This window comes from Lampris incognitus, chromosome 3 (genome assembly GCF_029633865.1).
Source record: "Lampris incognitus isolate fLamInc1 chromosome 3, fLamInc1.hap2, whole genome shotgun sequence".
Taxonomy (NCBI): domain Eukaryota; kingdom Metazoa; phylum Chordata; class Actinopteri; order Lampriformes; family Lampridae; genus Lampris; species Lampris incognitus.
This window is the reverse complement of record NC_079213.1, coordinates 36229347-36285245: the sequence shown is the minus strand read 5'-3', so window position 1 is coordinate 36285245 and position 55899 is coordinate 36229347. Positions and strand designations below refer to the sequence as shown.

The 55899-nt window shown below is 45.9% G+C and overlaps 2 protein-coding genes across 2 annotated transcripts; both read left to right on the top strand.

Annotated features, from left to right (window-relative positions):
- Window positions 1-391: 391 nt before the first annotated feature.
- Window positions 392-29836, top strand: dusp16 (dual specificity phosphatase 16). The gene is made up of 7 exons (XM_056276479.1): window positions 392-568; window positions 11494-12368; window positions 19876-20014; window positions 23737-23900; window positions 24656-24815; window positions 25045-25168; window positions 25505-29836. Exons 2-7 carry the CDS (start codon window positions 12084-12086, stop codon window positions 26664-26666), a joined length of 2034 nt encoding a protein of 677 aa, XP_056132454.1. The 5' UTR covers window positions 392-568; window positions 11494-12083; the 3' UTR covers window positions 26667-29836.
- Window positions 29837-37662: 7826 nt separating this feature from the next.
- LOC130109737 (uncharacterized protein K02A2.6-like) lies at window positions 37663-39651 on the top strand (the record flags this gene model as incomplete). Its single annotated transcript, XM_056276726.1, has 2 exons — window positions 37663-38907; window positions 39139-39651. Coding segments are annotated over 2 exons (1758 nt in total), but the record flags the coding sequence as incomplete, so codon positions are not given.
- Between the last annotated feature and the right edge of the window lie 16248 nt (window positions 39652-55899).

The following is a 55899-nucleotide window of genomic DNA, read 5'->3' as shown; positions in this document are numbered from 1 at the left end:
TTTTGCCAGAGGAGGCGATAACGCTGCACCACAAACACCATTAAAAAAGAGTGACCAAACATTATAAAAGGTGACAAAAAGTGAAATATTGTAAAAAATAAATAAATAGAATCAGTGATATTCCACTTTAAACAGATCTAACAGATCATGTTTGGTCTCTCGTGTGGTGCAGCTTTATTTGCATGATGTTTTGCGACATCAAATGTTTCGGCGGGTGTTCGGTGGAGGCTCGGACAGAAATCTGACTCCTGACCCTCGGCAGACATGTGCGGCCGAGCGCAGGCCGCCTCGGACCCTCCGGGCGCCTGCCCCTTTAAGAGAGTCTGTTCTTGCCTGACTGGGGCTGGCTTCGATGACGGCATCCTTTTATTTTTATCGCAATGACCTCATCTTTAATGGCACAAGTTTGCTTACCGTTTCCCCGCTTTCTTCCTCAACTTTCATGTCCGTGTTTTCTTTGCCCTTTTCCCCGGTGACTTCCAGCCGGCCGTGTCTCTAACCAGGGCTCCGAGCGAGCGGACAGCGCGGCGGCGCGGAGCGTTTCTTCTCCACGGCATGTTCTCAAACGGTGAGTCCCGAAATGTCTGATGACCGCCCGCCTCGGCGGCAGCATCTCGCGCTGGGGCCTAAGTCCCGCGGCTCCCCGTGCGCGTTACACGACGTTCTCGTCGGTGACCGGGGAGCAGGACCGAGTGCTGAAGAAGTTTGAGCGGCTGCTAGCTTAACCCAGAACCCGCTGACACGGGTCCCCTCGCCTCGGTACGGGGCAGAGAAGTGCCAGGGAACCGAGGAAATGTTGAACGTTCGAGTGTCGCCCAGTACGGCAGGGTAAACCCGGTTCCGACCGCGTACTTTACTGACACAACAGTCACATATGTGTGTGACGGGTTTAGTCGTTTTACCGAACCAGAAAAACCCCGCCGCGGTTTTATGTGCTGTTGGGTTTACTGTCAAGCTCCGACATGGACGAATACAAGGCGAAGACGACCCGGTAGGAGCCGCGGCGGCGGTGTGGGTTTGTGATGGTTTTGGCTGAAAAACCATCGACTTGCTGAAGTTTTGGTAAATCTAATGGAAATACCGGCCAACTGTCATGTCTGATGGATGGGCCCACACTTCCAAACAGCGAAGTTAACTTTAACCTTGTTTCTGGCTCAGCCAGGCCCACGTTCACTTTTATGACTTATAAACCACAAGACAGGACAACACCACGACCACCGCCACAACAACTGTTGTACACTGAGTTTATAGACGTGTTATTGTCTCTACCGATTGGGGAAGTCTATGGTTGATTCAAACGTTCAAAGTTTCCTCATTACACGATGATGATGAGGATCCGTTTGGCCTAGTTTGGGTGATGTGCGATGGATGAGGTAGATGGCACTCTGGGTCTCTTTTTTTTATGGCGCCCATCTTATCGAGTTGTGGTGTCATCTTCTGATATGAGCCGTGCTGTGCATGTGTGGTCATGGAGGTGATCGGCGTGGATTTGTGAGACATGTTCCACAGAGTCGAGAGTGACCTCACTGTGATATAACCAAGGACCAGATGTCATATTCTGACAGGTTTTTTTCCAGTGCCGTACGGTTTCCCTTTGATATCAACAGCTATAGACGGTGAACACCTTGGAACGGCTAAGCAGACAGAAGGTGAATCAGGCTGAACTCATGTGCTGCTGAGAAATAAGACCCGCAGGGATATACAGGAATGCAGTTAGGTGGAAAATGCAATCTTTAAAAAAAAACCTATTTTGCAAAGAAAAACTATTATTACTCTTATTATTATTATTAAGTATTCAAACAGGTTTCAGTGGCGAATGGGGTATCTGATGAGACAAGTAAATCACCATGCATAACTTTAGTATGTTATTTACGTTCTAGCATATCAACCCATTTCCAGTCATTCTTTCACCGTTTAAAACGTATCAGAAGATCAACAAGACCCAGCTAACATTGACACATTACCCAAGTTCATATAAATGGCATATTCAACACGTTGTCGTCTCGTTAACAAAACCTTGTGTGTTTTAGATTTCAAAAGGCTATCGTGGGCCAAATCCTACAGTACAGCTGTCAACGTGTCCCCTATACTGTGGTCCATTTGATACCTTGAAAGATGATTTATACTCATTCATATTTCTCAAAAGTAAATAAAATTGGCTTTTAATACTGCACTTTATTTAATGGCAGTTATTCTGTCTTAACGTCCCCATCTACAGCCCTCATGAAACATGAAACGTGGAAGATGTGAGGAGGAAACAGAGTCTGCTGTGCCAGGAATGGAGTGTGACATAGCATCGAAAGAGCACTTCCCAATTTAAACCCCTGTGCTCTTTTTTTTCATTCACACATGTGAGGCGTGTGTACGGTCTTAATATGTGGTGTAAGTGGAGGGACTTCCAGGGCCAAGGTAGTCTGATGGAGGCTGCTACACTACTTTACTGACCAGGTAATCTGGTGGAGGCTGCTACACTACTGACCAGGTAGTCTGGTGGAGGCTGCTATACTACATTACTGACCAGGTAGTCTGGTGGAGGCTGCTACACTACTTTACTGACCAGGTAATCTGGTGGAGGCTGCTACACTACTTTACTGACCAGGTAATCTGGTGGAGGCTGCTACACTACATTACTGACCAGGTAGTCTGGTGGAGGCTGCTACACTACTTTACTGACCAGGTAGTCTGGTGGAGGCTGCTACACTACTTTACTGACCAGGTAGTATGGTGGAGGCTTCCACACTAGTTTACTGACCAGGTAGTCTGGTGGAGGCTGCTACACTACTTTACTGACCAGGTAGTCTGGTGGAGGCTTCTACACTAGTTTACTGACCAGGTAGTCTAGTGGAGGCTGCTACACTATTTTACTGACCAGGTAGTCTAGTGGAGGCTGCTACACTACTGACTAGGTAGTCTGGTGGAGGCTGCTACACTACTTTACTGACCAGGTAGTCTGGTGGAGGCTGCTACACTACTTTACTGACCAGGTAGTCTGGTGGAGGCTGTTACACTACTTTACTGACCAGGTAGTCTGGTGGAGGCTGCTACACTACTTTACTGACCAGGTAGTCTGGTGGAGGCTGCTACACTAGTTTACTGACCAGGTAGTCTGGTGAAGGCTGCTACACTATTTTACTGACCAGGTAGTCTAGTGAAGGCTGCTACACTACTGACCAGGTAGTTTGGTGGAGGCTGCTACATTACATTACTGACCAGGTAGTCTGGTGGAGGCTGCTACACTACTTTACTGACCAGGTAGTGTAGTGGAGGCTGCTACACTACTTTACTGACCAGGTAGTCTGGTGGAGGCTGCTACACTACTGACCAGGTAGTCTGGTGGAGGCTGCTACACTACTTTACTGACCAGGTAGTCTGGTGGAAGCTGCTCGACTAGTTTACTGACCAGGTAGTCTGGTGGGGGCTGCTACAATACTTTACTGACCAGGTAGTCTGGTGGAGGCTGCTACACTACTTTACTGACCAGGTAGTATGGTGGAGGCTTCTACACTAGTTTACTGACCAGGTAGTCTGGTGGAGGCTGCTACACTATTTTACTGACCAGGTAGTCTAGTGGAGGCTGCTACACTACTGACTAGGTAGTCTGGTGGAGGCTGCTACACTACTTTACTGACCAGGTAGTCTGGTGGAGGCTGTTACACTACTTTACTGACCAGGTAGTCTGGTGGAGGCTGCTACACTAGTTTGCTGACCAGGTAGTGTGGTGGAGGCTGCTACACTACTTTACTGACCAGGTAGTCTGGTGGAGGCTGCTACACTAGTTTACTGACCAGGTAGTCTGGTGGAGGCTGTTACACTACTTTACTGACCAGGTAGTTTAGTGGAGGCTGCTACACTAATGACCAGGTAGTTTAGTGGAGGCTGCTACACTATTTTACTGACCAGGTAGTCTGGTGGAGGCTGCTACACTACTTTACTGACCAGGTAGTCTAGTGGAGGCTGCTACACTACTGACCAGGTAGTCAGGTGGAGGCTGCTACACTATTTTACTGACCAGGTAGTCTGGTGGAGGCTGCTACACTACTTTACTGACCAGGTAGTCTGGTGGAGGCTGCTACACTACTTTACTGACCAGGTAGTCTGGTGGAGGCTGTTACACTACTTTACTGACCAGGTAGTCTGGTGGAGGCTGCTACACTAGTTTACTGACCAGGTAGTCTGGTGGAGGCTGCTACACTATTTTACTGACCAGGTAGTCTGGTGAAGGCTGCTACACTATTTTACTGACCAGGTAGTCTAGTGGAGGCTGCTACACTACTGACCAGGTAGTTTGGTGGAGGCTGCTACACTACATTACTGACCAGGTAGTCTGGTGGAGGCTGCTACACTACTTTACTGACCAGGTAGTGTAGTGGAGGCTGCTACACTACTTTACTGACCAGGTAGTCTGGTGGAGGCTGCTACACTACAGACCAGGTAGTCTGGTGGAGGCTGCTACACTACTTTACTGACCAGGTTGTCTGGTGGAAGCTGCTCGACTAGTTTACTGACCAGGTAGTCTGGTGGAGGCTGCTACAATACTTTACTGACCAGGTAGTCTGGTGGAGGCTGCTACACTACTTTACTGACCAGGTAGTATGGTGGAGGCTTCTACTCTAGTTTACTGACCAGGTAGTCTGGTGGAGGCTGCCACACTACTTTACTGACCAGGTAGTCTGGTGGAGGCTGCTACACTACTTTACTGACCAGGTAGTCTAGTGGAGGCTGCTACACTACTTTACTTACCAGGTAGTCTGGTGGAGGCTGCTACACTACTTTACTGACCAGGTAGTCAGGTGGAGGCTGCTACAGTACTTTACTGACCAGGTGGTCTGGTGGAGGCTGCTACACTACTTTACTGACCAGGTAGTCTAGTGGAGGCTGCTACACTTCTTTACTGACCAGGTAGTTTGGTGGAGGCTGCTACACTACTTTACTGACCAGGTAGTCTGGTGGAAGCTGCTCGACTAGTTTAGTGACCAGATAGTCTGGTGGAGGCTGCTACACTAGTTTACAGACCAGGTAGTCTGGTGGAGGCTGCTACACTAGTTTACAGACCAGGTAGTCTGGTGGAGGCAGCTACAGTATTTTACTGACCAGGTAGTCTGGTGGAGGCTGCTACACTACTTTACTGACCAGGTAGTCTGGTCGAGGCTGTTACACTACTTTACTGACCAGGTAGTCTGGTGGAGGCTGCTACACTATTTTACTGACCAGGTAGTCTGGTGGAGGCTGCTACACTACTTTACTGACCAGGTAGTCTGGTGGAGGCTGCTACAATACTGACCAGGTAGTCTGGTGGAGGCTGCTACACTACTTTACTGACCAGGTAGTCTGGTGGAGGCTGCTACACTACTTTACTGACCAGGTAGTCTGGTGGAGGCTGCTACACTATTTTACTGACAAGGTAGTCTAGTGGAGGCTGCTACACTACTTTACTGACCAGGTAGTCTGGTGGAGGCTGCTACACTATTTTACTGACAAGGTAGTCTAGTGGAGGCTGCTACACTATTTTACTGACAAGTTAGTCTAGTGGAGGCTGCTACACTACATTACTGGGCAGTCTGGTGGAGGCTGCTACACTACTTTACTGACCAGGAACCTGCAGTCAAGGCTCTCTGGTACATTGCACTGGCTTTAGAAGACCACTCTATGAAAGGACACCTCACCTTCTATCTGTCTGTCTGTCTGTCTGTCTGTCTGTCTGTCTGTCTGTCTATCTATCTGTCGGTCTGTCTACTTACCACTTATTCATTTGTTTTAAGTTAGCATGTCAAGATTTTAATTTTATGAAGATGAGATTTGGGAAGCATTTGGCTGACTGCAGCAGTTGTGTGCCTGGTTTCTTCCTGTATGTCTTCAGACGTCCTCTAAGCTGTTTGTGCCTTTCGTTGGTCAGACCAGAATCTGGTTCATTAGCTGATAAGTTTGCAGATACAGGGAATTTCACTTTGGTCGCTCACATGAAACACACATCGGGTGCCATTGTAAAGTTGAATCAACAAGGAAGTAAATAAAGTTAGGGATGTTAGTTCTCTTGTACAAATATCCAGCGAGATATCAGATGTTTGAAAGACATTGTGTTTTTTGTTTCTAAATAGTCAGTACGAATTTTACTGATGGTTATTAAGGCGTACTTGTGTTTATGACGGGCTTCATTTGGACTGCTCAGTGGCATTATAGCAGAAGATACAGTAGTGATTAACAACAGTTTTATATTTTGTTTGCACAGTGAGCCTGTAGAAGTGGGCAGCATTTGACTGTTTCCAACAGGCCTTGATTAGTGTTGCTCCTCAGAAGAGGAACTCAAGCATGTTTTATTCATCATCTACCAACACATTTACCAACACACGCGACAGTCTCTGATCCAAGAATAAGATGTACAAACATGAATGTGAATGTTTAAACTTGGATCCACCCCCCCCCTTTTTTTTTCTCCCCAATTGCACCCGGCCAGTTACTCCACTCTTACAAGCTGTCCCGGTCATTGCTCCACCCCCTCTGCCGATCCAGGGAGGGCTGCAGACTACCACATGCATCCTCCGATACATGTGGAGTCGCCAGCCGCTGCTTTTCACCTGACAGTGAGGAATTTCATCAGGGGAACATAGTGCGTGGGAGAATCATGCGATTCCCCCCAGTTCCCCCTCCCCCACAAACAGGCGCCCTGACTGACCAGAGGAGGCGCTAGTGCAGCGACCAGGACACATACCCACATCCGGCTTCCCACCTGCAGACACAGCCAATTGTGTCTGTAGGAATGACTGACAAAGCTGGAGGTAACATGGGGATTCGAACTGGCGATCCCCGTGTTGGTGGGCAACAGAATAGACCACCATGCCACCTAGACGCCCCCTGGATCCACCTTTGAAATCCAAATTAGAGTGAAGTCAAATATGTTGTACTTTTGATTTCAGATGGGCCAGTCTAGATTTGTCAAAAAACAGCAAGGGACAAAATTCTCAAGCAGAATACATGAGTCTACGAACTCGGTGGCCTGGTCGTAATGAGGCAGCTCCTAATTTTGTCTCTTGATAATGACACAAATTGAAACCCTGATCTCAGTGGTTTCTGTCCTTATAATAAAGTTATTCCTATTTACATGTAGGTCTATTGCTGGAGTTGTCGTAAGTCGTACAGACGGCATATAAATTCATCTTTAAAGTTTTGCGTGACAAAATAAGAAAACTAAAGTTGTCATTTTAAGTGTGAAGGTCTTCTAAATAAGTTATGGCTTGCTCCTTGGAGTATCTGTTCTTTTTTTTCCAAAAGGCAATTTAGCTCGAACATGACTCCAGCAAGGAAAGCTGAGAGCACATCAAACACACAAATTAGAATAGATGACCAGTTGCTGAGGTGTGCTGCCAAGCAGACATGCTGTTTCCATCTCGGCCCATGTGATGTCATCAGCCCGCCTGAAGCCAAATGTTCCTGGAGTGAAGTTCCTATGAGTGCGCCCACGCTTGCATCCCGAGTCACTTCACTTTAAATGAACTTAACACACATCGACCTCAAGCTGACGTGAAGTATGTCCACCTCACACATTTTAGAAGCTTGGCTGACCACTGTGCTACTTTATTTGTGTCCGTGTTTCACTGTGGCCATATGGACGACAGGTCGCTAAAGATGTCAGGAAGTCGGCAGACACAGTCAGAGTTGGGCTGTACTGAGGGAGCTGCTGTCTCCGCACCAGTCCAACATTTCATTTTCAATATCTCACTTTTGATAAGACCATAACCTCTCTCATCAAAGGTGGTCTGGTTTCTGTGATCTTCAGATCACATGTCTCTGGGTTTTGGGGCTGTAGATTCCTCCCATTTTAATCAAGGCTCTTTTTTATTTACCGTTGTCATTTGAGGGCTGAATCAGGTGGCTAACTGAGGTGCCCCGCAGAGCTGCCCTATGACAGAAGGTAGAAAGGCCTATTGAATGGGCTTAACAATGATGAAGTTGTTTTATTAGAAGGGTCAACTTTCTCTGTCATTCGGGACTCGTGCTTATGTGGAAGTGGGTTATCCATTGGAAAAATGAACCTCACACAAAGAATGGCCTGACTTCCCTGTTCTGCATAAACATCAACATATTCTGCTTATCATAGCATACTTATGTTTTATCCCTCAAACTAATTTTTCCAATTACGAGGAACTCATTCAACATGGTGTCATTTTTTTGTTTTCTCTTCATAGTCATATTCCACAAGAGAGTATGTTAAATGTGTCATAACATTCAAGAGACTTACTTTGGTTAAAGTCATAGGGTTTAGGAAGCCTTTTTGGGAGCTCGAATCCATCTGAAGAGCTTTGTAAGAGCAGAGATCTTGTTACTTTGTATGAAGACTTACTAAAATAAGGAACTTTTCAACAGCTCCTGTCATGTTACATGCAGGTCTTACTGGCAGTGTATTTTTGGCACAGCTCAGCCCGTCTGCCATGGAGCTGCCATTACATTTCTGTCTGAGTGTAACCCGCTCATCTTTTCATGTCAGCCATGGGGCAAAGTCCTTTGATTGCCTGCTGTTGAGCAAGTTATTAGCCTCTGCTCACAGCCAACTAACAGGTTTGGGTGCAGGTTTGGTCCACACCCATTGTAGATGGCTCATTTGAAAGTGGGGAACTTGGCAGGTTGTTAATTCTCAACAAGTCATTTGTCTTGAAGTTCAGTCATTTATACTGGCTGATAGTCTTTTCAGTGTTAGGCTACAAGCCATGTGTGCCAGTAGCCCATTAAAAAGACTTTGTCATTCAATAAACCATTTATCTATATATATAAATGAGTTATACATTTAAAGGAGTTATATGAATATAAAAGAGTTTATAAAGGAATTTCCTCCGTAGGGTGTTTGGGCTCAGCCTTAGAGATAGGGTGAGGAGCTCGGACATCCGGAGGGAGCTCGGTGTAGAGCCGCTGCTCCTTCATGTCAAGAGGAGCCAGTTGAGGTGGTTCGGGCATCTGATTAGGATGCCTCCTGGGTGCCTCCCTTTGGAGGTTTTCTGGGCATGTCCAACTGGGAAGAGACCCCGGGGTAGCCCCAGAACTCGCTGGAGGGACTACATGTCCAATCTGGCCTGGGAACGTCTTGGTATCTCCCAGGAGGAGCTGGAGGGCGTTGCTGGGGAGAGGGACTTCTGGAGTGCCCTACTTGGCTTGCAGCCACTGCGACCCGACCCCGGAGAAGCGGCTGAAGATGAGATGAGATGAGATAAACCATTTAGTGTGGAAGTGGACAATCACATTATCATGTGACTGCACTCATCATAGCCCTAAATGTGAAGTCAGCATATGAAACCCAGGGACATCTGCCAACTAGCCATTGTGGCAAATTTACTAGAAGTTTTGAATGACTGTTCATACAAAAGGTGTCACACTTTGTCTTGTCTTTGTGCCGGTGACCTGAGTGGTGGTGTTGAGTTGTTTTACAAGCTGGAGAAGACATTTGGTTTCAATGATATCTAGTGATGGAACAGACTTGGTTATGATTGAACGTGTTAGCTTCTGCACACCAGAACAGACACACCTGGCTACAATCAGTGTGTCATTCCCACTTTTCCAGTGACACACACACACACACACACACACACACACACACACACACACACACACACACACACACACACACACACACACACACACACACAAATTCCAAACTCATCAGATCAGCGTGTGTGTGGAGCTCTCAGTGGAGCAGAGGTGTCCTCGTCTGTCCTCCTACAGGATGGGAGCTGGAGGAGCGCTTCACCCTTGATTACCCTGTGATCTTTCTCAAACATTACAATTACATGGATACTTTCTAACAGTGGTTGACACAAACGGTGATAGGGCTGTAATTAGATTAGAAGGTTGCCATCTGTTCTGAAGAGCCGGGAGGGAGCTGGTTATTTGATGATTAGATTAGAAGATCAGATGTTGTTGGAGAGCTTGTAACCTCATATTCACGTGGAATGCCCCAGCTTTGAACATGTGGGAGTACCAATTATTCAATTTTAAAGTGTGAATTTGAACATGATGAGTAAAGCTGATGCCTCAGGCTTTCGTTCTTTCTTTCTTTGTTTTTGTTTCTTTCTCTTTGTTTGTTTGTTTGTTTGTCTGTCTTTGTTTCTTTATTTGTTTTTCTTTCTTTCTGTTTTTCTTTCTCTCTGTCTTTCTGTGTTTGTTTGTTTGTTTCTGTCTTCTTGTCTTTCTTTCTTTCGTTGTTTCTTTCTTTCTGTCTTTGTCCGTCTGTGTTTCTTTTTCTTTGTCTTTCTGTGTTTTGTTTGTTTGTTTCTGTCTTTCTTTCTTTCGTTCTTTCTGTCTTTCTTTCTTTCTTTCTTTCTTCCTGTCTTTTTCTTTCTTTCTTTCTTTCTTTCTTTCTTTCTTTCTTTCTTTCTTTCTTTCTTTCTTTCTTTCTTTCTTTCTTTCTTTCTTTCTTTCTTTCAAACACTTTGACTTAATACGAGTAGACTTACTGATCTAGTTCTTCTATTCTTGCTTCTGTCACAACAGATCATGTGTGTTTTGATTTCTAACAGTTTTAGGGTTTGCTCTGTCCCCTCTGTCATACACTTATACCACCAGTTATTTAGAATATGACCCCAAACTACCTTCCAGTTAAAGTTCTTGTAAAAGGACTTTAGGAACAAACAGTATTGAGGAGAGCATCAAGTAGAACTTTGATCTTGAGAAGACAGCTGACCCGTAGTGAGACGGTGGCTGTGAAAATGTGTGTCTTCCATTGACTGAAGATTCCATTGATTCCATTGATAGATTGAATCCATTGATTGACATCTTGGGTTCCAAAGTTAGACAGCGAGAGCTTGCAGCTTCTGACAGTAAACTTCCCTCTGGTCAGACACTTAATGCACTCTCGGTGTCAAGTTCGGCAAATGTCAACAGTAAACAATTGGGCATTTTTTGTTATTATTTTTTAACCTCGCTTTTGATTATCTTGCCAGAGGATCTGTGCGACTGTCCCCTGTGGGTGGTCTGTTCATGGAGAAACACATTTGGGGAAATTCTTTGTGCTTGCGTTACTTGCCGTGACTGCCGTTTTAATGGCACAAGGGAATTTCCTGGGCTCATGGCGTAGCATTCTGACTCAGGCGGCTACAGGAGAGGATGCTTTAACAGGAAGTTGGAAACTCTATTGCATGTGTCACAAAATCCCATACAGTGGAACACACGTAAGCACACACACATATATATACACACACACACAAATGTGTGGACAATTCATCGGAGCTTTATCTGGGGGCCCTGTGTCAGCGGATTGAAAATCCACCATTTATAAGGCTAGTCGTAGAATCATAGACTAGATTTCTTGAACCGTTTCCAGCTGATCCTATGATGAATCTGCATTGGTCCTGCTCCTTTGGATACCACTTCAGAAAGAGAACATATGACACTGGAAACCCACTCAGACTTTGAGCTACATTTGTGTAGAACAGCACTTAATGAATGCATGCTTCAAGCCAAGGAGTGAATCTAATTCTCCATGTCGTTTTTGTCTCCTTTCGTTCTTTCAAGGCCGATAACCACTTAAGCATGAAGACAAGGAACGAGATGAACGATGATGTAATCGTCACACAGTCCAGGAGAAAAGACCTCTTTTGTCTCACTCGTGCAATAGTGTGAATGAACTTGCCCTTCCCCCTCCACACACACCCCCCCAAAAGCCTTCTCCACTTGCAAAATTAGGCTGCTCTGGACACACCGTTTGGCATATACATACGTCTTACTTTCCTTGTACACAATTCTACATGCACACACACACACACCAAATCTCACAAACACAAGAAAGATAGCGGAGGTTTTGGCTTTTAGTCTTTCAGAGCCATAGGGAAGTCTCTTTCTCTCTCTCTCTTTCTCTCTCTCTCTCTCTCTCTCTCTCTCTCTCTCTCTCTGTGCCTGGGGTTCGGGCTGCCAAGCGCCATCAGGATGACATCATACCCAGCCGACACAATGGAGCTGTTCATCTCCTGAGGGCCCTTGCCAGGCTGCGTCACTTCACTGGACCGCCAGCCCAGCACGACGAAGAAGAGGACGAGGGAGGAAAGGAGAGGGGTAGGAGGAAGAGGAGAAGGGGGGCTCTCAGGGAAAACAGAGAAGTAATCATCATGTCTGAGTCTCCCATGGGAGCTCGAGTCGGGTCCAGATGCGGATCCGGGGCTGGGAGCGCAGGGGTGAGTGCAGTGCAGCCCATTGGGGCGGAGGGGCTGGTGGCTCTGCTAGAGGGGGGACTGGACAGGGTGCTGCTCATTGACAGCAGACCCTTTGTGGACTATAACGCCTCACACATCCTAGAGGCAGTCAACGTGAACTGCTCCAAGCTGATGAAGAGGAGGCTGCAGCAGGACAAGGTGCAGATCGCCGAGCTCCTCCAGCACTCTGCCAAGAAGAAGGTAAGAGCTGGTCATGGGGGCTCATCTCACCTCCAACAATCTGTTAACCGCTTTACTACACTGTTAACAGCACCCTCCATCAACCCCAAAATAAGTATATTGCAGTGTACTTTGCAGGGGCACAATGCTTCATGACACTCTGACCTCATAATTTAGGTATGATGTGGTTAAAGAATCTAAGAATAGTATTTTATTACCACTGAGATTTAGTATTGCAGAACATAGTCACCCTCTTGTGTGGTCTCAAAGTAAAGTAAAATCACAGCTTTAAGCATGCCTGCCAACTTATTTTATTACCGAGGCAATATTTTGGTATGATTAAGCTGTAGTTAATTCTGCACATAATGAAGTAGTGGTTGAGTTTTCTCCAATGTTTGGAACTTGGCCTTGATCAGTAATGTAAAAATGAGAGGGAACGGTCACGTACTGCAAGAGAACTCAGACTAGCATCACCTGCACAATGAGGAGCCTCTGCAAACCTCTGATGTGTGATGGTGGAAGGGTAGCTATAGATGCTAGACTGGACAAGTCTCATTTCCTTCAGCAGTGAAGTTCTTCTGGTGATTATCATGACGATTTTAGTTCTGTCAAAACTTGTGTTAAAAAAGTTTTTGTTATGCCCGCTGAGAGTCCTGGTGGCATGGTGGCGCAGTGGTTAGCATGGTCGCCTCACAGCAAGAAGCTCCTGGGTTCGAGCTCCGGGGTAGTCCAACCTTGGGGGTTGTCCCCAGGTCGTCCTCTGTGTGGAGTTTGCATATTCTCCCCGTGTCTGCGTGAGTTTCCTCGGGGGCTCCGATTTCCTCCCACAGTCCAAAGACATGTAGGTCGGGTGAATCGGCTGTACTACATTGTCCATAGGAGTGAATGTGTGTGTGTGTGTGTGTGTGTGTGTGTGTGTGTGTGTGTGTGTGTGTGTGTGTGTGTGTGTGTGTGTGTGTGTGTGTCGGCCGATGATGGTCTGGCAGCCTGTCCAGGGTGCTACCCGGTGACTGCTGGGATAGGCTCCAGCATCCCACCTGTCTGTGCCCTTGACCGAGGCATGGCAAGAAGAACTGGAGGTGGTCCCCGGGTGCTGCAGGGCGGCTGCCCACTGCTCCTAGCTACACAACTAGGATGGGTTAAATGCAGTGTAATTTCTCTACGGGGATCATTAAAGTATATCAAATCAATGGTTACCGCAGTTGTCTCACAGCAAGAAGGCCCTGGTTCGAGTCCCAGGGTTGTGCAACCTTAGGGGTCATCTTGGGTCGTCCTCTGTATGGAGTTTGCATCTTCTCCTCGTGTCTGCGGGGGTTTCCTGCGGGTGCTCTGGTTTCCTCCCACAGTCCAAGGCCATGTAGGTCAGGTGAATTAGCCATACTAAATTGTCCCAAGGTGTGAATGTGTGGGCCCTGTGATGGCCTGGTGGCCTGTCCAGGGTATCTCCCCACCTGCCACCCAGTGACTGCTGGGATAGGCTCCAGCATCCCCGTGACCCTGAGAGCAGTTTGGATAATGGATGGATGGCTGTTGAGAGTGCTCTACTGTAAGTCCACTTGCCATTCAGACGGCTGTGGAAGGCTGCTTTGCTGGTGTGATGAAATGGCCAGGAGAGGGAAGGGTGCAGTAATGCAGGAAACAGATGGGAAGATGACAACAACATGGGACACGGCAATTCCCATTTTTACGAAATCACTTGTTGAACCCACATGCAGAGGACATTTACAATTACCTAATAGAGATTGTGATGTAACGAGGACGGTTTTATCCGTTACTGATATGACTGTTTTTAATAAAATAACCCAAATAATACTGACAATAGAAAAAAAAAACTAACTGCAAATAACTGGGGGGAAAAAAACACCAACCAACACTTAAAAATATGTTTGTCTTTTTTTTTAGTTTTTTTTTTAATAAATGTCCTTCTCAAGCTTCAAAACAATACAAGTACCCAGACACCTCCAGGATGTCCACCTGGGCTGTCTGGGACCCCAGTGTACAGGAACCTGGGCCGTCTGGGACCCCAGTGTACAGAAACACAGAATGTCTTTAATTTTCCCTCATCTGGTCCCTTGTTTGCGACAGAAGAATAACACATTCTCTACCAAGTCTAACTATTAGCATGCGCAGTTAATTCTTCAACTGATGTTATTCTGATTCTGAAACTCATGGCACACATCAATCAGAACCAGAATCAGAATACTTTATTCATCCCCGAGGGGAAATTGGGTTGTACTACAGACATTCACACTCTAGTAAGAAAAAGCTAAAAACTAACAAGATACAAGATAACAAGAAAACAGAAACAAATAGAAACAAGAAAACAGAAACGAATAGAAATAAAAGATACAAGATAACAAGAAAACAGAAACAAATAGAAACAATAAAACAGAAAAAAATACAAATAAAAGATACAAGATAACAATAAAACAGAAACTAATAGAAATAAAAGATAAAATAAGAAATAGAAATAAGCACAAAATATATCAACAAGCATGGTGCACATGACACCCTATCTATACTGTACTACCGCAGCACAAAACAACAGCACAAACAAAACCCGACAGGGTAAAACAAGTGGGAGGGCAGTCCAGTGACCATTAACTGCGAGTGTCTGACCCTCTGAGGGAGGAGGTGTAAAGTTTGATGGCCATAGACGGAAATGACCTCCTGTGGCACTCTGTAGTGCTTTTTGGCAGATTGAGTCTATTACTAAAAGTGCTCCTGTGCCCAAGTCTATTCTGTAACGCTGTAGATGAACTCTAGCTAACAAGGTCACTTGCAGTCAGTCGCAGCACACAAACCAGCCTGGTCTAGAAATATTTACCATGTCTACACAGTTGCTGTCTTAACCAGATGTGGTCCGACTTATTAGATGGATTTCAACTGTTCTCTGTGAAAAGACCCATTTAAGAGAAGCCCTCTCGTTTGGGGCAGGCGGGGAAGAAAGAAAGCCAAGTGCTGGGTGCAGCACCGTGCTGCCTGGTGCAGCATAGTGCAGCATGGCGCAGCACCGTACAGCACCATGCAACATGGTGCAGCACGGTGCTGTATGGTGCTGCACGGTGCTGTATGGTGCTGCACGGCGCTGCACTGTGCTGCACGGTGCTGTATGGTTCAGCATGGTGCTGTATGGTGCTGCACGGCGTGCAGGCAGACTAAAGTGTAATCAGTGTCACAAATGGCAATAAACAAACAGGGAAGTAGGTCAATGTCTAAGTCACTCAGTCTGCAAATTTGATTTAACCTGTGTGTGTGTGTGTGTGTGTGTGTGTGTGTGTGTGTGTCTCCTTACCCAGCTAAGTTAGGCATGACTGGGTTTATCTGTCAATAAAACTTCAGTTGTTTAAAGTCACACCGTAGTCAAATACTTCTCCAGTACAGTAAAATACAGCTCTTCTGAGGTCTACAGCTGCTCCATGTCAAGTCAAGTCAAGTCAGTTTTATTTGTGCAGCTCAATATCACAAATTACAAATGTGCCTCAGTGGGCTTAACAGCAACACAACAGCCTGTCCTTAGACCCTCTCATTGGATAACGAACAACTCCCTAAAAAAACCCTTCAACAGGGAGAAAAAACAGGAAGAAAGCTCAGGGAGAGCAACAGAGGAGGATCTCTCTCCCAAGACGCACAACGTGCAATGATGTTGTGTTTACACAATTTACACAATACAACATTGAAAGAGCATAACAGAATTATTATGGACTTATAACATTTATGAAGAATATGATGCCAAGCAGTGTCCAGGCGCCACCGGTTTCGGTCCAAAGTGTTATGTTCTTTTTGACAGGTTGGTCACGCAACACGTCCACTCACAGCCGTTCCCATTATGTCAGACAACGTACGACACGTCTCTCTGCGAGTGTGTACTTTTACTTTGTAGGTGTGTGCGTGTGCGTGTGTCTGTAGGGACGCCTGACCAAGCCAGAGGTAACACGGGGATCTGAATCGGCGATCCCCATGTTGGTAGGCAATGGAATAGACCACTACGCTACCCGGACGCCCATTACATTGGTATTTAGACAGTGTTAGAACAGACCTGTGAAGAATCTGCAGTAGAAAGAGTAGTAGGTTAGAGTAATAAACCAAATAAGAACTGCTGCAGAACTAAAACTAGAACTAAGCAAAATACTACCAACAACCACCACTTTTAGAAAATAATTACTGAGGCAACAGTGGATCAAAATTTCTACCATAATATGGTTGAACACCATAATGCCTCAAATGCTCATGTAAAACAGCGTGGCTGTGTTTTGCTGCTTACCATCTGAGAAGTCATCTGAGTGGAAACGTGGATGGTAATACATATACGCCTTGCTTGTATGAAAACTAACACTACTTTAAACAGTTCTTTGCTGGGGGCGCCCCAGTGGCTCACCTGGTGGAGTGTGTACCACATGGGGCTGGGTCCTTGCCACAGCAGCCCGGGTTGGAGTCCGGCCCGGGCCCTTTGCTGCATGTTATCCCCTCTCTCTCCCCCTGCCTTTCCTGTCTCTCGACTATCACTGTCAAATAAAGGCGTAAATGGCAAAAAAACAAATCAACCCCCCCCCCCCAGCTCTTTGCTGCGGTGGGGCAGCTTATGCGTTGTTGTTTTGGGTTAAGTTCTGACTTGACATCTAAACATTCAGTTGACTTCTCTGACCAGACTCAGACAAGTGAGTGAGCCAGCTAACAGTGCCTCACCCACCTTATTCTCCCCCCTGACTGAGGAGGACGTCTCCACACTTCTGCTGGACTCTCATCCTACTACCTGTCGACTGGATCCGATACCATCCAACCTCCTACAGACTATTTCCCCCGCACTTAACCCCACAGTCACACACATCATCAACTCCTTGCTTACAGCAGGTGTGTTCCCCACTACATTTAAGCAAGCTCGGGTCACCCCACTGCTCAAAAAAGCTACACCCAACCCAGCCCAGGTTGAAAACTACAGACCAGTTTCACTTCGACCCTTTCTATCAAAAATACTTGAGCACACAGTCTTTAACCAACTGTCTGAATTCCTTTCTGAGAACAAACTGTATGATCTCACTCAGTCTGGCTTTAAGTGGAGTCTCTACTGAGACTGCACTCCTGTCAGCAGAGGTGTAAAAACCCGGTCCTGAAAGTAAAAACCCTAACCGTGTCTTTACTCCATCCATGTATTAAACCAGCTGATTTGGGAAATTAGTCAGTGCAATCTGATGGTTTAGTACATGGGTGGAGTAAAGACACAGTTAGGGTTTTTACTTTCTGGACCGGGTTTTTACACCTCTGCCTGTCGGTAATAGTATCACGGTGTTTGGCTAGAGCTGCTGGTCAGTCCTCAGCTTTATTGCTGCTAGATCTGTCAGCTGCCTTTGACACGGTTAACCACCAAATCCTCCTCTCCACACTCTCTGAGCTTGGTATCTCAGGATCTGCCCTCCGCTGGTTCATGTCCTACCTCGCAGGGAGATCTTTTAGAGTATCTTGGAGAGGAGAAGTGTCCAAACCACATGGCTTATCCACAGGGGTGCCTGAAGGGTCAGTGCTCGGTCCTCTTCTCTTCTCAATATACACCTCTTCACTTGGTGCAATCATCCGCTCCCATGGTTTCTCATACCATTGCTATGTTGATGATACTCGGCTCTTCCTATCATTCCTGCCAGATGACCTCACAGTCTCGGCACGGATATCGTCGTGCCTTGCAGATATCTCTGCACGGATGAAAGAACGCCACCTTCAGCTTAACCTATCTAAGACTGAGCTCCTTGTCATCCCAGCCAGTCCATCCTTACAACAACACATCAATATCCAGCTCGAATCAACCAAACTCATGCCCACAAAGTCTGCCCGAAACCTGGGTCTCGTGATTGATGACCAATTAACCTTCAAGGTTCACGTGGCCTCGATTGCTCAGTCGTGCCAATTTGCCCTGTACTATGTCAGGAAAATTGGACCCTACCTGTTTAAGCATGCAGCACAACTCCTGGTACAGCTCTTGTAATATCGCACATTGGCTACTGCAACTCCTTACTGGCAGGTCTCCCTGCATGCACTTTCAAACCTCTACAAATGATCCAGAACACGATGGCGCATCTGGTGTACAACCAACCCAAAACAGCACATGTCACTCCGCTGTCCATATCCCTCCACTGACTTCCAGTTGCTGCCCACATCAAATTCAAAACCTTAATGCTTGCTTACAAAACAGCAACTAAAACGGCTCCGGTCGACCTGAACTCCCTCATTCAGGTCTACACTCAGTCCTGCTCACTACACTGTGCTAATGAAAGGCACCTGGCACTTTCGCCACAATGGGGCCCTAAGTCACTAGCCAGACTTTTCTCTTCTGTAGTTCCCCGGTGGTGGAACGAGTTACCAAACTCTGTCCGATCCGCTGAGTCCCTGTCCATCTTTAAAGAAGAAGCTAAAGACTCAGCTCTGTCTCGAACATGTCTGCACCTGATGGTATTAATAAAAATACAAACAAACAAAACAAAACCTAGTTTTTTGGCACTTACTTGCATTGTCGCCTCCTGTCTAGAGTCTTGTGTGTGTTGTATTAACTCTCAGATGTACGCTGCTTTGGATAAAAGCGTCTATAAATGAAATGGTAACATTGTAAATCATTCAGAAACTGGACAGTCCGGTCAGAAACCAGTGTCTCAGAAATGTGTATTTTTGGGCTGCTGAGGAGGGAATAAAGGTTTACATTCCTTCCCAAAAGATGTTAAGATCCACTTACATTTTTTGCAGATGTGTGTGAACATGAGTCAATAGGGCCTCTGATGTGAGCAATCCGATACACAACACGCACAACTGATGCAGTATTTGAAAAACTGAGAAAGCAAGAGCTTCACCAAAGCCAACTGCTGGGTCAGCCGTTTAAAATATCCTACATTTGATTCCGTATGGACAGAGATCTTAATAATCTGAGTAGCTCATTTACAAAGAAATGAGAATAAGAAAGTATGAGTATGAGTGTATATGTTCTCAATTCTGACGAGCCTATTCCAAGTGTAAGACCTTGTCCATAAATTAGATAAACCTGGAGGGCGGCACGGTGCCGCAGTGGTTAGCATGATGGCCTCACCGCAAGAAAGTCCTGGGATCGAGCCCCAGGGTAGTCCAACCTTGGGGGTTGTCCCGGGTCGTCCTCTGTGTGGAGTTGGCATGTTCTCCCTGTGTCTGCATGGGTTTCCTCCGGGTGCTCCGGTTTCCTCCCACAGTCCAAAGACATGTAGGTCAGGTGAATCGGCCATATTAAATTGTCCTTAGGTGTGAATGTGTGTCTGTGTGTGTGTGTGTGTGTGTGTGTGTGTGTGTGTGTGTGTGTGTGTGTGTGTGTGTGTGTCAGCCCTGTGATGGCCTGGTGGCCTGTCCAGGGTGTCTCCACACCTGCTATCCAATGAGTGCTGGGATAGGCTCCAACATCCCCACGACCCTGAGAGCAGGATAAGCAGTTCAGATAATGGATGGATGGAGATAACCCTGGATCCTCTTCCACTTTGGCTTTAGGTGATCTCTCTCTCCCTCTTTCTCTCTCTCTATGTGACAGTTGGAGTTGCAGGGCGATCAGGAGGTGGTGGTTTATGACCACAGTTCTTCAGATCCGGCAGCCTTGTCCTCTGAGGCCTTCCTCAGTGTCCTGTTGGCCAAATTGGCGAGGAGCTTCCCCTCTGTCCACCTGCTCTCAGGTACGCACCACACATATCGGACAATGTTTAGTGAACACTTCATTTGTGTCAAGAAAAATGGAAACAAAAAAGTGTAGTATTCCCAAGATATGTAGGTTTCCCACATATCTTGGAAAACCTGGAATTTTATAGACTAGTTTTTACAGTCATGGAAAACACCTGAAAAATTATCAAATTGATCAAATGTCCTGGAAATGTTATTGCGATCATGGAAAATTGTAATGTTAGCTTACAAAATGGTATTTCTACCTGCTGTGATGGCATGTTTGTAGCTAAAATTGCATATTTTGATTGCTGAGATGTGACATGAACGTGTGAAGTTTGGGTGGTGTGTTCATCAAGCACCTAAAAGTGACACAGTCAATTTAGAGACAGTTGAGACTTCCACTGATAGTTAATACTGAATGATATGGTGCATCCGGGTGGCGTGGCAGTCTATTCCGTTGCCTACCAACATGGGGATCGCCGGTTCGAATCCCCCGTGTTACCTGCGGCTTGGTTGGACGTCCCTACTGACACAATTGGTCGTGTCTGCGGGTGGGAAGCCAGATGTGGGTATGTGTCCTGGTCGCTGCACTAGCGCCTCCTTTGGTTGGTTGGGGCGCCTGTTCGGGGGGGGGGGACTGGGGGCAGGGTGGCATGATCCTCCCACGCGCTATGTCCCCCTGGTGAAACTCCTCACTGTCAGGTGAAAAGAAGCGGCTGGTGACTCCACATGTATTGGAGGAGGCATGTGGTAGTCTGCAGCCCTCCCTGGATCGGCAGAGGGGGTGGAGCAGCGACTGGGACTGCTCGGAAGAGTGGGGTAACTGGCCAAATACAATTGGGGGGAACCCCCCCCCCCCCCAAAAAAAAAACTTAATCATATGATCTTGTGTCAGCAAGCAGAAGTCCTGGAAAATTAGTTCTTAAAAAGTGTGGGAATCCTGCAAGGTTTTTAATAATCCAGTTCATAATATCGCTTAGGAATGAAATATTGAACTTTTAGGTTCTCATCTACCACACAATGAAACTAGTAGACCCATTTTCTAAACAGAGACTAGGCTGTCCATTCACCAGGTCTTTTTTATTTGTAAATCACATCATAAGCTGGTGTCTCTAAAGCGCTGCAGTAACTTTGGAGTCTTTAGGAAGTGATGTCATCTTTGAATGATGTATGAGCTTAATGGTTACCATCCCATTTTGTTGAGTTTAACAACAGAACAGCGGGCAGCCATGAAATACCTCATTGTCAAAAATCTCTGTCACAAATTCTCCAGTATTTTTTAAATGGCCCCAGAAGAGTTCGCTATAGGCCCTTCTAAATTATGGCTTTGTTTCGTTATGCATCATAGAAGTCCTGCTTCCCTTTCTGTGCAGATAAAAAATCTGTTATGTAACTGGTAGAAGGCGACCCAGTGAGCATGGACGGCTGTGATTTTGAAACCCCCGAAGTTTGAATGTGAGCGGGTGGAGTCATGGGAGCAGGATTACGTCATGGTTACATAAGCGAACCCTCGGCGAAGGAAGGGGAAGGCCTTCTGCAGTGGACCCGTCGTATGGGTCAACTGGATAAGCAGTACAGTGAACTGTAACTGCGCTGTAACTTCTTTTATCTATTAAGCTTCTCAGCTGCTTGAACACTGAAGCCATACTTCTTACACATATCATTTACTCATGTGAATATCTGCCACAGAATGAAAATACCCCCCACAGTCCCCAAGGACTGACTCACTCACTTAATTACTCATTTACTTTCTTACTTACTTAGTTGCTTACTTACTTCTTACTTAATTACGTTACTTAATTTCTTACTTACTTGCTTACTTCTTACGTACTGCTTGTTTGCTTACTTAATTGCTTGCTTACTTGATTTCTTACTTCTTACTTACTTTTTACTTACGCCTTACTTAATTTCTTACTTACTTCTTACTTACTTCCGTACATCTTACTTCTTATTTCCTTCTTACTTATTTCCTTCTTACGTACTTACTTGCATACGTCTTACTTCTTACGTACTTACTTGTGTTACTGGGACAGCTTGTTAAGAACATTGATGCTATTCTTCTCAGACACGCTTGTGCAAATGAGCATGTTGACTGCAGAACACAGTTCATAATGCAAGGCGAGAGACAGTCTAATCTTTTTTTTTTCATAAATTGCAACACAGAGTGTGTCATAGATTTTGTAATCGATCTGTACATCCGGAAAATATGAAAACGTACAAGACGTCGGAAATTTAAAAAGAAACATGTCAGTGTAAATTCACCCCATTTATAATAAGAAACGTTTTTATTTACAAGGGAACCACCATCACCTGTCGCGATGCTGTGCGGGGTGATGTTGAGATTGTATGATTTGCTCCAAGCAAGCAACACCGCGTCTTCAAGTCCATATTCTGTAGAAGAGGCTGAAAGGGACTCGGGGTGGCTGCAGGGGCTTAATTCAAGGGCTTTTTTGCTAGGCAACACGTCGAGAGCATTTACAAGGCTGTGGCAGGTGGCAGAGCTTTAAATGCTGGTTGTGACACTATAAAGTAACCACAGCGCCACACTTCAGATTGATTAAATCTAGACATTCACCAGTACTTCCTCTGCTCTCAACAAGATGTAAAAAAAACACATTGACAACATCCAGCCACATTTACATAACCACACCATAGAAACCTTCCCTTTCATAATCAGTATATGTAGATGATGAGGTACAGTGACAAGTTGTGAACTGTCTGTCTAAGAAGATTGAATCAGTTCATCTGGACAAGACGTTTACTGACAGATATGTCTCATCACTCATCTAAGTGACCTCTTCAGTCTAAACTGACTGCAGGTATCCCCACCTTTATAAATACAGTACTATCCATTGCCTATACAGTACTATATACGATACTATCTGTTACCGACCAACACGGGGATCGGCAGTTCAAATCCCCATGTTACCTCCTGCTTGCTCGGGCGTCCCTACAGACACAATTGGCTGTGTCTGTGGGTGGGAAGCCAGATGTGGATGTGTCCTGGTCGCTGCACTAGCGCCTGCTCTGGTCGGTCGGGGCGCTTGTTCGGGGGGGAGAGGGAACTGGGGGGAATAGCGTGATCCTCCCATGTGGTACGTCCCCCTGGTGGAACTCCTCACTGTCAGGTGAAAGAGAGCGGCTGGCGACGCCACATGTATTGGAGGAGGCATGTGGTAGTCTGCAGCCCTCCCCGGATCAGCAGAGGGGGTAGAGCAGCAACTGGGACGGCTCGGAAGAGTGGGGCAATTGGCCGGATACAGTTGGGGAGAAAAAGGGGGAAAATCCCAACCCCCCCCCCCCAAAAAAAACCCCAACAATACAGTACTATAATATATAAGGGTGGGGATAGCTGCAGTCAGTTTAGACTGAAGATGCCGCTTAGGTGAGTGATGAGACGTATCTGTCAGTGAACGTTGTGTCCAGATGAACTGATTCCACCTTCTTTGTTTCTTACCTGAATAATTGAGCACCAAGACAAATTGTGTCTGTGTTCACAGTCGTGGGAAAGAGACTAGCAAGGCCTCCCTAGGACTTGTATCTCTAAGTGACCAATTAGGATAACACATGACATGTATAAAACGGAACCAGACTCTCTTAAGAGTAAAAATTAAGTCAGAAAAAAAAGTAAAGCATAGTGCAACTACTTGATACCTATAATATGAAATGCTACCTCCTGTGAGTGAAAGATGGCTTCAAAGACAATCTTTCCTTGTCTGTGCCTTGGGGTTGCCAGGTGGCTTTGCTGAGTTTTCCCATCTCTTCCCGGGCTTGTGTGAGGGCAAGTCCACACTGGTGCCATCCTGTATCTCTCAGCCCTGTCTGCCGGTGACTAACACAGGACCCACCCGCATCCTGCCCCACCTTTACTTGGGCTGCCAGCGGGACGTGCTCAACAAGGTAATCTTCATTTATTTATCATCATTTATGTATGTAAATCCTCGGAAAACATTGAGGGAGAACCCTCGTTTACAATGGTGCTGAGGTACAGACATACAGTAAATCCAGACACAACTAAAATCACCCAGTACCGGTGTGGGAAGAGGACGGCACGAATTCACATTTGCGGTGGCCTCACCCAGTACCATCCATGCAGTGTCTTTGTCCACGTCTGCGTCTAAGTTTGTCTTCGTTTGATGACTGGGAGAGCTGGCGCTGGATTGCCAGGGAGAGCTTGGTCTGCTGCGTCCTGTGGGCCCAGGGACCACGGCCCTGCCTGGAACTGTGCCCAAAGAGGTAACACCGAGGGCGGTCTAACAGGATGCGGAAGCAGGGCAGGCTAAGCTACCTGCTAGCCCATGCAGACCAGCAGTTCCAACAGTCATCCTGGCTGGCGTTCATTCTCCTGGACAGTGATTTTTTATAGTTTATGTATGTGTCTTAGTTTGGATATATATGTGTTCTTGTAGTTTTTGGATGTGTTGTTGTCTTTGTGTTGCACTGCTGTGGGCTGGGGGAAATGATGTTTCATTTCATTTCATGTGTGCAAGTGCATGATATTAAATGAAAAATAGTGTTTCTGATTCTGATTTGTAAATATGTAGAGATGCACCTTGTTGGCACTGCAATAGCCTCGCTTCTACTTTGTGTGCACTGTGTGAACAGTGTGAACACAGATTTTAATTTGATGAATTTCTATTTTGTCTTTCTCACAGGAACTGATGCAGCAGAATGACATCGCCTATGTCCTAAATGCCAGTAACACCTGCCCCAAGCCTGACTTTATCTCAGAGTCTCATTTCCTGCGAGTTCCAGTCAATGACAGCTTTTGTGAGAAGATCCTTCCTTGGTTGGACAAATCAGTGGAGTTCATAGGTCAGTGGCGTAATCAGCATCAGATGCATGGTGCATGTACAAGCTTTATAAAAGGAGAAATAGTGCTTTTGTTGCTCAGATGTTAAGGTTATTGGTTTCTTAAATTTTCAGACTTCATTTGAGTGTCAGGAAAATACTGTCTTCATTTACTTACAACTGATCCAAAAAGTAAAAAAAAAAAAAAACCTAAATGTTAGACTGCTCAGTTTAGTCTGATTGTCTCTTTCAGAAAAGGCAAAAGCCTCCAATGCTCGGGTCCTTGTTCACTGTCTCGCTGGTATCTCACGCTCAGCCACTATTGCGATTGCCTATATTATGAAGAGAATGGACATGTCCTTGGATGAGGCATACAGGTAAGATTCAAACCGCAGCAGACTATAGTTCCACGCATACACAACACCGGGTCATGCCTCTGGCACAGGACAAATTCCTTTGTATTGGGATCTCTTGGTTCTTTTATCATGCACATTCTTCTCCATATAGATTGTAACAATACTGAATGTCCTTCCTAATGAACCCAGATCCTAATTTGCTCTCCAATTAAACTGCTCACATTGTCACTGCCAATTACAGTTGGCACTATGATGTCCACTAATGATGGCCATAGAATGAGGGCTAAGTTCAGTTCATATTATAGCTATGAAAGTCTCCATATTATTGACATGTTTGCTTTTCCCCTATCTCCTTAGGTTTGTAAAGGAGAAAAGGCCAACCATCTCTCCTAATTTCAACTTCTTGGGGCAGCTTCTAGATTTTGAGAAAAAGATCAAAAGACCCCACAGTACTGAGGCCAAAGTAAAGTCCCTCCAACAAGAGCAGAGCAGCGAGGCCTCAGCCCAGCCGGAGGAGCTAGACGGTGCTCAGGAGGCTCCAGCCAGTCAGGAATCTCCGGTTGCCCCTGGTCCGGCCCTTCTGGAGCCCCTCACCCTGCCGTGTGTACTAGCTGATACCCCTGAGGAGCGGCTCCTGGCTCAGGCTCTGAGCGGCCTGCAGCTTGGAGAGGGGGCAGAGGATAACACCAGGCTAAAACGCTCCTTTTCTCTCGACATCAGATCATACGGGGAAACAGGCAGCAGCACCCCTCACCGTGTCTTTGTCCCTCATGGTGGGCTAGGGGATGCCTCAGAGTACTTCAAACCATCTGCTTATAAGGAGCCAGCCAGCAAGCCCTGTCAATTCTCCCCCGTAGAGGAGGTGTCGGAGCAGTCCACTCCAGAACAGAGCCCAGATAAGGAGCAGGTGGACGGGCCAGCTCCTCTTACTACAACAGCAACCTCCAGCAACTTCTCAACCACATCTAGCACCAACGCGAAGCTGCCCAGCGCAGCCAAACCTCCACCAACGACACATTGCTCCCATCAGCTTCATCGAAGCGGCAGCATGGAGGAGAATACCCATACTGCTAGCTTTATATTCGGCCTGTCCCACAGTCAGCAGCAGCTAGCTAAGCCTGGGGCTAGTAGCGGCACTCTGAAAGGCTGGCACTCAGACATCCTGCTGGGTCCAGTCACTGTCTCCACTGCGTCGCTAGCCGGCGGCTGGTACCTCTCCTCCGAGTCAACACGCTTCTACTCCACCTCAGCCATCCTCAGCGGTGGGGGCTTCACGGCCTACAGCTGCAGTCAGGGCCTGGAGGCTGTGCGAAGGCGGGGACGGCAGAGGAGCGGTGACCGGGGAGACTCACGCCGCAGCTGGCACGAGGAGAGTACCTTTGAAAAGCAACTGAAACGCCGCAGCTGTCAGATGGAGTTTGGTGATGGAATGTCAGAGAGTCGCTCCCGAGAAGAGATAGGGAAAGTCGGAAGTCAGTCCAGCTTCTCTGGTAGCATGGAGATCATAGAGGTGTCCTGAAAGGGATTTTTATAGACTTCCACTAATTTCCCCTGTTGTCCAAGGGTTTTGTATATTTTCACATATCTCCCACCTAGCTGGGATAATACTGTATTGTGGACCCACCATAAATCCCACTCGGGCTAGACCTTGAACTTGTGGCTCTTTCAAAAACATGCTGTTGGCCTTAAACGTAGTAGAGAGTAACTGGTCTTGAAAGCAGCTGTGTGTTACTGAATGTGACGAAGAGGATGCATAACAACCTAAAGACTTGTTTCACTGAGGACTGAGCCTTTGAATGTTTTGTGTTGTTTCTGAATGAGGGTTAATCATTTTCTGAATTTGTGTTCAAATGTCATGTACCCTAAACATCTACCACACGTTGTTGGTTCTCTTACCAGTACAAGGATTCTAAACTGAATCCTCATCATGTTGAACTGGAATGGGGAAGTTTACCATAGTCAGCTATTCTTCTAATTGCCCCAGAGGGTATCAAAGTCTCATCAAAGTACCTCATAAATCCAAAATTAAAACCATTCTTTTCTTCTGTAGTGATTTTTCTCTAATAACTAGCTCATTGACAATTAAATCTCAGGTGTTCATTTGAGCTGCAGGAAAAGACTGTTCCCCATAAAAGGATATGATTGAAAATTGCTCTGATAAGATTTAGAAAGGCCTGAAAGGAGGGCAGAAAGACCTGAAAGGATGACAGAAAGACCTGAAAGGAGGGCAGAAAGACCTGAAAGGATGACAGAAAGACGTGAAAGGATGACAAAGACGTGAAATATACACGTGAAAGTTTTGAATGCTTTCTAGTGCTTCAACTGTCCAAGAATCAGCACTCGCTTCTTCTCAGATCGATCCCTGTTAAAAAGCCTGTTGAAGAGGGTCCTACATCAGCGATGAGGTGTGGTGGGTGATGGAGGATGGGGGCCGACATGCAGGGGGTTTATTCAGCAAGTGCTTTTCATAACAAAGAGGCTGGGACTCTTGTGTAAAGATGCAACTGAAAGCTTAGAAACCACAGATTAGATGGCAAAGTGTAGTTTAAGTGACTAAATCGAGTCCCGGTGTTGGGGTCTAGAGGTTGGGCTCACTCAGAAAAGATTTTTTTTTTTCTGTCATTCAACATTGAATTTTGCACTTACTGTGGTTTCAGAAAGGTCCGGTAAAAGATTTAGAAGAGGTTTTGTGCCTTTGAGTGTGTATGAATGTGTGTGCATGTGTTTGACACCCCCCTTGGCCACGACCTGCCTCGAGTTCAGAAAATAAGCAAGCGTCACCTTTCTTTATCAAGCCGATTGATTTTATCTCTCTTCCGGGGCCAGGCAAAAAGAGCTGAATATACAGTGGTATGATATTTATAGCTTGGTTTAGCTTTTGTGAGTTCTGATAGCGGAACTTCTAACAGATATGTTTATGGTCTGAGGGAATTTACGACACCACCAAATGCTTAAAACTTGTTTTGGAGGGGGATGCTGGCTTTACAAGCAGTAAATTAACAAATGTAAATGGCTATGGCTGCTGCATGCAGCTCATTGCACTCGGTTTGGGTTTTATTATCACAGGTTTTAGTTACATGTACTGGAAACTTGGCTCTGGCCTCGTCCCAGAAAAGCTGGGCAGTTTTTAAGTCGGAGTGGACGACAATTTGATAATGTCTTTCCACAGCTTGGTCCCACCAGCCAACATCTCCTCCATATGACTTCACGCTAACATACCAGGGGATCATTTTGTCAGTACAGAAACCGGGCCTCGTTAAACCGGGCCGCTGGGCCTCGTCGGCACTTTACATTTTTCACATGGACACTTTGGTGTTTGGCGTTACACATCTGAACGGTTGACAGCAGGTGACCTCACCACGTTCAGAGTCCAGATTCAAGAGAAAGCGACGCCCTCGTTGCATGTGAGCTCCGTGCTCATTCCAGACGCCGGGAGCGCATCGCAGTTTGGCCCTGACTGGTCTTTAGGGACGTTGTTTAGCTTTGCCAAAGCTCCTCCGACGTCTTCACAGCTTTACCGCGTTCCTAGTTTCCTTTTTCAATTCAAATGTCTCGTGAAAAGGAGCGAAGTGGCAACAAGGATTTGAAAGGTAGTTTGGGCTGAAGTGTAAATGAGTCCAGGTAGCTAGCTAGCTCATGTGTTGTGTGTACAGGATCAGGACTTAAGGGCATCACAAGCAACTACCGGTGCTCTTAGTGGCCTTTCATACAGCCGCCATGGTTGCCTTGGAGACGGTCCCAGCATCCTGCACAGCCTCTTTATTGGAAGAGATGGATGCTGACCAGGGATCTGTTGTAGGACAATATGTGCTTTCTGTGTTCACATCCAGCAGGCGATGTTTGTGAGTCAGTGAATGTAGGTCTGTCAGGCAGGCAACCTGACTAGGGATCATTCTGATAGATAACTGGAGGAAATGTGTGATTTCTTTTCTTTTCGTCATTGATCCAGATGAGGTTTTACAGGAACACTTGATTCCACGAGTCCAGGACAGACTTTCTGGGGTTAAAGTCAGGGAGGAGGAAGGAGATGGTGAGTTTGAAGCACCTCAGCGTTCCCAAATAACTTCACAATCCCTCTTGTGCCTTTAAATCAGATGTGTGATGCTGGTATGTCTCGGTCATGTTTTTTTTTCTAAAAAATTTTATGATTATATTACTTTTTTCTTTTCTACAGAAGAATGGTGGGTGAGTTGAGAAGTGAAATGTCTGTGCATTTGAAGGTGTTTCCAAAGCTGTGAAAAAAATGTGCCTGTTCATGGGATTTCAGAGATCAACACAACTGTAAAGGGATTTGTGGTGAATGGGTTATGAAAGGTGGTCGCTCACATAATCATCAGATTATCGACAGTTTGCGGTGAATCGGGAGATGAGGTGACTACGCAGACATCCATCGGTCGATATTTAAAGCAGTGATTCCAAACTTGATGATATCCAATAGACAGAAAAAAGCCATTGATTAGCTAGGTGATCACGTTGCTGGATTAGTAAAGGACTTCTCGGTGTAGATGACAGATGTGTAAAGGACTGACTGAGTAGATGTAAGATGGTACCTGTGCGATGCTGTGTGAGTAGGCCTGTGTTGTGGTGTGAGGACGTAGTTAACTTTACTTTTTTTCCAATGTGCACAGTTGTATGAAGTTAAAAAGCAGTAGATGTATGATGACTGTTGAAATAAATCTAAGATGGTACACAACATGTGACGTGTTTGTTACTTGAGGTTATTTCATCTGTTTGTTCTGATTCTGATTTGCAGTTCATTCATTTATCATGACGAGGAGAAAATTATCACGTAAAAGAAATTGGGGTGAATCCGTCCACATTTGAAAAATTTAACTTAAGCAAATACTGACCACAGATTTTTTATCTTAAAGCTTTTATCCTGTTTATTAACACAAGTATTAAAGCTGCAGTTAAAGTCACCTGTTACGTATTGAGTGTATCTTCCATCCATCCATGAATCCATCCATCCATCCATCCATTATCCAAGCCACTTTATCCTGCTCTCAGGGTCACGGGGATGCTGGAGCCTATCTCAGCAGTCATTGGCGTCAGGCAGTTTCTCCGGAGGAAACCCACACAGACACGAGGAGAACATGCAAACTCCACACAGAGGATGACCCGGGACGGCCCCCAAGGTTGGACTACCCCAGGGCTCAAACCCAGAACCTTCTTGCGTTGGAACCCGATATCACGAGATTTCGTTCTTTATGACGAAAATTACAACCCGATATGAGATTTCGTTCTTATACGATTCAATAGATTAATTTTCGTCAATATAAGAACAAAATCTCGCGATATCGGGTTGCTTTGTTGTGTCCTGCTGACCAAATTCATGTGTGGAAACCTTCCCCGTCAGATTTACATGTGATGTCTGTGTTATCAAAGCACAAATGTACAGCAGCTGCATATCTTGAATCAGACAAGCTAAATAATTTCTATGCCCACTTCGACAAGGACAACCAGCCACCCAGAAAACCAGGTGCTGACTTTATTGATCGCAAAGGTCAGAGAATCACTGCGCAGAGTGAACACACGGAAGGCTGCCGGACCGGACGGCATACCAGGTCGGGTCCTCCGGGAATGTGCCGACCAGCTGGCCGACCAGGTCTGAGAAGTTCTGAGTAGTTGTACAACAGCCCTTCTTTACTAAACAACTGACTCCAGCGGCGGCGCCAGAGTATTTTTCTTGGTTAAACTACGGTAGGGCTAATCCATACAGTGGTCGGGCTTGAATCAATGCCAAAATTTCAATGTGACTATATACACAATGGAATAGCACCCCATCCCCCCCAAACAGCTTTAAATACCACACATTAGGCGATAATGCAAGACGATTGCACCACCGACTCCCTTTTTCACACGCAATATTAGCCTACATCGAGAGCAACAGTCGTACAGACGGTCACTAGCCTACTACCAAGGTTAGGTAGGATAGTATTGTAACGTGCATGGATAAGTAGACACGTTGGTCCTTGACTAACGGGTCGGACCCTTTAGTCGACTGGTTAACGTTGTCGCTTGCGGAGCGGGAGGCACAGGTTCGCGTCCCGGCCATGGCGACGGTCTCCCAGACTGCCCCCCGAATTCGCTACAGTATTCATGCTGACTCGTTCACAGGCTGCACGGCGACAGCAAACAAACACGTAGCTTTTATGCTGTATGGCGGCAGCATTAAGAATTAGCCTAGAACCAGAACAAAAATGTGTCACTCTGTCTAACTCACTCGCTGCTCCTAGCTAAGTTCTTGACAGACTGCTTTTAACTGCCATAAATATTATTTATGTCAGTATTTGATATATTTTGTCTGGTCTGGTGTAATTCCTGGAGGGAGTGACAGTCAAACTCGTACCTGCTTGAACGTTCCCCGACCTGCTTGTGTCCAACAGCTCGTCAAGGCGGGAATACAGATAAGGCACTTTAAGCGTTAAGGACATACAAGTGTATCAGTTATTTCACGAAAACGTCCAAAGTCAGACATTTGGCCTGATTCCAGTTCTGTGTTTGCATCTTCAACTTCTAGTGTTTCACCTCCAACCTCCAATTGTTCTAAGGCTAAGTCCATTCACTCTAATACATCGTCAGTCAAAAGACAAGAGGCTGCTGCCGAGTATGCAGCTACAAAAGCTGTATTGCAGATTATGGCTGAGCAAGTGAGCCAACAAGAGAAACTGCAAAGAGTTGAAGCTGAGAATAAGCAGATAGTTGCAGAACAAGAAGCAGCTACATTAACTCGTCGTCTTCAAGCAGAAAAGGAAGAGACTGAACGTAGGATAGAAAAGGAGAGACAAGAGGCTGCTCTCTAAAGAAACAGCAAGAACAGAATGCTGCAAGACAAAGGTCTGTGGAAGATTTGAAAAGAGAGATTGAGCATTTGGAGAAGATGAAAAAAGCTGAACGCAGCCAGAGCAAGGCTTTAAGTCTATGATGAAAATTAGTTCTATCCAGACCAAGAACTTAAACCACAGAACTCTGAACTTCCTACAATTGCACAAGCAAGTAATCAGGTGAACGCTGCGTATCGGCACACACAACCGCTAAAAAATGTGGCTCCAAGAAATGTGCTTCAAGATGACACAGGAGAGCTTGTGAAGGTTTTTGTAATGTCCGTAGACGCCTTGTCTTACTGACATAAGAATAATTCAAGAACGAGCCGACTTCGTAGGTTCTTAACTGTGTAGCTTTTACTAGCGTTCATCCGACATACAACCTTCATAACATGCGCTTCTAACTTCCTGTATACGTCACACGCACTGCACGTACACCCGTGAGTGGGTCAAGTTAAACACGTGACAGGACCTCCAAAGTAATAACATCTTTCATTCATTACATCTCCCCCTCTAAGATTATTTTCTAAACATTTCTCTGAACATTTACTGCCAACAATTTTAACCTGTATATCACCCCCCTTTTCACAAAAAAATAAAAAATCTCCCACAGTACACAAGTCCATACGCCTCACAAATCCAGCCGGATTGCTGGCTTGCTCACCCTGCCAGAGCGAGTAACATATGGTGTGGAAGTTGGCATTTCTGCTGCTCGGGACTCATCCGTGTTTCCACTCTCCCCTGGAGTGACATGGTCAGGATCCCTGCTGACAAAGGTGAGTGTTTTAGGTGTGGCCAACAGGTGGCGCCTGTTCCTTCTGTAATGTTCACCTTGAGCTGTCTCCACTATGTAGGATCTGGGAGTGGAGCTCTGACTGTGAACAACTGCTGGCATTGTCCATGTTTTCTGTCCATCAAGTTTGGTGAGTACTGTGTCACCCGGGTTCAGTGGGCGCAGTGTCCGCACGCCGTTCCTGCGGTCGTAGTAGAAAGCCTGCCTCGATTTGGCTGCGGCGTCAGCGGTTTTGATCCGTTCCTCTTTAGGCCAGGCCGGTTTCAGGTTATGCTGCAATGTGGGTAAGGTGGTTCTGAGTCTCCTACCCATGAGCAATTCCGCTGGACTGGCTCCAGTGGAAGAAGAGGGTGTAGCTCTGTATGTCAACAGGGCGAGGAGAGGGTCTTCCTGCCTTAATATGCTTTTGGCTATCTGAACAGCCCTCTCTGCCTGTCCATTACTCTGGGGGTAGTGTGGGCTTGAAGTCACATGGATGAAATCATAATCCTCACTGAACCTCCTCATCTCTTCTGAAACTAGCTGTGGCCCATTATCGCTAACTACAATTTCAGGGATACCAAAACGTGCAAATGTAGCCTTCAGCCTAGCTACAACCTGACTGCTAGTAGTTGTTGGTAGATTTAGGATCTCCAAAAACCTGGAATAGTCAGACACTATCAAGTAGTTTTGCTTTTTGTACTCACACAGGTCTATGCCAACTTTCTGCCATGGTCTGGATGGGAGCTCACTTGACATTAAAGGCTCGTTTCTCTGTGTGTTCTTGTGTTCTCTGCAGAATTGACATTGCTGTATCTTTGTTGTAATGTGCTCTGTCATTTTGGGCCACCACACTGACTGGCTAGCTCTCTCTCTGCACTTAACTATCCCCTGGTGCCCGTCGTGTATTCTGTCTAAGATCACCTCCCTCATCTCTGTGGGAATGACGATACGACTGCCTCTGATGACTAAACCATCTACCTCAGATAACTCCCCTCTCACCTGATAAAAGTCTCTGACTGTCTCCGGCACTTTATCGACATACTCAGGCCAGCCGTGTCTGATGAAGCCCAACACTGTCTGGAGCTGCAGATCCCCATCCGTGCTCTGTTTTATCTCCTGCATCCTTTGAGGTGTGGCAGGCACCTGGCACACGATGGCATCAATGTGCGCTGCAACATCATCATGAGAAGCACCATCTCCGTAGCGCTGCTCTGGGCCTCTGGAGAGTGCATCAGCCACAGCTAAAGTTTTGCCTGGTGCGTATTCAGCCACTGCATTGAAACGCATCAGCCTCATTAACAGTCTCTGGCACCTAATGGGCACATTATCCAAGTCTTTGCTGTTCATGAGAGGCACTAGTGGTTTATGATCGGTGACAAGTCTGAAATTGTCAAGCCCAAACAAGTACTTCTCGAACCTTTCACATGCCCAGACGCTGGCTAAGCACTCTTTCTCGATCTGTGCGTACCTTGTCTCTGCGTCACTCAGCCGTCGGGAGCAGTAGGCCACGGGCTTCCAGTGTTCCCCGTGCTGCTGGAGCAGAACGCCTCCCAGCCCGTCGCTGCTGGCATCTGCTGACACCACCGTAGCCTTAGTGACGTCATAAAAGGTGAGTACCGGGGCGGTGGCGAGTGCTGCTTTAAGGTCTTGGAATGCTGTGTTCTGTGCAGGTCCCCACAGCCACTCTGTCGTTGCTTTAAGCAGTCCATAAAGCGGCTGACCTACAGTGGACAGCTCTGGGACATATTTTGCCAAATAGTTCACCATCCCGAGGAACCTCTTGAGTTCCGTCACGTTCTGGGGCTGAGGAAAGTTCTCTATTCCGGCCACTTTGTCCGGGTCAGGTCTGATGCCTGCCTCGTTGATGATATGACCAAGGAAGCGGACTTGTTTCTGTTTGAACTTGCATTTCGCTTGGTTCAGTTTGAGACCTGCTGTTTCAATGACCCCCAGCGCTTCTGCTAGGCGCCGGTCATGGATTTCCTCAGTCTCTCCATGTATAAGGATGTCATCCATGTACACCTCTGTGCCCTCTAGCCCGGTCAGAGTTTCCGCCATCTTTCTCTGGAAAATCTCTGGAGCACTCGTTATACCAAATGGAAGGCGGCAGAAAGCATACCTCCCAAATGGGGTGATGAAAGTGGTGAGCCCCCTGCTGTCTTCATGCAAGGGGATCTGGTAAAACCCACTTGCTGCATCCAACGTTGTGAAGAACTTTGACCCTGCGAGCCTTGGCATTATTTCCTCCATAGTGGGCAGCACGTATTTCTCACGTTTCACCGCTCGATTCAGCCTCCTGAGGTCAGCGCAGCAGCGAACCTCTTTCTTGTTCGGTTTCAGCACCGGCACCATAGCGGCGCACCATTCTGTGGGCTGAGTCACTTTTTCAATAATGCCCTCATTTTCCATGCGCTGCAGTTCTTTCTTAACCAGTGGTACAAGTGGCAGCGGTATCCGTCTGGCTGTATGCACCGCGTATGGCTGGGCACCCTCCACCAGAGCTATTTTCACTGGGTCTGTTTTCAGCAGTCCACTTGAACCGAAAACTCCACTGACCTCATTCATCCGCTTCACTAGACCCATCTCCACTGCCTCTGGACGACTCAGCAGACAGTTGCCTCTCCCCTTGATCACATACACTGGAAAGGAGTATTGTTTCTCCTTGTAGTTGGTTGTGGCTTGAAACTGTCCTATGCAGCTGATGTTTCCACCTGGGCTTATGAAGCATGTGTCAGGAGGTCCCAGTTTTATGTTTGGCTTCAGCTTTTTAAATGTCCCTTGGTTGATAACAGTAGCGTCAGCCCCCGTGTCAATTTTAAAGGTTATTGGTACATCACTTATTGTTAAACTAACAGTCCAATCTTCCTGACTGCTCTCTTTGCCAACTTCTCCCAGAAAGTACAGCTGTTTAACCTCTTCAGTGACTTCTCTCACCGCTTTAGAGTGACATACACGCTCCCAATGTCCCTTTTTATGACACTTGTTGCACTTACTGTTCGTTGCAGGACACTTCCGCTCATCGGTGTGCTGCGTCTTGCCGCACCTCCCGCATTCATCTACTTTGTTGGTTGCCGGACTGCCGCCACCATGACGCTGTCCGCCCTTTTTGTTTTGGCGTTCGTCCCGCCATCGGACAACATTGACGTTAGCCAGCAGGGCCTCTGGTTGGTTAGCTTGGAGGCTGAGCTGCCTTGTTATTGCCTCCGCCTGGCGCACTTGTTCAATGACTTTCACCAGATTAAGGTCCGCTGTGAGCTGGAACTGACGGGAGAGCACCTTATCTTTTATGCCCACTACCAGACGATCTCTGATATGTTCATCCCTCTTGTCCCCAAACTCACAGTGTTCAGACAGCTCATACAATGTCCGGATGTACATCTCCGCTGTCTCTCCTGGCTGCTGGCTACGTTGATAGAAGCACGCCCTCTCATGTATGATGTTACGGCGGGGAATAAAGTAGTCGTCGAACCTTTTCAGTACGAAATCATAGTCCACTTTATCACCCTCCGCCGCGAAGTCAAACGAGCTGAATATCTTTTCAGCCTCGCCGCCCATTGCATAAATCAGCGAACTCACTTGAATCTCCCCGTCGTCTTTATCCAGCTTTGTCGCGAGCCTGAATCGCGAGAACCGTTGTTTCCACTGCGGCCATTCAACGGGGCAGTCAAACTTGAATTCACTCGGCGGATTAAACTTCGGCATGACCACTCGTGTTCCGATACACAGACTATTCTGACACCATGTAATGTCCGTAGACGCCTTGTCTTACTGACATAAGAATAATTCAAGAACGAGCCGACTTCGTAGGTTCTTAACTGTGTAGCTTTTACTAGCGTTCATCCGACATACAACCTTCATAACATGCGCTTCTAACTTCCTGTATACGTCACACGCACTGCACGTACACCCGTGAGTGGGTCAAGTTAAACACGTGACAGGACCTCCAAAGTAATAACATCTTTCATTCATTACAGTTTTGGCTGAGGCTGTATCAGGAAACAGACTACTCATACCAGAGCCTACAATCTTTTGTGGGGATCCACTCAAGTTTAATCACTGGAGGTCATCCTTTCAGACACTAATTGAGAGGAAAAATATTCCAACAACAGAGAAAATCTTCCTTCAGAAATATGTTGGAGGAGCAGCTAAAGAGGCCTTAGAAGGTCATTTTCTGAATGATTCAGAAGATTCATATTACCCAGCATGGGATCTGCTAAACGAACGATATGGTGAGCCTTTTGTGATTGCCAAAGCCTTCAGAGATAAATTAAATTACCCCGGATGTTGACTGCTGCGACAGTCGGAGAGCTACAATAAAGAGGACAAGACGTTGGGAATTGGTCTTCGGCTCAAATCACTGTTATGGATATATTAGCAGTATAGGATACATCCAGATAATATAGCGAATATATTACAGTGGCGACGACGGATGGGATACCTTTAATGTGAGAAGGTAATCTTGGTAGTTAATAAAAGCGGACGAAGCAACGTGACGCTACAAGCTAGCTTCCAGCCAGAAGCCAGAAGGAAACCCTGTAGACATGCAGCTTGACACAGGAGCTGCCGTAACCCTGGTATCTGAGATAGTGTACAAGGAACATCTCTCACACCTGCCACTGAAAGAAAGTAAAGTGCGTCTGTCAACCTTTTCCGGTGAGAACATTCCCTTGATGGGCCAAGTGACTGTCAATGCGAAATATGACAACCAGAGTGGAGATTTACCTCTTGTGATTGTGAAAGGTGACAGACCAGCTCTCTTTGGCCGTAACTGGCTGGCCAATTTTAAACTAGATTGGGCAAGCATATTCTCAGTTACACCAGCAGGGGGCAGTGATAACACAGATGTAGAGGCAGTGTTACAGAGACACAAAGCAGTATTTGCTGAGGAGCCTGGCACTATTCGTGAATTTAAGGCAAATATCAAAGTGAAGCCAGATACAAAACCTGTCTTCAGAAAGGCAAGACCAGTGCCATACGCACTAAAAAACACAGTTGAAAAAGAGCTAGATAGGCTGGAAAAAGCTGGTATTATCTCAAAGATAGACCATAGTCAGTGGGCTGCCCCGATAGTAGTTGTACCCAAATCAGACAAGTCAATTCGTATCTGTGGAGACTATAAAGTCACGGTTAATCAGAGTGTGGAAGAGGAGACCTATCCACTACCGAACGCCGAGGATCTCTTCGCCACACTGGCCGGGGGCACTCTCTTTAGCAAATTAGATCTCTCACATGCCTACCAACAGCTTGAGTTAGAGAAGGACTCAGAGAAGTATTTAACAATAAATACCCACAAAGGAATGTATGTTTATCACAGACTTTCATATGGAGTGTCGAGTGCACCTTCTATGTTCCAGAATGTGATGGACCAGATACTACAAGGCTTAGAGCATGTGACCTGCTTCCTCGATGACATACTAGTCACAGGCAGAACAAGAGAGGAGCACCTGAGGAACCTAGATGAGGTTTTGAGACGACTGGAGAGCTACGGGGTAAGAGTGAAAAGAGCAAAATGTGACTTCATGCAGGAGAAAGTAGAGTACCTGGGGCATCTGATAGATAAAGAGGGACTTCACCCCACTGAGACAAAGGTTGCCGCCATCGTAAATGCACCCCAGCCCACAAACGTCACAGAGCTACGGTCATTCCTCGGACTGTTAAACTATTATGGCCGTTTCATGAGAGATCTGTCGACCGTATTGCAGCCACTACACCAACTCCTGAAGAAGGAAGTCGAATGGAAATGGACACCAGAGTGTGCAGCAGCATTCAAGGCTGCCAAAGAACAGTTAGTGAAAAGCTCAGTAGTAGTACACTACGACACGCAGAAACCACTGAGATTAGCTTGTGACGCATCCCCTTATGGGATAGGTGCGGTAATGTCACACATAATGGAAAATGGGGACGAGAAACCAATCGCCTTTGCATCACGTACGTTGACAGAGGCAGAGAGTAAATATAGTCAGATAGAGAAGGAGGCGTTGGCCATAATATTTGGCGTGACCAAATTTCATAAATATCTCTATGGCCGCAAATTCAGTTTAATAACTGACCACAAACCCCTCCTTACCATCTTAGGACCCAAGTCAGAAATCCCTACACTAGCCGCTTTGCGTATGCAGAGATGGGCACTGAGGCTTATGGCTTATGACTACAGTATAGAGTACAGAACGTCAGCGGACAATGCAAATGCGGATGCGTTATCTAGACTGCCGGGGAAAGAAAGGGACAAAACAGCGGAGGAGAACAGCATTTTTTATTTCTCTTTAGTAGATGAGCTACCCGTGCAGGCTACAGAGATTGCACAAAGCACTCTCAAGGACCCAGTCCTATGCAAGGTACTGGAACTGACCCGGTCTGGATGGCCGAGTTACATCAACGATGACACACTGAAACCGTACTTCAACCGAAGGAATGAACTGTCTGTGGAACAAGGATGCATTCTGTGGGGAATTCGAATTATCATCCCACCAGCACACAGAGAACGACTACTGTACGACCTACACCAAGGGCACCCCGGAGGGTGCAGGATGAAAAGTTTGGCGAGGGGCTATTTATGGTGGCCTCAGTTGGACAGTGATATCGAACGTGCAGTGCAGCAATGTGATGCTTGTCAGAGTGTGAGGAAACTACCAGCAGTAGCACCACTACACTGCTGGCAGTGGCCTACGAGAGTGTGGCAGAGGCTACATATTGACTTTGCAGAGAAGGATCAGCAACATTTCCTAGTGTTAGTAGACAGTCATTCAAAATGGCTTGAGGTGATCCCCATGGCAACAACTACCGTCGCCAAAACGATCGAAGTGCTGCGGAGCATCTTTTCGTCCTACGGTCTTCCTGAGGAGATCGTCTCGGACAACGGTCCACAATTCACCTCGCTGGAGTACAAAACATTCCTGAAAAGCAACGGCATTAAGCAGACCTTGGTGCCAGCTTACCATCCTGCTTCTAATAGTGCCGCAGAGAGAGCAGTCCAGACGGTGAAAGCTTCACTTCTGAAACAGCTGCTCGATGAGAAGAAACAAAACGTCACTATTACAGTAAAACACAGGCTCGCCAACTTCCTGTTGTCATACAGGACCACACCACACAGCGTTACAGGTTGCACACCAGCAGAACTGTTCCTCAAACGTCAGTCTAGGACCAGGTTCAGCCTGCTGAAGCCAGACCTCGCTCGAGTGGTGGGGGACAAACAACAAAAGCAGAAGGACTATCATGACCAACCCGCCTCGAAGCTGAGACATCTGTCAGAGGGGGACTCAGTACTGATCCGAAACTTCCGTGGAGGAAAGGAGAGGTGGACGAAAGGGACAGTGGAAAAGAGACTCGGACCAGTCACCTACCTGGTGTGGAATGGAGTGAACCGACGTTCAGTCCACATTGACCATCTGCTGTTCAACCGACCCTCCAGTCCTCCTGAGGCATTTCAGTTTCAGGATGACCAGATGGGCATCAGCAACACCTACCCTGCAGTTGCGGATTTGGGGGGGAAAGGCACACCTGGAGCCATAGGTGCTAGCCCGTACTCACCTGAAGATACACCCGTTCCAAGGATGCAGGCTCCGGAGAAGCTTGCAACACCCTTACGAGGTTCGGTGGGCAAGGCCGTGTCGCCTCCTCACCGAGCATCCACTTCCCCTGAGGTGGTTGAGCGCCGATACCCTCAGAGAGAGAGGGCACCTCCAAAACGACTGTCTTTGTAAGATCAGCCGAGTTCCTGAATAAAAGAGTTCCTGAGAGACTAAATTGTTCAATTCCTGTTCAGAAAAAAAATGTGAAAGAGTTCCTGAGACTGATATGTAAATGGGCAAATGTGGGTCGAAGTGGGTTGTGTAACCAGTAATGACCAAGTAAAAGATGCTGAAAGTAATTTGCCATATCAGCATGTTTTAGAGTGATCATATTTTATTAGGGGAACCTCATAGTTTAAGGGGGAGGAGTGTAGTAGACCAACAGCGCTACCTAGTGGTGGTTAAGCTAGGCTCTCATATACCCCGGATGTTGACTGCTGCGACAGTCGGAGAGCTACAATAAAGAGGACAAGACGTTGGGAATTGTTCTTCGGCTCAAATCACTGTTATGGATATATTAGCAGTATAGGATACATCCAGATAATATAGCGAATATATTACATAGACAAATAAATCCATCTGTGGCAGACAACTCATGGTCTGGTCTAATTCCTGGAGGGAGTGACACTGCTGCCCGGTCGCTTACCAACCCGAAGATGACCCAAGTCAGCTTTCCTCCAGTCATTAAACTGACCCAAAGCACAATTAACTACAAAGACGTCCAAGTTTAAAACTGCCATCCCCGGCAGGAGAAACCAAATAACCACAAGCGTAGCCCAAAGCTAACAACGTAAGTTAGGCTCTGCTAAACCAGGCTAGGTTAAGCTAAAAACAAGTAGGCTACAACACCATGGCAACAGTAAACAATGTGTCTCAGCGAAAGACAATGCTGTCAGCAGAGTTTCCAAATCAACCATATTAGCTAATTTAAAATATATTCAGACTCACCATTGAAGGCTTCAGAGGCGCACAATCCGGCGGTTGTTGGCAAACACATCAATGATGCGCTGGACATCCAAGGTCTTCGTCCTTTGTTTGTTGATGGCCAACAGGGCCAAGTTGCTATTTCGGGCATCCCCGCCGCTGTTCTGTAGATAGTTCTTGATGCGACGGAGGGAAGAGATGCTGCGTTTGCAAGTTGCAGAGGTCACAGGCAGAGTCAGTGCAATGCAGATGAGTTTGTGTTAATCCACAAAAGCATCCTGGTAGGGCCGCATTAAAGCAAGAACGTCCGCCATGTCATCCACAGCATGTCCCTTGCTATTCTTTCTTTCCAGCAGACGCTTAACCTGGTATAGCTCTGCGGTGAGGTTCTCTTCTGCCAGTCCATAGAACTGGGCCAAGGGCTGCAGAGATGTCTTGTCTAGGAAAGATGCATGTTTGGGGCTGAGTGCTGAGACTCCGGTTAGCACACCTCCAGCCTCGGTTCAGAAACGTCTTCTCATTTCAGCCGCAAGTTTGTCGATCACCGGGTAGAAACGATGTGCGTGCAGCGCATCTGGGGGCATATCAGCAACACGTGTGCGCTTGATGGGGGCCTCGACAAAAAACTCCTGTACCCGTCGAGGGCGAAGTGCCTGTCTCCTTTCCGGGGGGGGGGGGGGGTCCCACAATGTACTCCGGCTTTGACGCACAGGTCCGTTGCTCGTTCCCGGATTTCCCTCCACGACTCTGTCCGTTTGTCTGACAGAATCAGACCACAGTGTAGTGGCTATCTTTAGATTCCGCAATTCCTCTCTCTTAGACTTGTACTGTATTCTATAACCACATAATAAAAGACAGCATGAGACTGGTTTTACACGTTGAGTCGGCTAGATACCAACCTACGGTAGAACAACCGTGTTGCTCTGCCGCACTTTTATTCACAACTGAACGGCTTACAACCAAAACTTCCTGTTTTACATGAATACAATAAGGGGTGCCGTAGTGGGACAATAAATACGCCTCACGGTGGTCAAACATAGACATAACAATATACCCTCAAATGAAATCGAAGCATATTCCCCTTAATGTAAACCAACAAGTCAAAAAACTATAACTTATGTAGCCCGTGGAATTAGATACCACACAGGACACAATTACTTCCGGGGTTCTTGTAGCTTTAATTTTATTGTTTGAACCTTCGAATGCAGATCGTTTTACTGAGTGCATACATTCCTGTGTCTTTCGAGCAAACAGCTCATAAATGTTCACAGATGTGGCAAGTTTAACAGAAAAGATTTTAAAAAGGGAAATAATAAATACAAAATACGGTGCAAAATACGGCAGTGGACTATGTACGTTAAACAGGGTTTAACAAAGACATGTGGAACTTCCTGAAGATCGCGCAACTTCTCACTCTGTCAGTTACCTTTAAACAGAATTAAAATGCATATAAACCTTTACATCCCAAATACAATGGCATGGTGTGGCTTTATTCACGCCAACATTACCTTGTCATGCCTGTGTAACCCACATGATTACATGTACCCTGTGACGTATGTAAGTTCCACGAGTAGCCTCTAGGAGGCACACGAGCTACAGAGTTTAAACCATGCAAACAACCGTCGACAATAGAGAAGAGAAATACGGATATTTAGAAATACGGACAACTTTGACTATGGATACCTGAATTATTGATATTTGAACTACGGATATTTGAGCTACAGGACATTTGAACTACGACAAAAAAGATCCCTCCCACGAAGCTTCCTTGACAGATGATCTCCCGTTGAAGGAAGAAGGAAGACTCTTTTCTCTTGTGTTTTGTACGCTGCTGGAATCCTGACTGGTTTTTTAGTACCCCGAACAACCCCCCTTGCTACACCCTTTTGGAACCCTTGGATACCCCCTTTGGATTGCCCCCATCATCGCCCCGGATTTGGATTCATCATCATCGCCTCTACATTAACTTGCCCCTGTGATTGTGGTAGGATCTGGACATTGCACCTTGCACAGATTGGAAGACTGAATCATTTCCCCTTTTCTTTTCTTTATTATTTTCTTTGAGTGCACTCATACTTTATTTTGGATTATTTTCTTTAATTTGTTAGTGTAGAATATGGCTGCATGAGTAATATATTAGAAGGGTATAAAATAGAATATAGATAGATATAGACAATAAATAGAATATTAGGAAGAACTTTTAAAAAGTATAATAGAGTAATATATATATATATATATAACACATCTAATTTAGTATTGATATTGAAATAACTTTACTTTGAACTGTTGAAATAAATTGGTTTTTTTATTGTAAACTATACCCACGAGTGTGTGTGTTGTCTTTGGGGTGAGTACTAGAATCCGGTCTAGAAAAAAACCTACACCAATCTCCACTGAACTTAGACATTAGACTGTAAACTGTCCCTGCGCAAGCATAGGCCCATTCCCCTGTCGTGCAGGTTACAGAAAGTTGGCGAGCCAGCCAGGAGATTGGTTAATTAGCGTTTCAGGCCATATACTACCCCACTGACCACACCTCTCTATAAAATACTTGATTATATATATTTTTATTTTGAAAATAACACAGTCAATATGGATCTTTGCAATCAGTATAAAGTCCATGGACAAAACTGCTTATTAGTTGAAGGTGTCAATGAAATGAGCTCTGCCGAAACGATAATAAGCTTCTTCGAACAACATGGGAAGATCTCATCCTGCATCAGAGTTGTGGATGAGCCCAACCAACCTAATGGTAGGGTAATAATAGAATTTGAGTGTGAAAAGTCAATCACCAGGATAACCCCAGATACCCTTGGCCTTATACCTAGCCCTGTTGATCCAACTACTCTATGGAATGTCAGAACAATTAGACAAATATGTCAAGAGGAAATAGGCAAAGACTTAGCCCAGCAATATCTCGAAGAACTCAGCGCTATTGGTGGTAGTGCCATGTCAGGCTATGCCTCCATCTTAAAAAATGAACTGAGGCGCATTCGGTCTACAGCATCACAGAAAACTGACAACACGTCTTTACCGGAACACAGCCCTATGCAAGACACTAAGCCTAGCATTGATGTTGAGCACACGCCTAGCATGACCCAAGAATGTAACAGACGGCCATCTATATCTGACATTCACCGTGCTCCAACCACACACTCATCCATGCGTAATTCAATGAGCCTTGAAGAAGACATCATTAATCCCCCGAGCATCCAGAACGTAGTAGTAGAACATGTTATTAAGAATGAGTCAACACAACCATACAGTAGCCCAAGTAAAATTCGAACCTTCTCAGGTAGGCTTCCAAAGCCAAATGGGGAAGTAGATTATGAAGCTTGGAGAACTCACGTTGAGCTGCTTCTAAGTGACACCTATGTCACCGATTCACAAAAAATCAGAAAGGTTCTAGAGAGTTTGGTTGGTCCAGCTTCTGACATGGTGAAACCGCTTGGTGTCAATGCAAACCCTGTTGCGTACGTAAACCACATCGAATCAGCCTTTGGAGTCGTAGAAGATGGAGAAGAGCTTTTTGCTGCATTCTTGAGTGCAAACCAGAATTCTGGAGAGAAGCCATCTGATTATTTATTCAGACTTCAGACCCTCCTCACTAAAGTCATCTCTAGAGGGGGAGCTTCACTTGTAGATTCAGAAAAACACTTAATAAGACAGTTCTGCAGAGGATGCCGGGACCACTCGTTGATTTTAGGTCTTCAGCTTGAACAGAAAAAAAATAGCCCACCCTCATTTCCTGAATTGCTTCATCAGCTTAGGACAGAAGAAGGCCGTCGTTCAGCTAAACTAGATAGGATGAAGAAACATCTAGGGAGCTCAAAAGCTTCAGTGCATGCCCACACTGTTTATGGAATCGAAGCCCCAGCCGAAAACAAAAATGAAGACACACAGAAACTCCGCGATGAGGTAGCTGAGTTAAAGAAACAAATTGCAACCCTGTCCATCAAGGAAGAACCACAGCCAAACAGAACTCAGATTGAAACCAGCTGCATGGTCATGAATGCCTCCACACCTCGAATTTACACGCGTCGTTTTCCCAAGCCATGGCTCTGCTTTAAATGTGGTGGAGATGGTCACATTGCTGCCCACTGTGTGAGTGCCCCCAACCCCGCTCTTGTCCATCAAAAGAACACCAAGCTGAGACAAAAATGTGAAGCTCACAGGAATACGCATACCCTCACCTCCATGCCTTTAAACTAGTAGCAGCTCCTGTTTCGGGACGTTCAGGAGCTAAGTACCAGCATAACAGTCCCAAACCCATTAATGATATTATGAATAGAACCCAGACAAGAAAAAATAGATACAGACAAAGATACCAAAATAGCCTATCCCTTCCCTGTGAACTTGTAGGGCCACGCTGCACTGCATCTGTCTCCATTGAAGGAATAGAATGTGAATCAATCCTTGACACCGGTTCCCAAGTAACAACCATTTCAGAGACATTCTACTTGAACCACTTATCGTTCCTCCCCATCCAGCCCATTCAGACTCTTTTCCAGATAGAAGGTGCAGGTGGCCAACATGTTCCTTACCAGGGTTATATCCAAGCCCTCATCTCCTTCCCCAGCAGCATCACTGGTGTAGCTGAACAGGTCTCTTCATTAGTTCTCATTGTGCCAAATTGCCATTTTAACACTCAGATTCCCCTATTGATTGGAACCAATGTCCTTGACAGATTATATGAAGGTGGCATAGAAAAGCATGGAAGAGAATTCTTACAAAGGCCCAATATCAATAGTGACTGTATCTTGCTGTTCCAGCATGTTGCCCTAAGTCATCAGGAAGAGATTTCAGCCAATCATGTTAAGTTGCATGGACGCCATCCTGTCACCATTCCACCAGGAAGAAAAGTGTCTGTCTTTGGAGATGTCAGAGTGAAGAAACATTTCCCACGTTCCCTTTTCGTGGTCGAATCCCCTGAAACCGTTTCCTTACCTGGTGGAGTGTTCGTTGAAAATTCCTTGATAGAAACTCCACTTCGATCTTTAAACAAGATTCCTGTCATTCTCAGAAATGTGACTGATCGTAGTGTCACACTGCATCCAAGGCAGGTGATAGCTGAAATGATGGTAGCACAGTATGTGATGCCGTCTGAATCCCAAAATATGACTGTGCCTGACATCCCTCAGTCTCAGAGTAACACCACCAACTTTGATTTGGAAGATTCCCCCATTCCAGAAGAGTGGAAAAAACGAATCACACACCAGCTGAGCAGCATGCCAGAGGTGTTTGCTGTTGATGACTTGTCTCATGGTCATACGACTGCAGTAAAACATCGCATCCGACTCCAGGATGAGGCCCCTTTTAGAGAGCGACCCAGACCCATTCATCCCTCTGACAGAGAAGCTGTCAAACAACACCTAAGAGAGCTGCTAGACGCTGGAATTATTCGCGAGTCAGAGTCTCCATTTGCTTCCCCCATTGTAGTTGTCAAGAAGAAGAATGGTGCAATAAGACTCTGCATAGATTTCAGGAAGCTGAACATGAGAACGATCAAAGATGCCTATGCTCCCCCCAACATCGAAGACACCTTCTCTGCTCTTAGTGGAGCCAAATGGTTTTCTGTCATGGATCTGAAGTCAGGCTACTATCAAGTAGAAGTTGCAGAGGAAGATAAGCACAAGACCGCTTTTGTCTGCCCTCTAGGCTTCTATGAGTTTAATCGTATGCCCCAAGGTGTGACAAATGCACCAAGCACCTTTCAGAGACTGATGGAGAAATGTGTTGGAGACCTGCATCTCAATGAAGTACTAGTATTTCTGGATGACCTGATTGTCTTCTCTGACACACTAGAAGAGCACGAGGCCAGATTGATGAAAGTGTTGAACCGGCTCAAAGACTATGGCCTAAAGTTGTCCCCTGAAAAACGCCATTTTTTCCAGACTTCTGTTAAATACCTTGGCCATGTTGTAGATGCCAATGGAGTCCACACAGATCCAAGCAAAGTCTCTGCTTTGAGAGAATGGCCTCAACCCACCAACAGAAAAGAGCTCAAATGCTTCCTAGGATTTGCTGGATATTACCGACGTTTTGTGGAAGGGTACTCTAAAATAGCAAAGCCATTGAATGCTCTAACTGCTGGCTATGTTGCTCAAAGGAAAAGAGGGAAGATTTACAAGAAGGACAGGGTCAAGACTTCCATCAATCCCACCTTACCTTTTGGAAATGAGTGGACTGAAGAGTGTGACGTTGCTTTTAGAACTCTCATAGATAAACTGACTTCGGCCCCTGTTCTTGCCTTCGCCAATCCCAATCTTCCTTACGTCCTGCATACTGATGCCAGCCGCGATGGTCTCGGTGCTGCGCTCTATAAGGAACACGATGGGAAGCTGAGGGTTGTAGCTTATGCCAGCAGAGGACTATCCAGAAGTGAACAAAACTATCCTGCCCACAAGCAAGAGTACCTCGCCTTGAAATGGGCCATCTGTGAGAAATTCCATGATTACCTCTATGGAACAGAATTTCAGGTTTTAACAGACAATAACCCCCTAACTTATGTGTTGACCACAGCAAAGCTTGATGCAGCAGGACATCGCTGGTTAGCCGCTCTGTCAACCTACAGATTCACCATAAAGTATAGGGCTGGGATCAGCAATCAAGATGCCGATGGGTTGTCCAGAAGACCCCAGAGTCCGTCAGAAGAAGATGAGGAGTTCAAGCAGGAGAAAGCGAGGATAGAAGAGCTGAAGCAAAGGGTTTTGGATGGAGAAAGCAAAACTGTTTCTGGTGACATGCTGTCTGCTTTATGTCAACGCCACTCTGTGACCACTTTGGCTGACTATTTGCAGCCAGAACTCCCCATTCTTGCTGAATCCTTAGCTTTAGATGCTTCTGCCATCCCTGATGACTTTGTGTTCTCTGGACAAGGCACCCTCCCTGGAATGACTCACAATGACTGGTATCAGTCTCAAAGACAGGATCCATCTATCAGACGTGTGATCAGTTTCATTCAAGGAAACCGAAAACCCACTTTTCAAGAGATGTCCTCTGAACTGTCAGAAGTCAAGCTGCTCCTTAGAGAATGGAATAGACTAGAGCTTATAGATGGAGTACTGTTCAGGAAATGTCTTGATCGTGGGAATCAGATCTATCAGCTGGTGCTGCCTAGTAGCCACAGAGAAAGAGCATTGCAAGGCCTTCATGATGAAGTCGGTCATCTTGGCGCTCAGCGTGTCCTTCATCTTGTTCGTTCCAGATTTTTCTGGCCAAAGATGTTTCAGTCTGTTGAACAGAAGTGTAGGACTTGTGAAAGATGCGTGAGGCGGAAAGCCAATTCCCAGCATGCTGCTCATATGGAGAATATACAGACCAGTTATCCCCTTGAACTGGTGTGTATGGATTACCTCTGTATTGAGCCTGATAGTAAGGACACTAGAAACATCCTCGTCATCACGGATCACTTCACCAAGTTTGCCGTTGCCATCCCCACGAAAGACCAAAAGGCGAATACGGTTGCCAAAACACTGTGGGAAAACTTCATTGTACAGTATGGTTTTCCAAGTCGCCTTCTCAGTGACCAGGGGAGAGATTTTGAATCCCACACCATCAAGGAGTTGTGCTGTCTGATTGGAACCGAAAAGATCAGAACCACGCCATACCATCCACGTGGAAACCCTGTCGAGAGATTTAACAGGACCCTTCTCAGCATGCTCGGGACACTAGAAGACAAGGATAAATATCATTGGAGGGACTTTGTCAAACCGCTAGTCCATGCATACAATTGCACGAAAAATGACACCACAGGCTACTCTCCATATGAATTGTTGTTTGGTAGACAGCCAAGACTACCCATTGATCTGGTTCTAGGCCTTACACCAGACCAAATTGGATTCAAGTCGCATTCAGAGTATGTTAAACATCTTCGACAGCGCCTCCAAGACAGCTATGCACTTGCTTCTGAAAGCTCTAAGAAGATGGGAGAGAAGAATAAAGCCAGGTTTGATAAAAAGATCAGAGCCGCAGAACTTGTTACCGGAGATAGAGTCCTGGTGAAGAATGTCAATTTAAGAGGAAAACATAAACTTGCGGACAGATGGGAAAAGGAAGTCCATACTGTGGTGAAGAGGATGGGAGATGGCCCAGTGTATGTCGTCAAGCAAGAACAGGGTGAAGGTCCACACCGTACCCTTCACAGAGACCTTCTTCTGCCCTGCGGCTTTCTACCTGTTACAGATAAAGTCTCAGAACCTGACACAAACTTACCAACAAGGAGGCTGAGACGCAGGGAAACAGTCTCGCAGCAGACCAGGCACGACAATATTGTTGACCCAGATATGCCCAGTCCGGGGGGGGGGGGGGGGGGGTCCCACAATGTACTCCGGCTTTGACGCACAGGTCCGTTGCTCGTTCCCGGATTTCCCTCCACGACTCTGTCCGTTTGTCTGACAGAGTCAGACCACAGTGTAGTGGCTATCTTTAGATTCCGCAATTCTTCTCTCTTAGACTTGTACTGTATTCTATAACCACATAATAAAAGACAGCATGAGACTGGTTTTACACGTTGAGTCGGCTAGATACCAACCTACGGTAGAACAACCGTGTTGCTCTGCCGCACTTTTATTCACAACTGAACGGCTTACAACCAAAACTTCCTGTTTTACATGAATACAATAAGGGGTGCCGTAGTGGGACAATAAATACGCCTCACGGTGGTCAAACATAGACATAACAATATACCCTCAAATGAAATCGAAGCATATTCCCCTTAATGTAAACCAACAAGTCAAAAAACTATAACTTATGTAGCCCGTGGAATTAGATACCACACAGGACACAATTACTTCCGGGGTTCTTGTAGCTTTAATTTTATTGTTTGAACCTTCGAATGCAGATCGTTTTACTGAGTGCATACATTCCTGTGTCTTTCGAGCAAACAGCTCATAAATGTTCACAGATGTGGCAAGTTTAACAGAAAAGATTTTAAAAAGGGAAATAATAAATACAAAATACGGTGCAAAATACGGCAGTGGACTATGTACGTTAAACAGGGTTTAACAAAGACATGTGGAACTTCCTGAAGATCGCGCAACTTCTCACTCTGTCAGTTACCTTTAAACAGAATTAAAATGCATATAAACCTTTACATCCCAAATACAATGGCATGGTGTGGCTTTATTCACGCCAACATTACCTTGTCATGCCTGTGTAACCCACATGATTACATGTACCCTGTGACGTATGTAAGTTCCACGAGTAGCCTCTAGGAGGCACACGAGCTACAGAGTTTAAACCATGCAAACAACCGTCGACAATAGAGAAGAGAAATACGGATATTTAGAAATACGGACAACTTTGACTATGGATACCTGAATTATTGATATTTGAACTACGGATATTTGAGCTACAGGACATTTGAACTACGACAAAAAAGATCCCTCCCACGAAGCTTCCTTGACAGATGATCTCCCGTTGAAGGAAGAAGGAAGACTCTTTTCTCTTGTGTTTTGTACGCTGCTGGAATCCTGACTGGTTTTTTAGTACCCCGAACAACCCCCCTTGCTACACCCTTTTGGAACCCTTGGATACCCCCTTTGGATTGCCCCCATCATCGCCCCGGATTTGGATTCATCATCATCGCCTCTACATTAACTTGCCCCTGTGATTGTGGTAGGATCTGGACATTGCACCTTGCACAGATTGGAAGACTGAATCATTTCCCCTTTTCTTTTCTTTATTATTTTCTTTGAGTGCACTCATACTTTATTTTGGATTATTTTCTTTAATTTGTTAGTGTAGAATATGGCTGCATGAGTAATATATTAGAAGGGTATAAAATAGAATATAGATAGATATAGACAATAAATAGAATATTAGGAAGAACTTTTAAAAAGTATAATAGAGTAATATATATATATATATATATATATATAACACATCTAATTTAGTATTGATATTGAAATAACTTTACTTTGAACTGTTGAAATAAATTGGTTTTTTTATTGTAAACTATACCCACGAGTGTGTGTGTTGTCTTTGGGGTGAGTACTAGAATCCGGTCTAGAAAAAAACCTACACCAATCTCCACTGAACTTAGACATTAGACTGTAAACTGTCCCTGCGCAAGCATAGGCCCATTCCCCTGTCGTGCAGGTTACACCTGCAATGGCGAACAGCGGTCGACGGCTCGCGCCCAAAATCACCGAACATCAACTCCAGTAGCGTCTAAATCAAACCATCTTGTCAAATTACCGACATACAATATTGTTTGGAATAATGTTACAGGTATATTTCACAAGATATTTACCCTTACTTACTACGGAGTCAGAGCCTCGTCACACCGCAATCTTCAGGCGCTCCACACAAGAAAAAAAAGAAAGAATACCCAAGATGCACTTGGATAACTTGCACGGAGTTACAATAAAAGTCCGCCACTGCCACTTACTGGTCAAAACATGCAATGACAACCAAAACTATAAAAATACACTCACAATCTGCCTCACAATTTAAATACATCAAATGACATTTTACATGGCTTGACAGTGTAACAATTACATATATTAACAGTTAAACTATACTAAATTTAGGTGGAAAATCATTTAACATATTTAACAGATTTACCACCCGGCTACATACTCCCCTGCAAATATAGTCAACGTCCTCGGTGACTACGAAACATGAACTGACTCAAATACTCCCTGCAAGGCCTTTTCAAAGAGAGCAGCACCCAGGCTTGTCAAAACCTTAGAGACCATGTCTGTGCTGACTGAGACTGCATTACAGGCTGACTTTGGCAGATGAAATGGGTTTGAATGAGATCCAGCCATTTCCCGCTTGCTTTTCCTAATGGCAGGTTTAGGTGCATAGGTTCTACGTCCTGCTCCACCAGCATCCTCTGTTAGTGCGGGCCTGTCCCTGTTTTCAATAATGGGCAAGTCACTGTCGCTAACGTTTGGATGCACATCATTAACACATTCTGTTTCTGTGCCACAATTTCTCATATCTGAATAACCTTCCTCAGGTCCTTCACCGTCACTCTCATCTGTGGGTGCTGTCACAGGTAAACTAACACTTTCTGCTGCAAGAGGCAGGTTAGGTACTTGCACAAGCCGGCGAGGGATGACTTCCTCAACAATAACAAAATCAGCCTCAGGTGACTCAGGCTCATCCTCAGCTACAGGCTGTGTAGTGGTCTGTAACCTAGTTCTAGTTCTTGGTTTGGGAACTGGTTTCGCACAAGGTCGCAACTCTGACCTATGAACTCTTTTAATGGGACCTCCCTCAAAAGGTTCAACAGTGTGTGTGGTACCCTGGATGTCAACTACCTTGTAGACTGTTGAGGTCCATGTGTCCTGAATCTTATGTCTACCTGGGGGTCTGTGACGTAGGAAAACCAACTGACCAATGTCCACAGGAGGACAATACACCTTCTCATTTTGCAGTGAGATCCTCTCAGCTGCCTTCTGCTCTGAGTACTCTCTGGCTCTCTCATGTGCCTGTCGGAGTCTCTCCTGATGAACAGACAACCAATCCTGTTTCCTGTCTGACACACACTCACGCCCTAATAAAGCATCTACTGGGAGATGTGGCTGTACCCCGAAAAGCAAATAATAAGGCGAGTACCCTGTGGTGGAATGAGGAGTGACATTATAGGCATATACTACTTCAGACAGATGCTCTGGCCAACGCTTTTTTTTCTCTGGTGGGAGTGTCCTTAACAAGTCATGGAGTGTGCGATTGTATCTTTCACACTGACCGTTTCCCTGTGGCCTGTAGGGAGTTGTCCGTGTCTTTTTAACCCCATAGAGTTTGCACAGCTCTGCTATAATTTCACTCTCGAAATTTCGACCTTGGTCTGAGTGCAGTCTCTCTGGGACCCCATATTTCATGAACCACTCCCTGAGCAAAACTTTAGCTGTAGTGTCAGCCTTCTGGTCTTTGGTAGCATACGCTTGTGTGAACTTTGTAAACACATCGGTCACAACAAGGACATTTTCACGGCCATCTGAAGCTGCCTCCAACACTGTAAAATCAACAGCCACCACTTCTAGAGGTCGGGAGGCCAGGAATGCCTGAACTGGAGCATGGATTTTTGGCTGAGGCATCTTGGTCAAAATGCACCGCTCGCAGTTTTTAACCCAGCTTTCCACATCCTCGCATAGCCCTACCCAAAAACACCTCCCTCTTAGCAAGTTTACAGTGCGCTCTATGCCCTGATGTCCCATGTTGTTATGTACATTTTCTAGAACTTGGTCCCTCAAACAACTAGGCACGAGTAACTGCCACACTTCTCCATGACGTGGGTCTGTGATAACCCTGTACAACAACCCTTCTCGTTGTTGTATGCATCTCCATTGTTTCAACAATCTTTTCACTTGACTAGACAGGGCTGCTCTCTCTCTGGGACATGGCCTCCTCCCCCGATCCCAAAATGCCCTAAACTCTTTTAGGGTGGGGTCACCGGCCTGAAAACCTACCAGCTCCTCTCTGGTATAACCTGGCAGTGTGGGGGTGTTGCCCTGTTTAGTACCTGTCTCACCAGACCTCGACTCCCCAGCACGGATCTGTCTCACTTTGTAACACTCCAGACCTCTTGAGACAAGACCAGGATCCAGAACTGTTCCTCGCTCAATCAGGTTACACACAGTGATACAGTCGTCAAAATCCGAGTCAGGGTCTGTTTCAGGCTCCCCTGCAAACTCCTGCCTAGAGAGAGCATCTGCGGCGGCATTACTGCAACCAGGACGGTACTTAACCTCGAAATCAAAAACAGACAGTTGCGCTACCCACCTCTGCTCTATAGCACCTAACTTGGCTGTCTTGAGGTGGCAGAGGGGATTGTTATCAGTCAGGACAACAAACTTTGAACCAAGCAAGTAACCCCTGAATTTTTCAGCAACTGCCCATTTTAAGGCAAGCAACTCCAACTTCATGCTACTATAATTTCGGTCATTCTTCTCAGCCTGGCGTAGTCTGCGGCTAGCATATGCTAGGACACGTCTGGTGTCACCTTGCTGCTGACACAATACAGCGCCTAATCCATGCTGACTAGCATCTGTCTCAACTACAAATGGTTGTGTGAAATCGGCAAAACCCAAAATGGGAGCAGAGGTAAGTTTTTCCTTTAACTGCTCAAAGGAAGAGTCACACTCTGGTGTCCACATATTACAAAACTGGTGACCTACTTTCCCTGTTTTTTTCACACCTGAACATTTGTTGACTAGGTCATGCAGTGGCCCGGCAATCTGTGAGAAGCCTCGAATGAATCTCCTGTAGTAACTACAGAAACCCAAGAACGACTGCAGCTCTTTGGCAGTGGTTGGGACCTTCCAGTTCTTAACAGCAGAGACCTTGGAGGGGTCAGTTCCTATACCTTCTGCTGACACCTGATGACCCAAAAACTTTACTGACTGTTGTAGAAAAGCACACTTCTGCAACTTCACCTTAAGGCCCGTCTCTGCCAGTCTCTTAAACACAGTCTCAAGTCTCTCCAAATGCTGCTCAAATGTCTCTGAAAAAACCGAGATGTCATCTAGGTAGACCAGGAGTATCTGAAAAATGAGATCATTCATAGTAACTTGCATAAGTCTCTGAAATGTAGCTGGACCGTTACAAACACCAAAAGGCATTCTCACGTACTCATACAGACCAAACGGTGTAGTAAATGCAGTCTTAGTCCGAGCTCTCTCATGCATAGCTACCTGGTGGTATCCGCTCGCCAGATCTATGGTCGAAAAGAACTTTGCCCCTCTCAGCGCATCAAAACTCTCATCAATTCTCGGGAGCGGGAATGCATCACGTCTTGTCTTTGAGTTGAGTTTCCTGTAATCAACACATAGCCTCAGACTACCATCTGCCTTTCTCACTAGTACTATGGGCGAAGCATAAGCACTAGAGCTTTCTTGAATGACCCCTTTTTTAAGCAGCTTGCCAATATGTTCCCTGACTTCACTGTACTGTGTGGGTGGGATTCGTCTGTATGGCTGTGTTACAGGTATGTCATCTGTCAGATGGATCTCATGTTGTACTTTGTCAGTGTGGCCTAGATCTTCATCTTCTGTTGCAAACACAAAAGAATACTTCTCCAGTAACAAAGTCAGCTGTGCTTGCTGTTCTGGGCTACCACAAAAATTGAGCTTGCCGAGAATTTCCTGCACATCTGTCGGTGTTTCGGGGTGTTCACTGATACTCACTTGTTCAGTGTCTGCTGAGATTCTCTGGAACTGTACCTCACAAAGCTCATCACTTTTCACACAGTCTACCTGAGTCAAAACCCCTAGCCTAGTCCGTGGCCCTAGCCAGATATCTTCATCAGACAAGTTCATGACTCGGACTGGAAAAATGTGATTGCCCGATGAAACCAAAGTAGGCACAACAACCAAACCTCCAGGAACGGGGACACCCACAGACTCCAGCAACAAAAAAGAACCATCCTCACTCACGGTCCTGAGTCCCCTAGCCATAACTGTAGCAGCAGATGAAGCAGGTATATGGACTACATCCTTACCAGCTACCCTAGCGAAAGAGAGTCTTTCTGTTGCATGTACTGCATGAAGATGATTAAAAGCCTCTCTCCAGTTTGAGTCAAACCTCTCCTGCAGTGTGGTGTCAAACTCAGTGTGTACTAGCTCTCTGCATTTTTTGACAATGTTCATCCCTATTAGACCTGGAACAGAGGAAGAGTGTTCAGAATCTTTAACTATCAGAAAACCT

Coding starts and splice junctions, on each gene's coding strand:
- dusp16 (XM_056276479.1), top strand. CDS start 12,084: ATGTCTGAGTCTCCCATGGGAGCTCGAGTCGGGTCCAGATGCGGATCC. Junction 12,369..19,875: donor AGCACTCTGCCAAGAAGAAG/GTAAGAGCTGGT, acceptor TCTATGTGACAG/TTGGAGTTGCAGGGCGATCA. Junction 25,169..25,504: donor TCCTTGGATGAGGCATACAG/GTAAGATTCAAA, acceptor CTATCTCCTTAG/GTTTGTAAAGGAGAAAAGGC.